Source organism: Anomalospiza imberbis, chromosome 1 (assembly GCF_031753505.1).
Source record: "Anomalospiza imberbis isolate Cuckoo-Finch-1a 21T00152 chromosome 1, ASM3175350v1, whole genome shotgun sequence".
NCBI classification, from domain to species: Eukaryota; Metazoa; Chordata; class Aves; order Passeriformes; family Viduidae; genus Anomalospiza; species Anomalospiza imberbis.
In genome coordinates, this window is record NC_089681.1 from 13940817 (window position 1) to 13998088 (window position 57272).

Sequence of the window (57272 nt, forward strand, 5' to 3'; positions counted from 1 at the left end):
GATGATCATGAAAGTCCCTTCCAACACAAACTATTTTACAATTCTGTGATCTTCTGTAAGTAAGCACCAAGCATTTGTGTCATCTATGCTGTACAAGCAATCAGGTTTGCTAAGCAAAATTCTCTCTCCAGCTCTGGAGTTCATTAATGTGGCCAATACCATTAATCTAGCCAAGTGTTTCAGTGCAAAATGTTACAGCAGTCACATGATCCTTTGAGTAACACCAATGCAGTACTGTAACAATAAGTGATTAGGGGTTTTGGAAGCATTAATTGTGCATTTTTTGCAATATTAGAACAGCTTAAGATGGAGAGAGAGGTTTTGAAAAAGGAAAGCAGTTTTTTTGCTTCTAAATAACTGCTTCAGAAATAAGCTAGGTCACAAGAAGCTACAGTTTTTTAGTCAGATGAATATTTAGACATCTCACAGTGTCGGTCCAATGGAGAGTGGCAAGCACTAATTAGCATTCTTGCTAGCAATTTCAGCAGAGAGGAGTACTATATAATGAACATGGTAACCAAGCTATTCTTTCTATATGGCTTGACATGGTGACCTAACCCCAACCCCCAATGGGTTTATGATGAAATCGAATTTTCTTACTTGTTTACTTCATCGCCTGCTGGTAAGGGAAATTCCTGTATGTCTCTTACTCACGGCATTTCAGTAATTTCAACACCCCTAAAATGATGCACAAAGTTTTCACTGTGAATGCCCTTAGGAGGTATCACAAACAGTGGTTTCACAGAAAAGTCATTGAGACAAATGCAATGGTGGGCAAATGCACACAATTTCCAAAGGTTGCCCCAAGCAACTACTCAACATGTGAGAAAGCAAAGGATCTCCACGGGGGTTGGCAGTAAAACAAAAATGTTATTTGATCAAGAACTATTTTCATATTGGTGCTTTTTGATCTACATCTACGTGCATTTTCTTTCATTGATATGAGCTACTTAAAAAGATTGCCCATTTTTTCAGTGGGAAAGAAATTGTGTTTATCTGTGATTTTAAATAGGACCATTATAAAGAAAAAAGTTAACTTTCTTGTTATGCTTTGAAGACTATTAAAGGTTGTTAGCATTTGCTAACTTCAAGTATTTGCACATAGTTTCCATAAAAAAGAAAAATATGAGGTATTATTAATTTTCCCGTAGCTTGTCATATAAAAATGAATTCAATAACATGTGAGCTCTGCCAAGATGGCTGTATATTTTTTTAGAGAAATAACGTAGCTGTTCAGACTAGTCTACATTTTACATGGGGTTTGAATTAGCACTTTTCAATGGATCTCAAAAGCATTTTTCTCTGCCATTCAACTCAATACTGAAGCTCCAGTTCAGGAAGGTACTTCATCGTGTGAGTAATCCTATTCAAAGCAGTGGGCCACTGACACACTTAGAGTTGCACATGTACTTACATATCCCAGGAAGGAGGCCTTGGCATACAATGAAACCAGCTGGAGTATAAGTATGGGGGACTCGCTCATGATTTGAGTCTCACTCTGTCTCAGATGGAGTCGTGCCCTTCACTCACAAGGCAGAAGCAACAATACATTTTGTTGGTGTAAGACAGTAAGTTACCAAAGTTCAATGGTAAATGTGACAGTGGCTTAACAAGGTTCAATGGCAAGGTATGTGCTGCATAGGGGACAGTGCCAGGCAAAAATGTCAGGAGAACCTCCCTGGAATCATGAGGTTCAGACGGGATCCCCTTGCATTCTAAACTCCTTCCCAGCAGGGATTTTCAGGTGTGGCTGGATTCAGGCTTAGTCCCAGACTTGGTCAATGGTTTATGTCTGTATGATCATAGATACACAGTAAAGCCGTTCTATGACTTAGCTAAGATTTCAAACTTTCAGTACTCCTATTCCCAATTCACCTAATGGGTATCTGATGTGATAAGGGTTCTCTCAGCCTTGAGGAGTAACCTTGAGAGACATCCCCACTCAAGAGGAGATCCTGGCACACAACTCTGCAGCTGTGGAGGAGAGTTCAACAAGTCCTGGGTTGTCCATCAGGGATAACTTGATTGCCTTACAGTGATATCTGCATGCCAGCCATATTTTGGCTGGCATATGCTCAACTAGCCCTTAGCTGCTGAGCAAGATTTACAGCCCTGTTGTGTTTTTATCTGTCTCTCCAGAGTCCAACAATACAGATGCAGCCATTCCAATCACTACTGATGTCTTTTGCTTAAGTAGAAAAAGGGTGAGGGTGTGGAACAGCACCGGACACTGAAGTTTTGATCTGATGTGTAAAGTAGTGCCTGACACTCTGCTCTTCATGGGTGGGGTGCCACTGCCTCATGTTTGACCTTACCTAGACCTTATTTATTTGGAAAACTTTCAAGAGGTCACAATCCCATTGTGATGAATGTAAAACAGGGAAGTATGAAATGCAAATAGTCAAGACAGGCCCCAAAAGAGATGCCACAACTTGCAAGGAAAGTGAATATGGTAGTAGCAGCAAAAAACATCATAGCTTTATACTTCCTTTTTGGATAGAAGGTCGAGTAAGGTGGGGGAGAGAGGGGTAAAATAAGTGAAAGATAGTGAGGCTGCCTGAACATAAATAGAGATAAGGAAAGGGAAGAAACAGCTCTTCACTGTGGGACAATGATTTTCCATTAAAAAGATCATTAATTTGGGTTCTGAGCTCCCCCATTGTTGAATCAACTCCAGCCATTAGGAGGCAGGGAGAGGGGAGATGGAGAGAAAACCATCACTGTCTGCATTTGCTGTTGCCAAAATGTCTGATGAATCTCCTTCACCCTCTCATCAGCATGTCTGGATTCAATTTGGTTTTCTCTTTTCTGTGCAGTGCTGCTGTGGAAAGCCATGGATTTTCACTCATTTTAACAGTCAGCTGATATATTCAACAGGGAAAAACAAAGCAAAACACCAAGAAGCATATTGCAGTGAAATAAAATACAGACTCTAATTGATGCAGTAGTTTTGAATAAATCTTTCCATTGTCACAGTCAGCATGCTAAATGCCAAGGCCTGTCAGCACGACTTCTTAGTTACCTACCCAAGGTAATCATACAGCTCTTCTCGTTGCAGAATCCAGCTGTTAGAAATACCAGTTTATGGGGTTTTAGCCAAATAGAATTTTTAAAAAGGCGAAAAATAATTGGCAGGCTCCATTTTGCAAGATTGTCAGATCCCATCTCTTCTTACAGAGCCAAAATAACTTGGATACCAGTGTGGATGTTTGGCTGGGAGTGCATGGGAGTGATGCCCTAGCAGAGAACTGAAATCAGCTCGTTTAAAGGCCTTACACTTGCTACCCTGCCCTTTTGTGGAGAAATGACCTTCAGGAACTAAACATCTGCAAACTGCCCATGCCACAAAAGGTTTATAAATTGTAAATTTGCTGTAATTAGTTATGGAATTGTGATACTTTGTGTCTGTTTGCAACTTCAAACTCTACATATAAGCAGGAAGAGCAGCCACTTAGTCCTTGGAGTTCCTTGAATCTATATGAAAAAGAGGTATCCAAGACTGAAATTTTATGTGTCCTTCTGAGGGGTTACCTCAGTATATTTACACTCTGAACATGTAAAGTCATTACATAGGCAGAATGGGAGGAAAAATAAACGCCTAATTTATGAGAAATGGAAGGTAGAGGGACAAGAAAAGGGAATGCTACTGATTGTAGTTTTCTATTATTGCAGGCCAGACATCACATGGCCCCTTTCACAGAATTAATGGTTTAGTGAAAAAAAAATGCTCTGATACCAGTCTGGCCCCTCTCTCTGACTTCAGCTGGCATCTCTGAATGATATGTCAGATTGTAATTAGACCTCCAAAATTAGAAGATAAAGAAAGGCCTTTTGGTATTTTGTGCCAAAAAGGTTTAAATAATTTAAGTACTTAGTGTTCCAGAAATTGATAATATTTTTTTCAGAAAAAAAAAGGTGATTTTTATATTCCTTCAATTTTCTTCTGTTTTTCACAGGTGGCCCTTTCTTGTTCTCCTCTTACACTGAAGAGTCAAAATTTGTCCTGGTAAATTTACCTGTAAAATCAATTTAGTTCAAGATTCCACTGTTATGAAAAAAATTCCATTTTATTTATCAAGGGGTATGCAGGCAGATCCTATAAAAAAGTATTATTGGCCTGAAAAATCTTCCCTAAAAACATTTTAGAATTTATTCATGATAGTCTGTAGAGGGTTCCCTCCCCCCGCTATGGAAAGGATGAAATTTTGTATTAAATTCTAACAGCTCAAAAATTGTATGAAAAGATAATAATTTTGTATTAAATACTAAAGGACTTTCCTCCATGAGGATATAAGCAAGCTCCACAGGAACTAGTAGTTATGCTGCAGAAGGATTTTTTAGGCTTAAGAGAGCTTGGGGGAGGTTGTTTGAGTGCATTAGTATTCATTCCACATTCTTGCCTGCTGTTTCACATGCACTATTTTGTGCCTTCATAAACTGCTCTGGATGCAGATCAAAATTGTTTAAAATAATTCACAGGAAAAAAAAAAAAACCAAAGCAGCAGTTTCTATGTATTTTCACATTGCCTTCATTTTCATTGACATTTACTGTTAGCCTTTTTATAGCAATATGAAAAAAAAGATGGAGAAGCAGAGAAGGGAAAGGCTTTTTCTGATAAGAAAGGCTTTTACATTTTAGGGAGAAGTTCTCACAACAAATCAGAATGCTGTTAGCTTTCCTTCTGCAGTCAGCATCAACCATTTAAAGCAGCAGCACTGAATTCTTTAACTGAAAGTCCACTTTAAATTGTTGTTATTATTATTACTATTCTTTCTTGTTTGCAAAATCTGTTTTTACAAAGGAAAAGTATATTGATCTCTTCTGTGTTAATACTTTTTAGTAGGGTGAACACTCACTTCCTCTCATTTTATTTTCCACTTCTCAAGCCTACTGAGTCATAAGCCAGTCCAAGAACAGACTGCCAAGGAGCCAAGCTTCCATCTCCTGGAGCTGAACTCGCAGCTGCAGGAACACTTACTGGGAAACTTCACCAAAGATCAAGTGGGCACCATCACCTGCAATATATGGATTTATCAAGCAAGTTCTGCTTTTTTCCTGTGAAAAAATAGACTTCTTACTAAAACCATGGGAGGAACCTTTAATTTATTGTTCACTGAAAGGAGCCCGGTTCACAGCACATCACCACTGACTCCAGGCTCCTTTTTTAATATTTGTCCTAGTAGTGATATTCTTGAATCCTGATTGAAAAGGAGTATGGTAATGTGCAAACTTGTCTTACAGTACAAAGTTGTATTGCCTACTCTGAGAGCAGGCCAGAAGAACCCCTGTAGCTCTAGAAACATGAAGATCTTCATGCAAAAAAAAAAAAAATTAAAGAAAGTTAAGGGTAAGCATCAAAAGCAAAAATCCCACTGGAGAGAGGACAAGCTTAGAAGAAAGCTGAGAGGGTAGTTTATACATTTTTTGAGGGATGAATAAAGGTGGATTTAGGGAAGAGGTGCATCTTGCATACACATACACACACAGAAGTCAAATGTTCAATGTTCAAAATTCACATTGCATGAAACACAGTGAACTCCCTGTGCTAACTGAGGCACAGTATGGTAGATGCAAAATCTTTAAATCAATGTGTTCCCTTGTGGACAGTAATCACTGACTCTGGGCAATCTCTTTAAAAGTCCTGGTCCCTGCTGGGTGAAGCGCTGGAATCTGTGCTGTTGCTCTCAGGGTGCCACCCTACTGCGTTCAAGATGAAGAATAAATATGCATGAAGTTGACAGTTAGTTTGGCTTCCACCAAAGCTTAATTTAGCTCACTTCTCAGTGCCAAATAAGATAAATTTAAAACAAATAATTAATAGTTCTTTTAACACAGCAAGTAAAGAGCAGCATGTGATAAAAATGCTAAATCTGGGGAAACTTCAGAGCTGGAAGAAAAAGACTGCGCAGTGCATTCCACATTGCCAAGGAGGTACCACATACTTTGCAGGGCACTGATGGACTAAATAAAAGAAAATATCTGGTCAGAGGAAACAAAGGAATGCAGTGCAGCATCCAGGAAGGATGTAGCACAGTCTACACCAGCTGGAATGCCTCTCCTGAGGAGTCTGAAATTCCTTCCATCTCCTCCCCCCTCCTGTTTTTGGTTTTCAACCTCTTCTGCCAAGAAAAGGACAAAAGCTTTATTATGCTTGAAGTCTGGCCACAAAAAAAATTACCTAAAAGGTGCTTCAGAGCTTTTAGTACATGAGCATGTGCTATTTTTGCAGGGACATGGCAAGCTTTCCCAGTGACTTTTGCCATCATCCACAAATTGCATATTCTTTCTGTGTTAGTTCACAAAGGCCCCTCCCTTTTTTTCTTAGCTTGAACCACTGCACTCACTTCCTTTGAAGCCAGAAGCTGCAGAGCTGACATTATACAAGGAATTAATTTCAAATAAATTCTGATAGCCATTTTGGAGAGGAAATATTGGATGTTCATTGTTGATTTTGTTACTTCATTGTGATCATTTCTGTGTATATGGGGTTTTTTTGTGGATGTGCTGTGCAACCTGCCTGAGGAAGACAGAATACATAAGAAATTTTAGAATGTTTTTAAAAGTACAGCAAGTACAAGGCAGAGAAGTACATACATTTTTTGTAATATGTATATACATATATATTACACATATATTGCATATACTTACACCTGCCCATCAAACACTCATTGCTCCCAGCCAGAAAGTGTGGGTAGAGTGGTAGGAAAGGAGTCTTCAATATTCATTCAAGAAGGGTGATCTATGAATTATGAAGACATAGAGGTCATTGTGGGAAAATGGGCAAGCTGAGGCTGGCTTCAGTGGCATGGAAAGGGAAACGGAAGCCACATGAAAAGAGACATAAAGATAAATAGTAAGGGAAAGAACTGTGTCACTCTCTAAGGTGCGGACAAAATTGTTAAACTCAGTTCAGTGGGAAAAGGAAAGTCTGTTGGAGGAATTCAAATCAGCATGGCATTGATATGTCAGACAGCAAAACCAGAAACTTTCTATAAATAAGGAGAAAAGCAACGCAATGTGTCTGAAATCACTGTATTTATAAATGTTATCTATGTATCTACATAACTCATAGAATTGTCATGCAGATTTCTTGATATTTGCAGCTGAAAGATATTGCTTTTATATCAAATATTCTTATTCTGTTTGATTCCTTTAAAAGACTGTAATCACAGTAGCTTTTCTGTCCAGCCTCAGTAAAGTCTACACTTGAGGTTCCAGTCTCTTACCTCACCTGTATTTCAGATTGTTCAGCATTGAAAGCCCCTGCTGCACTGTAGATGTTTACTGTCATAAGAAGCAGCCAAGGTCCTGTGTCCAGGAGCAGCCAGCTTCTTCTCACAGATGACAACTGCCTTTAACTACTTTCTTGGTTGAAAGGGGAGAACCTAGCAATCCATAGGTGGTGAAACTGTTTGGATGCAAATTATACAGGCTGTCCATCAAGCGGCACAAGCCAATAGCTGGTTCACAGTTGAATGAACCCAGTGTCTGAGAGATTTGAATTCAGAACATGTAGCAAAAAACCCTCAGACCTCCATGCCAAATTCATTGAGGGCCGAAAGTGGCATCATTTCTGGCCCAACAGTCCTGTGTATGCAGAAAACCAGAAGGAGGGAAACTTGGTGCCATGTTAATACTGCCCAAATATACACAATGAAGTCAGACTGAAAGCAGTGAAATTGCAGACACTCCTCATGAGCTAAGAGGACCATTTTCCTTAACCAGTGACCTTCAATTACAGAGTAGCAAGCAAATTAGTAGAGACAAAAAAGAAAAACCTGTTAGCCAGAAAATCTTACTGGCTAAAGCTTGTCTTGTTTCAGTTCCAGTTTCCATAGCTTTCGGTAAAATATGTGCTGTCTCTTTCTCTTTTGGAGTACTGGTGTTAACTGGAAATGTTGATTCTGGGAACAATGAATTCCTTCTTATCAAATGGGGTTTACAATTGAGTTTTTCAGAAAACGTCAAAGGTTTCTGAGTACTTGAAGGATCTGAATCATTGCCTCAAGCCTCCTGATGTCACAGAGATCAAGTTAGGAAAAAATTCAAGGCCAAAAATGGCAAGGGCAGGAATGGATAAATAAAACTGTCATTTCTCAGTTCATAGGTCTTCAGCATTCCTTATGCTCATGCTGGTTTGCCTGTAGGTTGGAGTCACTGTGAAGCAGGCTGGGATGTAAATTTACAGTGTAGCAGTTTGGTGACCCTCATGCAAAGAACAGGGCTTATCCTGAACTATAGTCATCTGTAAGGTAGGAATCTGATCTTACCCAGTTCAACTTGTTCATACAACCTGAAAAATTCACAAATTCAGCTGAATTACATGGTGTCAATCCACTTCAAAAGGGAACCAGAGAAGATAACATCATGTACCAGCAAAGGGGGTCCACACAGGGAAACAGCACTCTTCAAATTCACAAGCTGACTTAATTCCCAAGGTAGACAAGCCCAAACAGCAAAGAATATGTGTCCTCCTTCACTTTGAAATTGGAGAAGATGTTTCTATTTTTTTTTTATGGCTGATAATGCTATACATCTTTTGTGACCTAATTTTCCAGTTCCTCCATTGCAACCTTCGAATCCTATGATCCAAATCAAGTTCTGTTTTGATAGGAAAAGCTCCATTTTTCCTTCTCTGGACAGTTTGACAAGAGGGATTTTCCTTTTTGTATACTAGCCCCATGTATATGCCCCAGATTTACAAAACAAGCTAAAGTCTCAATAAAAAAAAATTAGGCAAATCCACTTACAAGATAAAACAAGCCACACAGTTAAAACGAAGATAATCATGTAGGTATAAGCTTTCTCTTGACAACATTATTAGCCAAATAACTTTTCTCTTCAGTATATATTGGCATGATATCTTTTCCCTGAGGTTTCTGAGTTATATTTGAGGAAAAGGATGGGGCAATAGCTGCAGAAGGTTTTCTCCTCCTTTGGTCAAATCTGAGACACATTTTCCTGCTACCTGCACCACCACATTGCCTGCAGATTAACAGTTTTCTTTAAGCCTCCATTTTCAAAGTGTTCTCAGTTCAGATCATCAGCTCTTACAATTTAAAGAGAGAGATTAATTTCTAAGGGACAGCTGTAATAGAATGGTAGAATGCCAGATTGTTGCCTTCTTGCTACTAATATGTTTGCTTTCAGAGCCAATCGATCTTTTTAAGATTCCTCTTCCCCTTAGTTTGACATAAATCTCTTAATGACGAGTCTCTGAGTGTTCTCTAAATGCAACATGTGGTGAACTCTAAGTCCCAAGGCTGAAGCCACAGTCTTCCCACTGTTTGTTGCTTGGGCTCAATAAACATCACGCTGATATATTGAGATGACTCAGTGAGGCAGTGTTCACCTGCCAGCACCAACTCCCTGGTCGGGACTTGTGAATTTTTCCAGATATCAGACAGGCTGAAAGAGCAAAGCCATTTATAGACCTGGTGATTATAATGATGCATGGGAACAAAAATAGATTTACAACAATAATAACATCCAGGACAGCAATACAAATAGTGAGGATAAAAACCAGAGAAAGATAAATACCTGTCTGGAAATATGACTACTAGTGAATCAATAAGTTGATGTTCTAGCCAAAGCACATCACTGCAGATTGAAAGCAATGCAGTGTTGGTAACCTTCAGTCTGCCCAATACAAGTTGTCCTTTTTCTCCAGTCTTACATACTGTTAAAAGTTGCAGTGAACCATTTCTGTTAACTAGAGGATTGTTTCTACATAATTTTAACTAATGACTATTAAAATAAGTTAGCTGTATTCCTGTAACATGGCATGGAGTACTTAACGCCTGTAATACTCAACATTTCAGATTTGTCAGTGAAAGAAGAAAACCTGATTTTTTAGTTTCTTTTCTTATGACAGTTTGTAAACTATACTATGAATACTGAATACTTTAAGGCACTTAAGTTTTAAAAAATAATTTCAGGCTGTGTCCCTTCTCTGTTATGGCATGTAGTCACAAACGTGGTTCTTTTAAACACTGCTGAGAACAACTTTGTAGTAGCATGGACAAGCGTTTATTACAGGGTTTACTGCCTTGTCCCATGATTCTATGCTCTGCAAACTCAGGTCTTAACTAATTCCCAAAGGCAAAGTGGCAACATTGTAAAACACTTGTGAAAACATTCAAACTGCAGTTTAAACCTTGTAAAAGCGCAGTTCTTCTTTGGAAAGTGACACTGAAAATGGCAGTGTGGGATCCTGTATTTATTGTGTATGTGTGATTTCAGGATCAAACATGCTAAGTACAAGCATACAGCTCTCTCCTAACATCCACAGCCAGCTCTACAGAGATTAGATGGTTGAAATGTTCATGTTCATGTATGGTTAAAATGATGGTCTCCTTAGCAGCTGTCCCAACATGCTATCATCATAGAAACAGATACATCTTCCTCCCCTTCCATTTAGCTGAATGAGCCTGAGGAGGATCTGTTTTCCTCTCAGTAACCTCTGCCAGTTTTTTCACTGCTCAGGGATGAAAAACGTCTTTTCAGATAAGTCAGCATATCTAACTCTGAACAAAAATATACACAAGATAGTTGTGTTGAAGAAGATCCCACTTCTTAACAACAGCACCATTTTCAGCTGAAGAATTTTAATGGCTTTCTAATTTGTTTTCTGCTCTGGTTAATTGCATAAAATATTTCTATCTCTAGAAAATTCTGATAGGAACACTACTGTCCATACACATTAACCTGTTTAAACAGGCTTATGAGCTATAGTTTTATTTCTCTACAGAGCCAGCTGTTGGGCATTTATGGCTAGTACCAGCAATGAGAGGACATAGACCCATCCAAAGCCCACTGAAATTCAGTTAACAGTATTAATTAAACATAGGGAGCTCGCTATGCAGTTGGTGCTTTTCTTTCTGCTGTATCTGAAATGAAGGCAATCAGCCTCACCTACCTCCCAGGATCCCCTGACTTGACACTGGAGCTGCTTCCAATCAGAAGAGACACATTGCCATGTCCATCTCTTGGCCATTAAGAGGATAAAAGTAATTTAGTTTAAACTTCTACTTATGAACTTAATAACTTCTGCTGATGGAATTGCTGTAGCATTATGGTTGACACTTGAAGTTGGTCCCTGCTTGGAGAATACCATACTCATACAAAGCTATCCTGACCTGCTCAAAGATGTTCATGTCAGGAACAATCCTTCCCACTGCCCCACAATGAAAATGTGGGCATGTACAGGTAAATTTCATCTATTGGCACTAATGTGCTTTTACCTGGGCAGTATGTACATAAATGTATTTAAGAATAAATGCTAAAGTATTAAAAAGTTCTGAGAAGATCACAGGAACATTTCCATCATCCAATCCATATACAATACTAATCAAATGGTGACTACCCATCAAATACCAGCAATGCTCCCTCAGGTGGTAGGCTTTCTGTGCCAGTTTTCACATCACTTCTTACAGAGAACTTACCACTAATTCAAGTGTCTTGGATTTTTATCATCCTGAAAAGTGTAACCAGCATCTGTTTCAATCTTAGGTTATGCCTGATGCATGTTCAAACAGCTAGGGATTTGTAAGGAGGCACGTGTGAGGCTGTCCATGAAGATGATGGTTTCCAGATAGCGTAGCTGAATTTTTATGAAATAATATGCAGGCTTTTTCCACCTATCTCTTGCCAATCTTGCTCAGCCTTGTGCCTCAAAGGGGAGAAACTGCACAGCCCAGTGCCAACAGGGGCCCCAGTTTCAAATGCTCAAGTGCTGGCATATCCAGAGCTGAGGTTTTGGTCTGGCCTGTGAAAAGGGAGAAAAAACCATCTGTGAAATCTGGAGGCACATCAGGTTTGGCTTCCACCCCAGGATTCCACAGGCTCCCATAATCCTTTATAGCTATCTGCAGGTTGGCAAAATAAATCCTTTCTCCACACTTTTCCTCTGCTCCACACCTGGCACACACAAGTTCCCCGGGGCTTCCATAGAGCCCTCGGGGCAATCCCAGGAAGCACGAACAGCAGGGTTTGATCCTTGTGGCTTTAGGAAAATGCGCTTTTCTAACTTAAACCGGGGAGAAGGAAGAACAGCGCCCTGAGTGGGACCTCTCCTGCGGGCAGGAGCATGCTGAAGACACGACTGTCGCTGGAAAATCACAAGAGCCCCACGTCGCCGCTCGCCCGGGCCTCTCCCCGGGCCAATCCCCTCAGGCCGGTGCAGGCCGGCGGCGCCTCGGCGAGAGGCGGGCACCGTCCCTCGCATTCCTGCCTCAGCAGGGAAGGGGAGCGAACGGGGACCCTCCTTCTCCTCAGCTTCCCCGCCCTAGCCTTCGCTTCCAGCCTGCCCCGCTGCTGGGGGGCCCCGGGGAGCCGAGCGAGGGACCTGAGCCTCGCCTCGGGCCCCGCTGCAGAGCGGAGCGCAGGGCGGCACAGCCAGGCAGCCCGCCAGGGAGCAATTAAACCCTCCCCTGGCCAGCCCCCGACACTCCCTCCTGCATTTTCCAGTCTGTGGTTACGGCGCTCAAAGGGTTCCATTAAGTCACCAAGTTTTACAGGTTCCTTAAAAAAAAAAAAAAAGAAAAGAAAAAAAAGAGGGGCGTGGGGGGAGGTGAGGGGGAGTGAGCGAGAGAAAAGTTTGGTCATGGCAGGAGGGAATGTGTGATCAAAGCTGAGCCCAAGCTTCCTGTTACACCGGGACTATATATATATCGTGCCTTTAATGTTGGGAATGTAAGCAGCTGCTGGAGCCTGGCGCTGACTCTCTGCCTGATTCCCAGAGCGCTGAGGTTTCTTCCACCGACCACAATGAACAAGTTCCTGTGCTGCACGCTTGTGGTGAGTCCCTTCGCAGAGGTAGATAGGCTCTAGGATGCACTGCAGCTTCAGACATCAGGCTGGAGAGACACACGGCATTTCTTCTAGCGTTTTTGTTTTGGGTTTGGGGTTTAGGGGGAGGGGTTGGCTGTTTCTGGGTTGCTTTGTCTTCTCTCCGTTTTCTTGGTGAACCCTTTTTGTTTCATCTCTCCAAACTTTCCTGGTGGGTTTGGAATGTGATGGACATGTTCAGCTCCAGGGAGACAGCAGGGCTTTTCATCCCATTCTCAAGGTAGTGGCATGATTTGCTTTTATTTTGCTTTTATTTTACTGACTTCCTCCCTCCTTTTGTAAGGCCTCATTATACTGGTCTGAAGCAAAACCCTGTATCGAGTAATGAATTTAGAAACTGTAGGCTGGAATGTTTGTTTCTGATTTACAAAAGCTCCATCCCTGCCTGCCTCTAATCTCTGCTGCAGTGTCACTCTCAGGTACTGGCTTGGCTTTCTTATTCAGGAAAACCACTGTGAACTCCACAAAAAACCCCCACAAGTGTGTGGTTCTTGTCTTGGCTTAGAAAATTCAGCTTCATATGCAAGAAGGTGATGAATTAGTAGCTTTGTCAGTAGCTATTACAGAAGAAATTGGGTTATTAAATCTGGTATAAGCCCCTGCTTTAATAAGTTTTTGTTTACTTGGTGATTTAGTAAGATACTTCCAGATGCAAATTTAGAGATGTTAGCAGTGCAGTAAATCTTTCAAAATGTTATTTAATCCATTTAGTCATATGGAATTGTATGAGTTCAGTTTAATTAAAACCTGCCTACAGACAGATCCTGTGTAACATCTATTTGGAGGCTCTTCATCTTTTGCATAAGGAAACTTTCAAAGAAAAACATTAAAAAATAATATTCAGAGGAGGCTCTTGATAGCACAGTAACTTGCTTCTGAGTTGTTCTGGTGAGCACAACGGCATTAATGTTGTGGCAGAGCATTAGAACTGAGATCCATTTATTCTGAAAGCTTTTTATAAATGCAACGAGATTTCCAGGATTTGATGAGTAATACATGTTTATTACTCTCTGTACAACTTTCTGAAAGAGCTTTTTGAGAAGGAAACCCAAAGTAATTAATGGTGCATGGGAAGTAAAATTTGTCAGGCTTGTGGTCAGCAGATAGAAACGCAGGACAACTTTTTCATCCCATGTCTGATGTTGTGCCTGCTTTGTCAATATGAAATTACAGGACGTTAATCTGGGAATTTCAGCAATATCTGGTTATCAACCTGGCTTCTTATCTGTGGCTGTCATGAAATAATCACATCAGGATTTTGATTTTGATTAAATGCAATGTGCCTGTTCATGTTCTCCCACAAAATAATAGCATTTGGTGAAGTGCAGCATAATCCTCTGGCAGATGGAGTCTTGGAGCTGAAATACATTGGAGGCAGTACATAGCAAAGAGATCATCATTCAACTGCATTATTATCATTGTTATTATTATTATTACATTTATTTAAAATTATTGTAAAATGTAAGTAAAATTAGTGAAGTTTAAGTACTGTCAGATGTGCTAGAGTTCAGAAAAGTAGCTGCAGTGTCTGTTTTATAGCTACCCTTTTAGAAGGTACAACTATAGATCAAAGTTCTGTGTGTCTGGCTCACAACCTAGTTTGGAGATATTGTATCTAAAAAGACTTTGGGGGCATGGTGTACTTTCAGCCTTGGCCTCTTTGCTAAGGTTTCAGAAAGGTTATACCTGATGTGGTGGTGCACTCATGTATGTGTTGTTTGCTTGGAACACTGAAGCTGCTTACAAACATTATGAAATTGGACCGAATGGAAAGAAATTCCCCAGAGCTGAATCTCATTACTTGTCACGTAACTATCTTGACCCTTATACTTGACCTTTCTCTATTTTGGATCTCTGGGCACATGTGACATTCTTTTTCTGGCCTGCCTGTTGGGTTTGCTGTGTGTAGGCAGCAGTGGCTTTGCAGCCTGTGAGGGTAGGAGTTATCTTTCTGTCTGACTTTCTTTCTGTCTGCATGTCTGCATGTGTCTTGGTTAAAAATAAAACACTAAGGTTACCGGAAGAATTTTTAAAAGATATTGTCACAATTGAAGTAACACCCACTGTTCAAATCTCATGGAAAACTTAATTTTGTTCCTTCTGTAGAAACACCTGTTTGCACATAGTACTGTCAGTGCAAAGGGAGACTGTAGTTACAGTAGGAACATCCCAGGTCTGGGTTAGCTCTAAATCTTGCTGTCACTCTGGTGAATAACATTCCAAAATGTAAGACACATATTTTGGAGAGTATCTGGTTAGTTTTCCCTGCTTTCTCCCTCTACAGGTTTCAAGGCAAATGTAACTCATAGAAATCAAGAATTTCAATTTAGCACTTCTTTGATAAGATGTAAAACTGCTCTTCATCTGAATTTCATTTTTCTACCACTGAAAATGAAACAGTAGTTTAGCCCCCTAAATTGCTTTGTGAATGACAACTAATGGTGCCTCAAAAAGTCTCTGCAATACTTGACTTTTTGATGTATTGCTTTACTGACAGAGAAATGAAGACAGTGTTTCATAGCCTCAGTTTTTGAATATGCGTCACTCAGGAGAGTCACCAATTAAACTCCTAATGTAAAAGAGGAGCCTCCACTTCATAAAGTGTCTTCCAAACAAAAATAGGTCCTGTTACGTCCAAAGTGAGTGGATTACAATGAAGGAGTTGGTAGAATTGTAGGAGAGCTTTGTAAGCTGAACTCAAACCAGTGGAGATGACTCCATGTCAGATTTCATTGTGTACCTGGCACTTGGCCCTGGTCTGCTGAAAGGTCCATTGTCTGGACAGTGCTCTCGTGAGCCTGCAGCAGCCCACAGGTCAGCAGTGCTGCAGAGCTGCTGGCCCAAAGAGGTTAAATCTGGTAATTGCATGGGCCTCCAGAACAGCAAGATGAGATGGACGAGAGCTAGATTGGAGTAATTTGTCACAGGATGGCAAGTATTTTAAAATGGAGATTTTCAATAGGTGGATGTGGATCTGATCCAGCATGGCATTGTCACACACTGGATCTGAGATACAAGCTATTGATGAGGAGGACCTTGATAATATCATCCAGTGCTATATTTTGCCAGTGGGATTTCTCTGGGCATGTGAATGATTTCAGTGAGGAATTTTGCCTAAGGGTTGAGGATATGTGAAAGCCTCCTGCCTTTGTTTTGTCCAAATACTTTGTATAGAAGGCAAAGTAGGAGAGTTGTGAGGTTTTACTTTGAACCCAATGCAAACATTGGGAGCAATCTGACAGATGTCTTGAATGATTATTTATCACACAAGGAAATATGCTTTGGAATACTTGTGGAATGCAAAACAGAAACAGATTTATCTTTCTCAGCAAATTAAACATTCTCCTTTGGTCTACAACCCAAAACCACAAAGCCAAGATATATAATAATATTTTCATATTCTGAAAAGCCACTCTCTTTTCTGCCACAAAGCAGTGATTTAAAGAGATGATGCTTGAAGGATTTTTACTTCATGTGCTTTGTCTTCTAGTTCATTTTAATTCAACAAGAGAAATCAAGCAGCTCTTTGCCTTACATTTAAAGATGAAAGAAAAGGGCGCGTATTTTTTTTTGCCCAAGATCTGAAATGAAATTTTACAATCACATTATTTCTCTTTCAAAAGCATCTTCTAAGGAATCAAACAAATGGACTGCACAGCCTTTTATGTGTATGCTGACATAAGGATGGTATGAAGAAATATAGCTTCAGGACTAATGTGCTGACGCAATGAAAGAGCTGCTGTCTAACCTTGGGTAATTCATCTTGAATAAGTTCTCAGAATTTACTTGTATCACACTGACTTACAGTAGACTTATATTTCAGTATTTACAGTTCATCCCGATTCCTCACAATGAGACAGCCATCCTGAGAGGTGCCCAGGGTTTTCCCCAGGGACATGGAGGAAGATTGAGTTCTTCAGTCTTTTTAGAAGCGAGCCTATGACACTAGAACTCCATTTCACCCAATAGGTTGTTAGATGTAGTTAATTATATTAGGTTTCATTCTGGTTTTCTTTTGCTGTAAGAATTTTGTTATTGATAGCATTTCATACTCATAGAACAAAAAAAACCCTAACCTTTAGGGTTTTGTTTTTTTTAATTGAGTCTTGCATTTTACTAATCCTAGAAAAACTGTTTACAAACGAATCACACTAACAATTAATTTGTTGAGATGTAAAAGATACTGAGCATAATTTTCTTCCCTTAGTGCTGGCATTTAAAGAATTGTCTGAGGGTTTAAAACTGAAAGAAACTGCCTGGATCTCTTCAGTCCATTTGCCATCTCTTCCAGGAAATGAAATGCCGTATTTGCTTTCAGAACAGCATTGAGAGCTATATTTAGGACACATGTGTTTCTTACACCTGCTTCTCAGTGAAAGGCTGTTCCCAAAATTCCTCTGACAAGATAATCCCCTTTTCATTTGCCAATATAATCCTTTAATGGAGAAAGTCCTTCTCTCTGAGTTCTCTGTCTATCTGTACTGAATCCATAGCTTTTCTTGTGACTTGCCAAGCTATTGAAAAAGTCCAGATCCTCTCTAAGAAGAAGCTCTCCATTTCCTTCTAAACTTTCTCTGTACCACTTCCTAGTGAATTAACCTTTCCTAAACAAGGATAAACAGAACTTTATACAATCTTCTGAATGACAAATCCATTAAATTTTTAGTGTGCAGCACTGATGGATGCCAGCTTTGGTTTCAGAAGGGTTATAGGATGAACATATTCATTGTCCCTACTTCTGATTCCAGTAGACTGAAGCCAGACTTGTAATTTCTTCCTTCTTTCAAATAAGCACATGACACCTTTTCCAGCAAGACTAAAATAGGCCAGGCATGTTTATGGAAGAAATCTTGCTTTCTATGAAGCTTTTAGGGAGACCACGTTCAGAACTAGTAAGTTCTGATCATGACACTTTCCTGTGCTCAAATAGTGCTTAAGTGAGTAGATGACATTCAGGTGATTAGTATATAGACCACCTTTCAATATTGACATTCAGATCAATCAGAGGTTTTGTGTAGCTAAGAAACTGCTATCAAGTTGGTCATAGCATAGTTTAGGAGAGGAAATGTCAGGAAGGACATAAAATGCATTTAAATGTCATTTTAATTTGTCTTAGGAACATGCTTTTGAAGGGCCTCTCCTCATCATCTTTATTTACTGTATTTTAGTTTCCATATCAGAGCAGCCCTGGCGTGTACAAAGTGGATTTACCAAAGTAAACTGAACTGATGAAAGCAAATCTAGAGATGGACCCCAGAGACACACCAGATGCACTGTAACCACTAATGCATGCTTGTCCATGAGAGCAGATTGAAGTTAGTCCAAAATATCCCCTCAGAATAATACATAATGTGGATGTCAGGTGCTCGGCACCATCTGTTTTGCTTTGCAAATCTGCTGTAACAGGTGATGCAAATTCCTAATGTAAGCACAAACTCAGTGTGTGTTAGGCCAGCAGAAAGGACAATTTAGTGATGTTCCCCTCCAGCTTATTCTGTGGACTGGGCGACAAAAGAGTCTTTTCATTCTGTTTGTGCCAAGTTGCTGCAGTAAAACTAGTGAAAATGATATTTAATTATCTTCCACCATTACTACTGAATTCTCACAAAACATCTGAAAAATAGATTGACTTTATTTTGGCACTTGATGTAGGTTTAAAGATAACTTCTGATTTGCAAATTGCATATCAATATTCAGAATACCCAGTTGTGCTATATGTTTTTGGACTGCATGGAAGACAATTTTGCGGATCTCTTTTCTTAAGTATTATCAAGTAACGTACAGTAGTCTTATGAAGTGTGGTATTGGGGATTGAGGTCTAGAAATGTACTTAGCAACATACTGATGGCTATATTTGGTCTAAAAAATTCCAGAAGAAATGCCCTAAAAAGACCCATATCCTGTCTATGGGAGTGGTTGATATCTGATGCATAGAAGAGATGGAAGAAAAGGACAGAACAATATCACTATTTTTGTGAATTCAATTTTTGATTTAGGATTTCTTGATCAAAAGGTGAAGTTTATGTTTAATAGTCCTTTATTATTTTCATCCATTACTATGTCAGGTAACATCTTGAGCTCGACTGTTTGCAATGTCCTATGGCAGAAAGTTGCACAGCTCACTGTGCCAATAGGCTTATAGTAGTCAAACAGTAATAACTGTGATCTAGCTCTGTGTTGAAAATTATGTATAAAATGGTCTGGTAAAATTCTCAGATATTCATTGCATATCTTTAGTTTGACTGAAGAATCTTTTTGTCATAATATTTTACTAAAGAAAATAATTGGCTCCTGCATACATGTGGCTCAGCCACTGATCAATGGATTATTGCAGCTATATAATATGTGTTTCTGGGGAAAAAAGGGAGAACAAGTGTGATCTGCTTTTCTATTAAAAGCAAAAATAAAAAATCAAATGGGAAGACTGATTGTTCTTTTAGTGATGCTGATTTATTTATCCTGTTATTATGAAGTTTGGTTATGTTCATTTAGATTAATAATATTCTAGTTGACATGATTAGTTTATAGTTATTGGTTCTTCCAAGAACAAAACTCAGTATGTCTCACACACACATGGTTCACGTATTCTTTTGCTCAATTTTTAAAATAAATTCCTCTCAAATTGTGTTGAAATGTTTTCAATATTTATTGGCTTATTTTCCACAGCCATAGGTTCTTCAGGAACAGGTGCCTCTATTTTTCCCTACAAATCCCTATGCTTTCATACCCTGATTATTGAATTCTAATTAATTTTAATGCTGAATCATCCCCTGCAGCAAAACTCTCTTTGCCTCATACATGGTTTCAATGTTAATAGCTGAGTGAGGAAAATAGATAAAATCTCGTTATTCTTGCTCCTACGTGTTGCAGAGTAGGGTTAACAGTTATGAAATTATTCACCTACCTGTTCATTACGAGAAAATGTGTCACCAAGGGCAGAGGCACAACCCAGAGGAGCAGATTCTACTGCAGTGACAGCTCTGGATTTCTGGGGAGCTGTGCACTGCAGAGCAGGAGTACTGGTGTTTCTGCACAAGGACATACTGCCCATATGACTGGTTGCTGTCCCAAATAATTTTCACAATGTCAGATTTTCACCTCTGTTGGAAATTGTCTTGGGTTTCCACAGATATCTGCGTGAAGTGTGGGGTGATGCTTGTCTTTAGAGCCTGTGCCACATGTTGTAGTCAGATATGTTCAGTGAAGGGGATGCTTGTGTCCATGCAAGTCTTGGACTCTGGGATGCTGTATTATCTATTACTGAATTAAAACCATAGAAGAAAACTTCACTGTTCACATCAACAAATAATGAGATTAGCAGGACTTCCTTATTACTAGAGTCATAGCTGTAGATTTACCAAGGGTGGGGGCATTTTTCCTCAATGTAAAGCCACTCACTATTAAAAAATGTGCTGCACCCTCTTTGTTAAATAGATCACACAAAACAAATCCAGTCATTTAAGGAAAATGGAGTTGTTCATCAAACTTCAAAGATTAATAAGGAATTTCTCACAGTGAAAGGTATTGTGCCTTGAGACCACAAGAAAGGTGAGATCTCCACCTCTAGAAATCAGATAAGTTATCAGACTTAGTCTAGGGTAGCTACAGGAGGCTGTAGGGAATATCCATACTATCTGCATTTCATTCCTCAGCCCAAGTATAGCTGTATGAAAAGTGGATTCATAGACGTACAACAGGAGAATGCATCTAAGAGTATTTGCTTAAGCAATAAGAGTTCCTAAGTTAAGCATCTCATATCACTTGTTGTTTACTGTGAATTGTGTTAATGCAGATGAAGTTTTAAATTGTCCTTTCCAAACTTAATAAGACTATGGCTTTAGAAGTGCCATGATGTGGCAGAAGTGAGGCCCTTAATGAAGCATCTCAAGAAAATACAGACTTAAAAAAAAAAAGTTAATTCCACTTATACTCTGGGGACATTTGGAAAAGAGGAAATCCATTTTTGAAATTGAATTGGCAACTCTGTGTTAGCTGACAGGTTAAAATAGCAACAAAGACAAGTCAGATCTATAATTCTATTGGATACACTTAAAAATGTCTTAGGTCAGATCCAGTTTACTTCATCTTTTTAAAATAATGTACAAGCTTTGGAAGAGAAGTGGCACATGCAGCCATGCATGCAGTGGTGGGACAGAGCTGGGTTATCAGTGAGGAGAGTGAGCTGTTGGGACACCCTGTGGGGATCAGGGTGGTTCTCAAGAGTTATTTTTCTGGTAGTCTGGTGCAATCACAGAACCAAATTTTCAATTATAAGACAAAGTGATATAGAGGTTGTCTCTGCAAGCAAGGCAGGCTGTCTCAGACCACCAGGTCCCCAATCACACCAGCAAAGCAGACTGTTGTAGGAAGCAGGAGGACTCTAGCTGTCATGGCATGTGCTGGTACTGAACCAGCTTTTCAGGACAGCTGTGAGCCTGTGGTTTTAGGGAGGAAATGAAATCATTGGCCTGGTCTCTTCCAGCTCATGCTATTGAGTCCTTAACGTGCCCTTCATACCCCACATCATTCTTTACCTCTGTCTCAAGCTGTGTCTTCTCCTTTGATGCACCTACCACGTGACATCCCAAAAGCTTCTGCATATCAGTGCAAAATTAAATGGAAGGCATTAAGAAGTAACCTCTATTGTTCTAGCCATTAATTTCTGTAAAAATAGTGTAAGAGAAATAGTGTAAGGCATCACTTTTAAAGGTATCTGTGGTGATGGTGCACTACACTGGTCATATTCATATGCTCAGGCACAATTTCTTTTGCATCTGAAGTACTCAATACTTAAGAACGTAAAGGTGCAATAATCCCCACCTTTGCTGTGCATTGGACAAATTCTCTGGTGCCAGGCAGTAAAAGGCCATTGCCCAGTGATATTAAAAGGGTGTAAATTGGAGAAGGATAGTATCTACATCTATGGAAGGAACCGCTTAGGTTGGGAAGATTTGCTAGATAAGATCCTAAAACATTCCCATTCTAAGATGGACATGGGAAAGTCTGGAAGCTGACCAGTATCAGAAATTTCTAACGCAAGCATTTGTTTGAAGATAGTGACATGAGTAGACTCATAAACTCATTGAAGCGCAGGTTTCCTTGTGATCATGGTGCTCCCCGCAACTAAAAGGAAGTGATGTTTTATTTTCCTGTTGCTAGCTCTTGGACATATCTGTCAAGTGGACCTTCCAGGATGACTCTCCCCCCAAATATCTCCATTATGACCCAGGGACATCTCGCCAGCTGCTGTGTGACCAGTGTCCTCCTGGGAGCTACGTGAAGCGGCACTGCAGCGCCAGCAGCCCGACGCAGTGCGCTCCGTGCCCGGCACAGTACTACGCTGACGAGTGGAACAGCAACGAGGAGTGCCAGTACTGCAGCACCGTCTGCAAGGAGCTGCAGTTCGTCAGGCAAGAATGCTCCAGCACGCAGAACCGCGTCTGCGAGTGCGTCCCGGGCAGGTACCTGGAGCTCGAGTTCTGCTTGAGGCACACGGAGTGTCCGCCCGGCTCCGGGGTTGCCCAGGCAGGTGGGTTCCACTCCTCCATATGCACAGATGTAATCAGAGCTCTGCAGCACGTCCATGACTCGTGGCAGTTACAAGATTAGGAAAGAGGCTTGTCCAGATGAAATTGCAGGACAGTAAATTGTGAAGCCAATTGAACCTGTCCTAATCTCCATCATTTGGACTGTAGCCAAAGGAAGGTTTCTCAGTGGAATACCCTGCTCCTGCTGTAATATATAACTTAATGGCAGTAGCAAATGTAGCAAATTGCACTCTAATGAGAAACATGATGGATTGCCTCTTTTAAAGGAGCATTATCTGGAATGTAGTATTTGTGTGTGTGATAAATAATAATGGTTTTCATTTTGAAATCTGCTGTTTCAAGCAACTGTATATCTTGACAAACACTAGGAGCACTACATGTTTGACACCAAGCATATAATTATAACAACATTAATATAGCTCTAGTGTCACTGCAATATGTGGTAATAATTAATTATCAGCATCCTAAGTGGAATTTTCCTTTCTTAGGGAAACTGTTACTATTATCAAGCAAACAACCATTTCTTTGTCAAGCAGGCTGGCACAGTGCTGAAAGTCTGGTGGGAATATAGAGCAAAGCAGTGCTTTTCAGTGGAGTGTATTCTTCATTTAAGACAACATAAATTGTTAAACCAATAATTTGTTTTTCCCTCAAAACCAAATACATCATTTATTGTTTGGCAAATGCCGTGGCCCAGTTTAGCTTCAGTATTTTACACAACCTGAAAGAATTGTAAACTGTCATTGTACCAGAGCTTGATAACTGCCTGGAGAAGAGCACCGAGGAAGGAAATGCAGAAAATCAAAGCGTCTCAGACACCCGCAGGCAGAATGATTTCCGTAGGAATGGCATACCTGCAGTGAGAAACACTAGGGCTGCTCTGTACATTTTAGAGCTGAGCTGAATGACAGGCTGGGAGTCCTTTTCTGGTTATGAACCTCTCACTGGAGAGCAGCTTTGGCGGAAGGAGAAATGTCACTGTTGTATCTGCTCAGTAGTCCTTGAGTAATTGGTTGATGAAGCTTTACCGTGATGCCTTTCCACTGTTAAGCACTGCCACCTGGCAGCTACCACATTTCCAATTGTAGACCTTCATTAACCTAAACTATACCCAGGGGCTTGGGTTAATGAGGTTCCACTGTATCTCGGCAGCAAGTCAAAAGGGGCCAGAAACAAAATCCTCAGAAAGACTTCGGGAGGTGAACTAAGTATAAATTGTCTGAGCAATCATCCTGCTGCATCCCTCTGAGGATGGTGAAACATGGCAGACGAATTTCAATCCCTCAGATCAGAATGAAGCAAACTTTTAAAGAAGATAAAATGTTGAATTTTGTAATATCTTGAAAAGTTAGTTTCCAAAAGACCATCAGATTGAACCAGCTAAACCCAAGCGGACCTCAAAAAAGGAATGAAAACATTGTAAAAATAATTGCATCCCCTGTGTCAATAGTCAGTTTTTGAGGTGAGGCAGCAACTAAGAGTTTAATAAGTATGTACTGCACTGTGTTACTGCTTTTTGCCATATGATAGCCTTGAACTTTGTGATGATGCAAATTCAGATGAAATAAAACCTAAGAGCAGAAAAATACGATTCTACTTCCACACAGGGAGATGGCGCGGTCCAGTGCCTCATTGAAGGCTTTAAAGCATTAGAAATCTGTTTCCCTGGTGGCCATTATTCATGATTACACTGGGATATCACCTTCCTTTGTCGTTCCTTTTTGTGAGTGAAGATTAAGGCTTTGTTCCTTTGTGCCGCGGCCGGCCCTGCGTGAGGCAGGGTTTAGAGCAGCGTTGTTCTGGAAAGCAGCGCTGCTGCGGGGCAGCTCTGTCACCCCGGCGGCGGCTGCCGTTCCCTGGGAAGAATGGGGGATTCCAGGAGAGTTGGAGGGAGTGGCAGAAGGGCAGGCAGACAGCGGCAATTCGTGCCCTTAACAAGGGCGGCGAAATAAACAGTGAAGAAGCTGGCAGAGCTGGAGGGTGACTTTATGCTCAGTCCTGAGAACACTGATGCATTACGCGGTATAGTCCTCCCTGTGCTGCAAAGATTATGCAGCAAGCTCTGAGCAGAACGCTGCACCATTTGCAGGAACATTCCTTTCTTCCACCTCCTTGCTGCCAGAACTCAACAGCAGCCTGTCTGTAGCAGGGAGAGTTGCTGAGATGCAGCTGTCTCAGGCCAGCCAATTGCTGCCCGCTCGGTGCAGGTGCTGGCCGCCGCTGTGTCCAGCCCAGAGCTGCAGGCAGTGCACATTGCGCCAGGGCAGTGCCGGGGCTGCAGAAGGCACGGCATTTGCGACGGGGCTGGCACATGCAGGGGCTCTGCCACTCTAAACTCCTTCGTTTTCACGTTGTCTGCTGAAGTGCTAGGTCACGTTGTATGCAAGCACTCTTCCTGATTTCACAGCTGATTGAAAACTTGAGATGCATACTCTTTTCCTCTAAGGATTTCCCAAAATAAAGAAAAGATTACTAAAAGCTAACATTAAAATAAACATCCACATGTAAATACTTTAAAAGTACACTAGATGGAGGTATTTTCTTATTCAAATATAGTTTCCAATTTTTTTCAAATAAATCTTAAGCATGTGCTTAAGTTAATGTTCAATAATGCAGTATTAGATACCAGACTTCAGGCACTTGTTAAATGTTGGATGAATAAGGATGAATTAGGAGTGAGTATACAGCGGTAATTGATGCTGTTACTTTCCTGCCACTGGTGGTTAGACTGCACAGGTTCAGATTTCATGGATTAGTTTTCTTACTCTTTGTGTGCTAGAACCATATGTTGTCATTCTGTTGTTGTGTCATATATTTAGTTCTGATGTAAAACTATGCATTATAAATCACCAATGAAAACATGTATGTCTATTAAATATTTTTAAATATTGGATACTGCTTTCTTTGCTTTTAATAACACTTTATTCAAAACCCAAAAATAATTTAAAATTTGTTGTCTTTAGCTGATATGGAGTTGGATTGTATTTTTATCTAGAACTGTAGTAACTCATTCAAGTAAGGTTCTGTGCAGTTAACGCAGAGGGAAATTCAGAACACATTTTTTCCCACTTTTTTACTTTACAGAATATTTGTATAGTTGAAGGATGAAGATCAGACATAGTGTAATATCTGAATAGACTCAAGTAATTGAGGTTTTAAAGATATTACTTTACTAAATTACTTATTTAATCAGTAATCACTGATTTTAAATTTGGTAACAAGCATATTTAAGAGTACTATTTACTGTATTACATCAGCAGGAACATCCTTCTCCTAAGGCATCTTCTGTCTCTTTTTTTTCCTAAGTGATTTCTTAATAGATCACAAACATGAAAAGCAGAAGCATGACAGTTTAGAGAGGAATAGTGGTTTTTTTGCTGTTTTTTTTTTAAATTTCTTTTCCACAGTTGAGGTTTTATATAATTGGATGCATTGTTTTCCTGTTTCCACAGGTACCCCTGAGAGTGACACTGTATGTGAGAGATGTCCAGAGGGATTTTTCTCAAATGAAACCTCCTCCAAAGCAGCCTGTCTGAAGCACACAAACTGTAGTGCCCTGGGTTTCAAAATAGCTTTGAAAGGAAATGAGGTTCGTGACAACATCTGTCAGGAAAATACAGATACGACACCTCAAAAATGTGGAATAGGTGTGTATCATATTAAGGAAGAGTGCTCTGCAAACATACCTTTAGTTATCACTAAATTAATTTACCAAAATCTGGGATGAAAATACCTAGCTTGTTAGCTCTTTGCCTGCTATGGTGATGGCCATGGTAGAATTTTAATTATTGTAGCTCAGACCAAAAAGAACTCAAGCACAAAGAGAAACAGCACTACAAAGACAACTTCTTAGTCTGTTTTTTAAATACTTTTTCTTATCATTCTTGCTGCTTGGTTGTTTTTGTTTTTCAGGTTTGGTTTGTTTATTTTTTTTTCTGAGACAGGCAAGATCTGTAACAGATCATAACAATTGACATCTACTCTTTCTCATTTCAGATGTAACCCTGTGTGAGGAGGCTATGTTCAGGTTTGCTGTTCCTACTCATGTCACACCTAACTGGCTGAACATACTAGCAGACAGCTTGCCTGGGACAAAGGTTAGCACAGAAAATATTGAAAGGATTAAACAAAGGCACAGCCCTCAAGAGCAGACCTTCCATCTTTTGAAACTATGGAAGCAGCAAAACAAAGAACAGGATATAGTCAAGAAGATTATCCAAGGTATCTTATTGTGATAGCATGTGCATTATAAAAAACCTTCTGAATGGCATTTAAAAAATTGCTTGGATCAAATACTCCCTGGGGATGTGTTGTGTTTGGAGAAGGGCCTGCAGGCCTTCACTGAGATACATTGATGCAGTAAGCAGAGAAGGGGACAAAGGGAAGCAGGGAGAAGGGGAAGCGGGAACAGAATTCCACTTCTCCAGATCAGTCAAGGACTGAATTCTTCCCAGACTTGTTGCCCACTTTGGAGCATGTGTTGTGCCATGACCAAGGTATCCTTTTGAGACTGCACAACATACAAAGAATTTTGATCAAGTGACAAAACTGTTTCCCACTGTAATATCTGAGCAACCAAGGTTAGAGGGAGCTGGTTCCCTGCAGCTGAGAGTGCAATTTGTCTTCTATAAAGTAGAAGTTGATATTTTGGACTGGGACATTTATCCACAGGGTGGGGGCACATGGGAATGAGGAATACATAGACAGGCTTTCCCTTCTTTTTCCCTTTGGGTACCTCTTTGTCCCGCTGATTCATTTGTTCCTTTGATTCGGCTTTGTTTGTGCTGAATCTTCCAAGACATATTTCAAAGATGAGATAGTGCTACAGTATTAATAACAAGGTTTTTTTACAGCAGTCAGGCCAACTCTTTTCATGTAAGCCACCATCAACAACCACCACATTTGAATGATATTTTGTCCACTCAGAATAGATTTGAAAAATGCTGCAGAAATAGTTTTTTTACCCCTGTGCTATAGTATGTATGCTTATGTCAGTCTGTGAAGTGTCTAGAGTACTTCAAAATTCCAAATTGCTATTCTAACAAAGCTTGCCTAGGCATTTCTGAAGAGAATGAACTAAATTTTCATTCACTGGAAGCAAATACTAGGAGTCCTATCACATACACACAACATTTTACAGGATAGATGGGCCCAAAAAAGCAAAGATGAATTATTTGAAGCAAAGAAATTTGGAAAGCAAATTAACCTTGGAATTTTGGAAGGTTTTTTGCAGGCTACAGTAAAGCTGTAATGTGCTGTACTTACTTCTCTTCTCTTTTTGCTTTCTATAGATATCGATCTTTGCGAAAACAGTGTCTTAAAGCATGTTGGCCACCTGAACCTCAGCTTTGAACATCTCAACAAGCTGATGGCAAGCTTACCAGGCAAGAAAGTGGGAAAAGAAGATGTTGAGCGCACAATGAAACTATGTCAACCCACAGAGCAAGTTCTGAAACTTCTCAATCTGTGGAGAATAAAGAATGGTGACCAAGACACCATTAAAGGTTTAATGTATGGACTGAAGCACTTGAAAATGTACCACTTTCCAAAACGAACCATCCAAAGCCTGAAGAAGGTGATAAAGTTTCTTCACAGATTTACAATGTATAGATTATACCAGAAACTCTTCTTAGAAATGGTAGGGAACCAACTTAAATCTGTGAAAGTGAGATGTGTCTAACTCAAGATATGTTTCTTTCTCCACTGACTATTCTTCCCTAATTACTGCCAGCAGTAATTAAACTGGAACGTTATTTCACCACATTTTGATTTACTATTTATAGAAATGCCTGACTGGAATAGGTCTAAGTCTCCTGCAGTGGTTTTGAAGATGTTTTTTGCTGGGTTTTTTTTTGTTTTGTTTTTTTTTTTTTTTTCCTTTAATAAAAATCACTTTTGTAAAAGCTATTAACCTGATGGTAACACTAAGGGCCTGATTCTGCATTTTTGCACATTCAGAGTTGAAAAGTCCCACTATAGTCACTAGATCAGAAAGGAATGCCAGACCAGGCTCTACTCCAGTATTTGCTATTTATATTCTTCAAGGAATAAACATTTTTGTTGTACATATTTATTAAGTTAAATGGATATGAGACTGAATTTTAGGAAGAGAATTGGAAAGTACACTGTATATTTTCTAGCTAAACAAATATGATTCCATATATTTTTCTGGCAAAATTTTGTAGCATGCCTTAAGAGTTATTAATTTCTTTACAGTTTGTATTTAAAAAAATGTATTATTGCTTAGTATTATTTGTATAAGTTGTGGTATCTTTTGGTAAGGATGTTTTAATTTATCCAATGATTTTAACTCAAATACGGTGAAAATATAGCTCAAGTGACCTGAATATTTAAATATTCTGTGAGGAAGTGAATGTACCATATTTAAGAAGCTGGATTTTTATATAGAATTTCATAATCTTATTTTATAAAGCAATTAAATTTTTCAGTTTAGTTTTTGACTGGTGTTTTACTCTTGATTCTAAAATAGGAACTAATTACAAAGACAGACTATGTAGTAGTTAATATGTGAACCAAGTAAATATTGATCAGCACTGAATTTTCATGATCACTGCAAAGGTATAGAAGAAGCTACAAAAGTCTTGGTTCCAGTCTAAAAGGCCCAGGTGGGTGTATGGATTACAGCTCCGTAGACACATTTGTCCCAGCACCACTCTTGGCCCAGTGACGTTCTTGGAGAGCTCACAACCTTTGCCCTAACCACAGCTTGTAATTTCATGGAGGAAAGATGATGCATGGGCCTGACAGGCTTGGAAAGCCTCACATATTGCCACTGTGTTTAAAAGAAGGGAGCACCGAGAGGTCACATAAAAAATAGTCATTTACCATTTCCCTCAGCTGCAGAATGAGGCACCTACAAAGCCCTGAGCCCCATAAAAACAGAATAGAGAGTGGATGAGTGTCATTATCAAATGCTCACAATTTTAAGGACCAGTGGTCATTCACAATGCAAGCCAAAGGCTGTGGTGGCTTCAGAGAAAGACTGTCCTCTTAGGTTTTTTTCTTTAAACTGTGTGAACAGAGCTTGAATATTCAACATATTCTTTTGCATTGTGTCAGGAAAGGAAATCCATAAACATTTAGCCTTGTATGACAAATATTCTTCTATTACAGATGAGAGGATCTTAAGCAAAGAATGAGAAAGTGATTTCTGGTTGATACGATAGGTGTTCATCAGAATTGCTCTCCATATAGCAAATACAAATGGGACATACTGATCTAAAATACTTGGGATTCATTTTTCACTGAATTCTCACATCAGTTTTTTATCAAAAGAAATAAACTCCCTTTTAAATTTCACATGCTATTAGTATCTCATTTATTGGTGTAGCTGAGAAATGGTGCTGAACATGAAAAAATTCCTAGTTTTGTGTTGATTCATTTGGGATCATTTACATACTTGTACAACAGAAAGTGGTTTTATATGTAATTAAAAGATGATAGCAACAGACTCTCAAATTTGCAAAATAGATACCAGGTGTTTCCATGACTCTGACAGGTGTGGAGGTCTGGGGTGTTCTAGGTGTTAAAGTGAGAATAATGATCTTACTGGCAACAAAATGAAGATCACACACACCTTGTAAACAATATCATCTTAATCCTTTCTAAATATGCAACAATTTTTAAATTGATAGTATAGTACCAGTATTAAGTAGCACTATAATTTAAAAATTTATCACAGAGATAGAGCCCTCTAGAGAAAAGCACAGTTGCTTCTTAGTACATGGGTTTTATTTTATACATTTATACTTCCATTTCTCAAGTAGTTATACATAACTCTCATTGTAAACAATTCAGTGTTTGTGGTCCCTTAGGAATGACAATAGTGAAGAAAGTGCTTGGAGCCAGAGCCTACAGTTTAAGCTGTAACTACCATGTGAACATGCTGTGCTTCACTCCAGTAGAGTATGGCCTGGACTGGATTTACTGGGAAAATTTAGCATTGAACTATAACCTATGCCTTCAAAATAGGCACAGGTTATAGTTCAATGTTAAATTGAACTAATGATAAACCTTTCCCCCTAAACACAAAGTTACACATGCTTAAAGAATTATACCTCTTAAAGCTGATTCGGTTAATCAGTTGCCCATGCCCAGGTAAACACTTCTCAGCCAGTTTGTGCCTCATTTATGAATTCAGCTTCACTCAGTTGGAATGACTTAAACACATCCTGAGCAGGAGACATTTAAACTGTATTCCCTTCCCCAAAGAGCCTCCAGCCCAAAATAGCCAAGACAAACAAAAGCAAGACCCAGGATAATGAGGGAGAGGGTGAGGCAAACAGAAAGTGGGAGGAAAGCTTGGAAAAAATATGGGTTTGGGGGTGGTAGCTTGTTTTATAAGGAAGGCTGCAGGAGGAAGAAGATGTGCAATGGGCAGCAGGTAGGAGAGGGGTCCCTGTGTCCCTGGCCTGGAGGAAATGCTGCTGTGGGGAGGAAAATGTGAGGTGTGAGGGCTGGGGACAAACAACCAGAGCTGGGCCTTGGGGGTGACTTGAAGACAGATTTTGTGCTCAGGGTGCCCTGACCTGCCAGGGTTACAGTGCCTGCTCTCCTCCCAGCCTGGCTGCTGACCAGACTCAGGAAGCAAATGTTTCGCCATCCTCTGGCCAGAGGTGAGGCCGGCCTTGCCTTGGGAAGGAAAGAAGTAGAGGAACAAGGAAGCAAGAGAAGTGTGCTGTCTCTGCTGCCCCAGACAGGGGCAGGGATTGTCCTGTCCTGTCCTTTCCTGTCCTCTCCTTTCTGCTTCCCCTTCACTGAGAGAAAGGAAAAGCAGTTTTGGGAATATTTGAGGGAGACAGTGAGATGGGCTTGAAGCAGGTTCTTTAGCTGTCGTCTGCCCAGCTCTGTTCTTGAAGCATGGAAACAACACTGAGCTATCAAAAAATACCATGGATTTAAAGCACAACCTCACGATTCCAAAATCTTTTTAAATGTCTTTTTTTAATTTGCACTTGTCCTCCATCAAGGCAGTCTCTTAAGTCCCAGAAAATGCTTTGGAATATGGGGGAAATTAATGAAGAAACTAGACACTAAGTTCTGCAATAATATTTTTTTATGCTCTATACACATCACCAAGCACAGTAGACCCTGACTTGGTCCCTGACCATGGTCCAGGAATGCTCTCAGAGTAAAAATCAATACTATAGTCTGCTATAGAATTAATGTTTTAAAAATAAAGCCAGGTATTAGACAGCTTTTAAAAAGCGTAGAGAACTGAATAATGATGTTTGAAAGTGATGGTTGGGAATGGGCACAACACCAGAACCGAGCACCACACCCAGACTCACACACACTCATGCTCACACACCTTACACCAGGAACACAACTTATTCCTTCAGCACCCTACCTGTCCTGATATGGGTCAGCATTGCCACATCCGAGGCAGAGGTGTCTGGTTTGCTTGTGAATCGCATTCAAAGTGCCCAAATTGTCAGCCTTAAAGTAATTCAAAACAATGGTTCAGAAGTAAGCAAATATATATAGAAAAAAGTACCAGCAATTTCTGCAGACTATCGGAAACTATTCAATTTTGGACAGATGTCAAATATGGGAAAGACCCACCCTTCAAAATATTTCTTTGTTGAAATAACATGGAGAAATAAAAATTGGATAAAAATAACTGAAAAAAAGAGGTTTTCATTTCTCTTCCTTTACATTAGTTAGATGAAGAAGCAATACTGGCAATAAGCTCAGTAGTGAGGAGACAAAAAAATATATACAAAGCTAAGGCTGTGGTCACTGTGTAACTATTTCCAGTGGAGTTCAAGGACAAATCTATGGGAAAGGATTATAAGAATGGATGCAGAATTGCAATTAATTGAATAATTCTATTTTTTATATTAGACTTTTGAGATGAACAAAACTTGAGACAAAATAAAGCAGATGAACACAATGCAAACGTAATTTATTCCACTCATCATCATCTTCATCCCTTGTATTTACGGCAAGTTTGCGTAGGATTCCTCTGTTTGTCTTTTTGCATTTAAAAAAAGTTTTTTCATACTACCAGGCTATTTTTTTTAAATCATCCTGACCTTTAGTACCTAGGAGGTTATTTAAAAGGAACCACATGATGAAAGACTGTGGCTTTGGCAATATTTCTTCTATGAAGAAAACAGGGTGTGGTTCAATAATGGTGAAGACAGAACTTTCTGGACAATATTTTTCTCATTTATTTCTTTATCTAAGAAGGAAAATCTTCATTCTCTTTTAAATAAATAAATAATTTTTCTGGTAAGTAGGATATATATCATTCTGGATATGCAGAACTTTGTCAGCAGACAAAACAAAATTTCCATCCATTGACAGTATCGGTGGTTTGGTATTTGGGCTATGCCACAGCTCTGCCTATGGCATTTTAGATAAGTGAAACAACACATTCTAAAGGATGATTAATCCCATTTAATAAAATGGAAATTCAGTATCAGTAAGAAGTAGATCAGGTCTTTGCATTCTTTGAAGGGGAGAGACTGAGACATCAAAGACCAAGGTGCTTAAACACCAGCAGTTTTGCAGAAGCCTCTTTCTTTCTCCTGGCCGCAGTTAGGGAAGACTAACATAGGCTCACATTTTTGGGAAGGGTGTCCGCACTTGGGAGATGTCTGAGTGTTCAAAGTAGGGTGTGTTTTTTGGATTGCAGCAAAACAAACTGAGAGTGGCTGGCAGGCTGGTGGAGCCCTGGGGAAACTGGGCTATTCCCGTCTCTGGAGCTAGAGAGAAGCAGCTTGGTTTGAGGCCACGTGGGTTGGGACCCAAAACAGGGATACAAGGAATGAATGGGTAGTTACTGCTGTTGAGAAGTGTTTTTGAAAGTCTGAGAAGACTGACATGTTGAAACCTCAAAAGACAGAAGAATGATGCAGAACATTTTTGCACTTGGTGCCTCAAAAGCAGATTTTGTCTCTTGAAACAATCACAAAAGCGAAGTACTGAGAAGCGATTTCTTTGGCAGTTATTGACAAAGACCCCATAGCAGTATTTGGGTGATGTTGTATTGACAGAGGATGCTCGCAGGCCAGCAATGGCAGCATCAAAGTGGTTCAATGCCCAGCTGTAGAACTGATGACTCACTGATTCTCCCAGGGTCTCTCTGTACCCTCCATGGACTTGACAATTTAAATGCAGCACAAGGGAGTTCAGTCCCAGCAAGGAAACTGCTGCAAAGGTCTGTGTGCTGAAATTGGGTCCCTGCCTTCCCACCCCATCACTGTCTTAGTGAAACATGGTCTCACAGCCTGGCTCTCCCTTGGGGTGTAATCCAGGCAACTGATTACTTTGGGTGCAGGTAATTGCTTCACTTTCCTGCCATACCTGGAGCTGCTGGTGTCTACCTCTCCTAGTCCAACAGCACACACAGAAGGGAGGTGGCAACAGGAGTGAACTTCCTCTCCAGCCTCAGGGGATCCTACTCACCACTGCTGGGAAAGGGCCCTGACAGCCTGAAGACAGGGCAGGACACACCAGCCTCCAGCCTCCATCCTGGAATGGGGCCACACCAGTGGCTGAGTGCATATTAAACAGTCATAGAAAAATGGGCAGGCAGGACCTGCATTTGCTTTAAACAGGCATAGAAAAAATGTGTCTGCTCAAACAAAATTGATGTCCAGGAGCCACAACCAGGGAAGTATCAAAACCCCTTTGTACAGCTTAATGAAGTCAAACTCTGAGTGAACTATTGTTAATTTAGTGTTCTCTTCAGTTAAACTAATTGCAGAATATTTCTACATGCACAAAGAATTTAATTTCAAAAGAAACGGTATTGGGTGAAACACACAGGTCTGACTGTTCATGTCCCATCTTCCTCACTCCCTTAAAACCTTTCTAATCACACAATAGCCCTATTACAGCTATTTCTGCTTTCATGCTGCTCAGTTTGTTGATGCAATTCTTTCCCCTGCTCTGGCAGAGAGAAAGGCTCTGTTCTTCAATTGCATTTTACCCCTCCCCCATTCAGCCATGCTGTCATTCTCACGTCACCATGAAGAAAATCTGCAAGGTGCATACTGAGGCTGCAAGGAGCAGCTATTAACCACAGAGCCACTGCACTCTAAATAACCAACCCTACAAAAAATATTTTGTTAACTGCAAAGGCTCCATCAGCAGTGATCAGGATGACGGAGCACTTTGCTATTGCTCTGTGCTATGCTGTATTTAAAAGCTGCTTTAGAAGTGCAGAAATTGCACCTATTCCAACAAAAATGTCCTTGCTCCCTCTCATATGATGATAAGAGGGTGGTTATTGCAACATCTCACAGTGTAATCCTGAAGGGTATAGGACAAACTCAAACACCCACAGAATACAAAGTAAAAGGACTCTGACAAACAAAAAAAGCCTGGATTATACGTAGGGTAATGACTAGGAAAACCCTTATGTTAGGAAAATACACCCCTGTGAGGAATCATTATTGCTCCTACAGTATAGGCATTGTAAGACACATGCTCCAGTTTTGCTGAAGCAACAATAAATCGGACACACATAAAAAAAGCATCAGTCCCATTGCCTGGTTAGCCTTACTTAAGGTTAAAATACTTAGAAGCCCATTCAGTACAGTAAGCATTTAATCAGAGGATTCCTGGGTTTGCTCTCATGCCCCAGATGTACCATTCCCACAAAAAGTTTAACTGTAGAAATAAATGTATATTTCCAGAGCTGGCTATTTTTAAATGAAATCAAAATAATTACAACAATAAGAATAAAAAAGCTACAGTTCTTTAATAGCCATTTATGTTCTTTTTCTGTAGGAGAATGCTGAATTTCAAATTCAGCCCTGGAGATATTTTTCACTCTCTCTAGACTAAGTTAATGTTCAATCCTGAGATGCCTGAAGGGAGCCGCTTGCCAACACTGGAGGAGGGCTTGGAGTAATTTCCCCACATCCTGGTCAATTTACTACCTTCTTGGTAAGGTATCCTTTGGGAAAATAATGGGTCCTTGGCCCTCATCTACATAATGCTCAACGGTTGCGTTTGATGTTCCAAATGTAAGGTGTTTTCCAAAAAAAATCCCATTGAGACATAACAAGCTGGCAGTGTTTCCCTGAAAAATCCCAAGTACTGAATCTTGTGGGAAAGGATGCTGACTCACTGGTTCAATACTGAACTCTGATATGACGAGTTAGGACAGTCACATTATTCAGACAAGAAGAAGAAAGCAATAGAAATGAGAAAGCAAGAATGAAGAAAAGACAGTCTTATGTTTCCTTATGAATGAAGTCGTATTGTAAGAAGAGTGAGGTTAGACTCATTTGTCATACATGGCTTTAGCTGATCTGCATGAATTTGTTTTATTCAGGTTCACTGTGTTGTGCCTAGGGAATACAAATTCAGTATTGAATTTAAATTGCAGGACATCTAACTCTGCTTTTATTCCAATCCATGAAAAAAGTCCTCCTCTCCTTTCTCTCCACCAGACTCTGAACACCCTGTAGTACTCTATTCTCTGAGTAAAACCTGAAATGGATGAGAAAATCCTTCTTTAAATTAACATTTTAGAACTGCCTCTTCTGAATTCTGGTATCTGAATTATGGTATAGTTTCATTTATGTGTGATTTATCATGGGTTCGGGTGTACAGTTTATTCTGAAAAGTAAAAGGCAATCTTCAGGCTCATGTCAGGCATGAAAATACATCTTACTTTTTATATTTCTTTTTAAATTATGATTTAAGGTTTATGCCTGGAATTTTTGACATGTCCAAGGCTTACTTGTTTCTGTGAGGTTTGTAAATGTTTTAAAGGAAGGACCTACTGAAAAATTAAATTGCCACAGGCAAGTCAAATAGAGCCAGTCTGTACCACTGCCAGTGCAGTTATTGCCAGCGTAGATAGTCATTGCTACAACAGGAAATATTTCAGCTACAGTGTTCAGACAAAGAATTATAGGGGAAAAATACTATTTTGATGTTTATTCAGAGTAAGAAAATCTCCTTGCTTCTGGAAAGACGGGCTGAGAAGAAATGGATACATCTTAGTTTTAGCTCAGCTATACCATGCGGGATTACCCGAGCGATGACCGCAGGCACTGGGAGCCAGCCCAGCAGCCGACATCCTGCCTCCCAGCCTCCTCATCCCCCGAAGGCAACGCTGAGCACCGACCAGAGAAATTCTTGTGGAAGCTCAGATTTCAGATCCACTGGCTTTTCACTTCTACCTCCCAAGCAAACATTGGCTGGTTGTGCCAGAGGGGAATTTTGAGTCCACAGAGACAGACACCTGATTATCCAAAAACTTTCTGGGTTATGCTAATGTGTCTGGTTTCAGTCTGGTCTCTGCAAATTTTCTGTGAACCCTGCTTCAGTTCTTCTTTTCTTGTGAATTTCTCTGTGAACAGAAATTTCAGTGGATGCCTGGTCTTGCTCAGACTGATGTTGCACAGCAGTATACCTTGATTTATAGCTTTTTCCATTTACTGGCAGCATAGATGAATGACCGGGCTCTGCAGCCTACCCCAGATCCACCTTGTCTTCTTGCTGCTAGAGCTCCACCAGTAGAAAGGGGCCTGGGGTAATATGAAAGAATAATGAATGAAATGTCTAATACCTGGAGATGCATTTCCAGCTAGAGACAAATCAGGAGTTGCCACTAAGGAGCAGCCTCTAGGAACTCCTTTTAGCTTACTTGCTTCTGGAAGCAGCAGGAAGCCCAGGAAAGGGTTAGTGCCTGCCTGCTGCTTGTTGATGGCAAGAACAGAGAAAAAAAAGTAATCTCATCTTAAGTTCATGTGTCACTTCACCAGCGCATCCTGAGTCAACAGTTTGGTTTTCTTTTAAATGCTTGATTAAATATCAATATGCTACAAGTGGAGAAGCAAAGATATTTCATATTGTCTCTGTCAATTGCAGTGAACACTTCACATTTCTCTGCTCAGTCCAATTGCTTTGTGCTCAGAAAGATTTGGCACCAGGGTTTATTTGAATATGGCCAGAGAGGGAGTTTTGGCTTCGATGGTCACTAAATGCATCTGTCTGGCACTCTGCTCTGTTCCTTCCCACAGGCACAGAGCCACCTCACTCACAGAGCCCGCTGAAACCACGGGTGGGCAGAGCCCAGAGGGGTTCAAAGATTTCATCTGATGTGAAATATCCCCTTCCTCTGTCACCAGGGGTTGAGGGAACCCCAGCTGCAAGTCAAAGAGTTTAGATCATTCACACAGGAAAATTTGAAAGCACTTTTGAATTCAAAGCAAGAGGTTAAACTAAGCTTTTCCTTCTGAAAAGACTTATTTATTTGAAGTTAAATGGGTAATCCCCCACTAAGTCAAACAAAAGCAAATGCAGTATGTTTAACTGAAAGCATTTCAAATTAAAACAAAGGAGAAAAAACATAAATTCATAAATTCTTTTCATAATCTTGTTTTTATTTTCTAAGCATAAAGGAGATGAGCTGACGTGTAACATGGATGTGAACTCCACTTGACTGCAGTAAGTGGAGTGGTTTCTGTTGACACAAAAGTTATATTTACCTCTAAAATTAGGGGGGAAATTATTTAAACCTTCAGAAATAATTAAATAGTGTGTAAATTGTGTGTGTTCATAGTCATACAAGTGGTTTGATCTGTTTGCTTAGAAGGCAGGGGGACAAAAAAAAGTGTTATCTTACACAGTGTAAATATATTGTGGATCTATTTTCTTAGTTTAAATGGATGCCAAACAGGTTTCCTTTAGCAGGCACTGTCACATACAGTCTGTGGAAAGTAGACAGAACTATTTAGTTGCTCTGTGCAAAAAGGACTAAAAGTACTGGCTTAAAACTGCCTACAATGAAGAAAGACTAGAGAAAATGAGAACTGAAGGTATCCCTAGGTTTCTGACTGTAGCAAGTCTCTTCTGTCTGTTGCCTTCTTCTTCTGCCTGAGAGGACTGTGAGGAATAAAATGAACTCATTTGCCCTTGGCTTAGATCAATTTTTTTTTTTAAAGCCCCGTTTTTGTTACATTATGGTAGGTTCAGTTTGTGTAGGTCTGCTGTCCCTGGTGCATCCCTGTTTTTCTCTGTCTTGCAGGCTGTTCTTTGTGGGATACCTTGTACAGCCTCTTAATAAAATCAGATTAGTGAACCAAACCCACTAACAATCATATCCAAAACAAATAGGGCCCAAAGTTGCAAAGTAAGAAGGATTTTGCCTGCACTCCTGAATCTCTTCAGAAGAGAAGCCAAACTTTTAAGAGAGTTGGCAGATGGTATTAAAGGAGCTTTTCTTACTGAGTGAGAGCAAAAACTGGGTGTTGATTACCTTCAAAACAGCTCAAATACAGACATTCTTACATGGCTTTTTTTTACCTGGGTTATCCATTACTTTTTATTTCAGACAAAATTCACGTTCAATAAACAGTGAAAGTGGCCTTTCTCTGCCATTATGTAAAACTGTTTCTTTCTCAGAAGTGTAGCTGGTTTTTATTACAGAAATGAATAATTCTGGAAAGACCATGCATGAAGGAAATAAGTTATTTAGCCCTTTCTGGAAGAAAGGTCCTTCATTTTTTTAATATCTGCTGATGTTTCTGCTTTAGCAGCCTATGTGCATTCACACTGTCCTGAATCAAAAATGCCTTTCCATTTGTGGAGTGTAATTTGTCCTTCTTCCTGTGGCCCTGGAATAGATGATGAGGAATGATGTAGTGATGAAATGTTTCAGAAGACCTGACACACTGAAGATATTTGAGCCCAAACCTCTATCCTGGATCTGAGCCACCTTTTGGTTCTGGCACACCTGTGATTAGGGTCCAGGTTTTCAGCTCTGTCCTGGTGTCTACGACCAAGTACACCAAACCCTCTCCCATCTTTTTTCTCCAAGCCATGCACTCCTCAGTGAGGCAGAAAGAAAAAAATCTGTGTTTCCAGTCTGAAGTCTTACTGGCTCCATGGACATGGAGAAGCAGTCTGAAATGTGTCTTCTGCAGGCAGTTCATCCAATTGTCCATGCTGAACAGCAGTTCCATGGCTAAATAATCTTCTATTACAAAATGGCTGAGAAGAAAAAGAGGTCTGAGGGAAGTCCAGGAGACTGGGATGCAAGAAGGGTTGACAATAGTGAAGGAGCAAGGATAAAATAGGAGTCAGTATAATTAAAGGAGCAGTTTCGAATATGATGCTGTGTAGTAGCTCTCACAAGGAACATCTCATGAGTGTTAGATACCCTCTTGGTCATAAAAGAGCTGTTCCTGAGGGGACCGTTGGTGACCTGCATGCTTAGAGGTGAAGACCACAACTGCGCCCTGAGAAGAAAAGGAGGAAATTAGAAGTGAAACACTGACATACTGAATCAGAATGCAAGCAGAAGGAAGAAAGCAGCAAATTTCATCTTCTTTCACCAACAATAGGCTGAATATGCATTGACTTTACATATACTCATTTATTACATTACTCCAGACAGAACGTCCCAATGGGCAATAGGCACAAACTGAAAAACAGGAGATTCCTTATGAACATCAGGGGTTTTATCCATGTTCTCCTATGAACATGAAAAAAAAAAAAAAAACACTTTTTTTTTTTTCACTGTGAGGGTGACTGAACTCTGGAAGAGATTACCCAGGGAGGTTTTGGAGTCTCCATCCTTGGAAGTATTCAAAACATTTCTGGTTGCAGCCCAGGATGACTGGCTCTAGGTGGCCCTGTTTGAAGTGGGGGGTTATACCAGTGGACCTTCAGAGGTTCTTTCTGTCCCCAACCATCCTGTGATTCTGTGAATGTCACAGTGTATCTTCGTGCTATGTTGGACTCAGCCAGAAGAAGCAGAGGCCATACATGGTGTAGGCCGGTGTCACCATGGTGCAGATCACCTGGCACCATCTCCAGAGGGGTTGCGGCACATGCTTCACAGTCACTGGGGAAGCAACAGTGCAACAAGGTGTCAAACACATCTACACTCCATTTTCTTCTGCCTCTCTGGGACTGTTTTTCCCTCCCTAGGAAAGCCACTTGTATCTGCTTTTAAAATCTGTACTTGAGGAAAAAGTCGTCTCTTTATTCCAACAAAGAGGACCGGAAAATACATGGTGTGCATGTATGCTTAGGTCAGAAGTGCACTTGCCTCAGATGATAATTATTCTGTATTTTTAGCATCAGGGTGGAAAAATCTTTCTATTTTCTCCATTAAAAAAAAATCCTTCCTGTTACACACCCAGTACTCACAAGGATTGTTATTCCAAAGGCACTGTCCACTTTGTTAACACATGCACAAAAGTTGCTTTAAAGCAGATGGATAAATACAGCCTGACTTTATTTTAAGCATTTCATTTCTTTACTAATGTGACATTTCAGCTTGGTTGGAGTGATTGCTAAATTTTACAGTCCCTAATTCTTCAGTTCAAATGCTGAAATTCCAATGCTGATCTAATGTGTTCAGCTCAACATTCAGAAATAGACACTAGGTATATTATGAATTGCACTATTGTTTATCTTCATTTTGCTGTTAAATAATCCTTAAACTCTCAGTTTTAGTGAAAACAATTTACAAGAAAATCCCTCATTTACTTATATAAAACAAGCTTAAGTAAATGTCTTTATACTTCTTTCATGTTTTCTTTTTCTGATTAAATAGTGATAAAAATGAATTAAGAATTAAACGATTTCTCACAAAAGCCTTTTTTCCAGACAGTACAAGCTTCCAGAGATTTAAGATGAAGGGATTCTACCTCATTAGACAGCTCAGTCTTGCCAATCTGTTTACATGGAGAACAAATGAAATACAAGAATTAAGATGGTTTCAGAATTCAAGTGAAACAGCTCTGCAAGATGCTGTAGAAAGCAATGCAGCAGAGCTTCTGTTGCAATTTCTATTTAGTAAAATATAATAAATCCATTTGCCTGACCCTGAATCTCAAACTCTTCAGTCTGGTGGTAGAGATTTGTTCCACTTAAACAGCTGTAGCAAGAGTGACCTTGACTGGACTGAGGCACTCTAAAATGACTGTGAGACAGTGCTGAATGTCCACACTGCTTGTGCCATTTTTTTGCTGAGCACAGGCAGACCAGGAGTCTGGAACTCTCTACTATTCTGTCTACAGGTTTAGATATTAGAAGAGTTATATTACTTCCCTCTTCCCCTCTGTGTACTGGCCTGTCCATTTCTCATCAGCACTCTTTATGAGTTGTGTTCAGTAACACTCCCAGATGGCTTTTAAAAACATGCTGGTTTAACATTTCTTCAAAAAAACAACAGATTCCCATCAGACATAATTTTACAGTCTTATACAAATGTTGAATTCCCCTCATTATTCCTGTTGACTTTGGCTTTACTTAAATCCTGTGGTTGTACATTAGTGCTTCTGCATAATATAAGCTCATTTCCCTTTAGTAAGATTTACACTGCAGTGCTTTAAAAATGACTAAGTATCTCCTTGTTCTTGCAAGAAAGCCAATAAGGTGTCTTTTACCTGACTGTCCATTCTTACTTATTTCCAATTTAAACAGTCCTGTGATTATTTGCTCTTTGGTGTAGTGCTTTGCATAGCCCATGAAGATAATTTGCAGATAAGAGCAGAGTCAGGCAAGAGAGGAGGAAAATGGACAAGACAAAGCCAAGTATGCAGGAACTGAGTACAGGAGGGTTATGAATGTCCATTGAAAATATTTCTCAGTATGTTCTTTTGACATAAAATTTGTTTCTGGGTGTCAATGCATGCATGTTCCCCAATGGGAGTGGCAGGTAGCCTTTGGTGAGTGGGACAGGGAAGTAAAACAAAGAAAATTTGAGACAAATCAGAAAATTTTGAAAACAAAAAGAGAGGTGAGGAAGATCTTTTGGCCTGTCTGATGCAGCAGGATCTAAGGATCTGATTACCAGTCGCAAAGGGACTCCAGACAAATAAAGGTGGGAACAGACCAACACTGTATGTTGTTTTGCTCATCAGAAGCGAGCATGAAGCTTAGACAGAAGTGTGACTTGTCACCTTGTCTTGCTGGCTGGCCACAATGCTCATGGCATGTTATCAATGATGGGTTCACATTTAACTTTTCTCTTGATTTTTGATGTTGGGTTGGGGTTTTTTTTGTTCTCATTTTCTTGGGGTGCTAGGCACTAATGTACTGTCCGCTCAGGCAAAGTGCACTTATATCAACATCTCTGCAAGTACAGGACCAGCATGGAATTTTCCATTTTGTTAGAAAGTCTGTATTTGTCAAAAACAACCCATTTCAGCAATAGCTTGCATGCCAGCTTTCTTGGGAAGAATTTTGCAGTGTCTACCTGGAATTTCCAGTGAAAACAGGCTGCTCAGTTTCCATAGCTGTTTGTAAAGGCGCTTATTTGGGGTGTGAGAGATCTGAAGTCAAGTCCTTGGCTCCCGGAAAGTTACCATTGCTGGTATAAAACAAAATAGGAGAGACTGAGAGAGTGTTAACCAAAGAAAGGCAATAACGTGGTGTGAAGGTACTTACAATGGGGAAGAACAATCTTCAAGTCCATGGACTGAATACAAAATACAGACCTCACTGACATATTTTGCATGTATTTCCTAGAGCTCCAAGGTGTTGAATTTCGATAATTCAGAAAAGAAAATAACATTGAAAAAATGTCAATATGCCCTATAAGTCTGGATTAACTGACCTTCATGGGCATGAACTAGCATGCAAAATAAGGTCTCAGCTATGCAGCATGATGATATTAAAATGTCTCTATACATCTGTATAACCTTCCCCAGTATTCCTTGATGATGCTCACCATGCACTACCACTTTTGGATCTTATGTCTCTTTTATCCAAGAGCAGAACCCAAATGAGCAACAAAACAGATTACTGTTGCTTATTCCTGCCTAAGAAGGCAAGACTTCAGAAACAGCATATGCTGAGAGGCAAAAGATGCATTTGTGATAACAAAGCTTTTATGTCAGCCTTAATGATACTAACATCGTCTTTTTACTTAGGAAGTCCTTAAACTGTTTCACAAAAAAACTGGCTTAAACTTAATTAAACTTAAAAGCATAGTTCCCAATTAATAGTGGTGTTCATTTAGTTTTTACTGAGATGCCCTCAAGAAACGTAATGTGGCCTAATTTATTGTGCCCATCTCAGTCTGAGCAGTTTGTGTCTCCATGTTTCTCATCTCCTTCCAAGATAAAATCCAGTCAGCTCTTCCAACAACCAAACCATCCAGAGGCCATGATGCTGTCTTTTGTGTTTTCACTGTTGGACTCAGCTCCCAGTAAGGTACTGGCTACTGTTATCAAAGCACCACAGGCCTGCAAATAGACCCAAGCTTGTTGCAGAGTCATTTATTCCAATAGCAAACCAAAAGTCTATTAAATCTCCCTCACAAGCAAATTATAATCTATCTATTCATCATCACAAAATTTTCCTTTAACCTGAAGGGTTAAACAATATGTTGACTGTGTCATATTTTCCACTTCATCATCTCATTAAAATATCTATACCTGAATGCTTGGAGAAGCAAGTGGGTCCTGCAGCCAATCATTAAGTTGAAGTTGGGCATCGAAACTTATTTTCCAAGAAGATTTAAAAAAATGGCTTGGAGTCTTTTGCAATTTCTTGCTTTCACTCATTTGTCTTGTTCTCCCTTTGCCACTTCCGGTTATCTCCTCTACTTTGGCTCTTTGAAAGAACAGAACTGGTACAGCAAGAAGGAAACCAATAGAACCATTTTCTGAGATGCTGACAGCTCTGTGACTCCTGTGCACCTGGAAAATTCAAGCTATCATCGTACTTGTTTGTCCTCTTGATAGTTAGAAGTGGTGAGCACAGTCTATACAGACTATGCCAATCACTCTTGCATGAAGGTCTGATGACAAAGTCATGGTTTGGGCCATTCTGCAAAACAAATCTCCTTTCTGCCAGGAAGAAAGCATATCTTTATCTCTTGATCTCATATAATGCCCAAATCTCCTCTTTAAAATAATACAGAAAGTGCATCTCTCTGGAAACACTTGAATCACACTGGAATCAAAAGTTGATTCTGGCACCAGATCACAATTTCTCCCACTCTGTGGCTCCCATCAGCATTGAAACTCTAATTCAAACTTGATCACTTTAAACGGTATTTCAGAAATATAAAGGAGATTAACACTGGTTTTCTTACTGACACATCAAACTCACCTTTTACTAAGAATCACTTTGCAAGACTGAATGGTATTCCTCAAAGTTGCATCTCCCAAATATGGCTAAATGCTCTCTTTCATTGTATGTCCTGAAGTACAACCCCCTTGTCCCACTTGGGCAGGTGTTTGGAGCATGTCCTGGCCCCATACAGACATGGTCTCTGGCGGTGGTGGCCTCTAAGTCATGTCCCAGCCTCAGCTGGGCAAGTACCAGCTAGCCCTGACTGTCTCCCCATGCTGGGGACACGACAAGCACTGGGAACAACCATGTACTGGTGTCTAAGCCCTATGGATTTCCCAAGCAGCCTGAGGGTACTCTGTGTTTCTGGTGCCTTGACCAGACTACAGAAGGCCTTTTGCCTTCCCCTACACATTTCCATTCACCCCTCCCACTCACACACCGTTGTGTCTTCCTCCCTGTAACCCAGGGATGTCCCTGCAGTGTCAGTCCTCAAGCTTCCCATATCTCACCACCCCCACATCTTTCACTTCTCCCTCTCACACATTAGTTGACAACCAAATCCTTAGGCGCCACAATCTGTATAAACTAATCTGAGTTTGTGGTAATAGTGGTGAATCAGGTGAACTAACACAAGTTTCTGTCCCAGTTCTATATTTCCACGATATTTACCTCCCAGCTGCCTCCTCTCTCCTGCTGTCTCTTTCCCTGCACCAGAGAGAAAGATGCCCTCTGCACCACCACTGCAGACCCTGCTTACCCCTGCAGACTCTCCTGGAACCAGCATGAGGATGAGTGGCCAAGCACCACGGAACCAAACAGGCTTTTCAACGTTTGTTTCTCAATTGATCCACAATAGCCCCATGTGCTCAGTGAGCAGCGTGCTGCGTGGGGCTGCCACAGACCAGGGCTGCTGCATGGCCTTGCTGCTGTCAGCCCTCCCCCAGTGCAGCAGGTCTCTGTCCCAGCAGGGCCATCTCAGGCATGTGCCCGGGTGTGTGAACATATGATCCGGGTGAGCACAGGCACAGACTGAATGGACATTTGGGTTGGGCAGCCAAAATCATCCCTTTCTGCTGAGCAGTGGCTATGGAAGCACTGGACTCTTTGGGGAAAAGCTCACCTCTGCAGATTTGCAGGCCAAAATTCAAATGTTGCCCCTATCTACAGTCGTGAAAGCTCTCTCTTGTTTCCTGTGTTTTACAAGGGACTGAACAATTGCTATTTGGGTCAAAATTTAATCCCAGTGTTGCAACAATGGACCGTAACAACCTGAAGGTGTTGTGGACTTGTTTTTTGCTGTAGCAAGACGGACAGAGAATAGTGATTTTTCCTGGAGGTTCTCAAAGGAAAAATCAGATTTTGTTAAAGATGACAGAGAGAATGATTACTTCTTTCTCATTTTATTGCTCCACTCTGCAATGACAAAATACATGAAACCTAACCACATACCTAGTCATACAAAGGCACATTACAAGTAATATATGATTCACCACAGTGCACTATCATTTATAATACAATTTTAATAATCCCAGAAAATACGGAATTCCACAGCCTATGGAGATTTTCCTGATTTGTGTGTCACAATCATTGGATAATTTTCATCCAGCCTTGTTTCCATGAGGCTGACAAAAAACAATATTAAGTTAATCCTGGGAGGAAGCAGGACTTAAGAGTATGTGTAAACTGAATAAAAATAAACTAAATAAAAGTAAATTTAGAATAAAAATAATATTAAAAGAATAAGGAGGCCTGACTGTAAATCAGAGATTTAGTAATTTTTGTAAATTCAAATGTCTGCCATAGCCCAGGAAAACTAAAATCTGAAAGTGGTGGAAAGTGTTCATTTTTTTGCCATCTGGCAACTCTGGGGTCCAAAGACAATCCTAGAATTTATTGAAGTCAATGGTCTGGCTGGATCATCATCCAGGTACAACAGAACAGCCTGGGCAAAAAACACCAGAAATTAATCAAACAAGTTACTGATCCATAAATAAATAAAAATCCATGAGTTATTGGAGAAATGTTTTAGAAATTAGAATCTCTGAAATGCTTCATGTTTTCTTTGAACCAAGCAGTAGATTGAGACAACTCACTACTTGACACGTCTATGCTGCTCATTTCCCCTGCTGGAAAAAAAGTCATGAATAGGCACAATTTCATGGCTATGGGCCCATGACTGCATTTCAGCAATGTCATACACGACCTGCTGGTTGCAAAGGCCTGTACAAACTGGCTTTGAAAGTTAAGAAAGGCACGGCAGAGAACAATGGCTCCATGAGATAGACAGTCAGCACAAGCATGTTTGAGTGTATTTTAGTGCCCAGCTCTATGCACTGTCAGCCCAGCTGTGTGCACCAGTAGAAATTTTGCCAATAATAGCAAAGTGGGAGGTATTATTGAATCACTTCAGAGACAAGATGCCTTGCAGGGGGATCTGGATACATTGGAGCTTTGAGCTATGGTGAATGGGATAAAATTTAAGTGCTGGATTCCGCACTTTAGGATGAAGTAATGCCAAGCACAAGAATAAATTGGGAGAGGACTGCCTTCCTCGGGAAAGGAACTAAAGAGGGAGGTGATCATCTTCTCTCCCTAGTATCCAGTGATAGAACATGTGGAAATAGTTCAAAGCTGCACCAGGGGAGGTTTAGACTGAACATTAGAAAATACTTCTTTAGTGAGAGGTGTTTAAACACTGAAATAGGCTTCCTAGAGAGATGGTCAATGCCCCAATCTTCTGAGTGTTTAAGAAGCATTTTGGCAATGTCCTTAATAACAGGCTTTAACTTGGTCAGTGCTGAATTGTTCAGGCAGTTGGACTAAATGATCATTGTAGATCCCTTCCAACTGCACTATAGTATTGATTTCTATTTCTATTCTATTCTATTCTATTCTATTCTATTCTATTCTAATTTACTCTTTTCTATTCCATTCTATTCTACACAGTCCGGTGAACTGGTGGGATGGATGAACCTGCTGTGGGCTCTACCAGCAGTGTGCAGCTCCTCAGTCTGGACATTTTCTGGATGCAGTAATTAAACACGAAAGTGCTGCAATTTTTTTTCACTCTCTCCTTGCCAACCCAGCTTCTGCCACCCAGCCCTCCTGTCATCGTGCAATGACTTTGGGGGACAGCTGCTGGTGTAAACTGTGAGACAGGCTGTCATGGCAATCAGCTGAAAACCAGGTCCTGGGTGCAAAGGGGAAAACCTAAAAGATAGACACTCTGAAATAGGAGAGGCAGGAGAAAAACAACAGCAAAAGGGAAGACCTCCATGGAAAGCTGAAACATAGCTGACTGTTGTAGAAGATGGATAATAGTCCCTATAACCCCTAAAAACATCTCAACGTGCTTCTTCAGGCTACAGGTGGATCCAGAGAAGTTGCCAGCATCCGCATGAGTGATGCAGCTGGAGCAAGGCCCTGTGCAGGGCCATGTGGATGCCAAGCTAGGATGAACCAGTAGGGGTAGGTGGGGTGACATTTCAGGCTGTCTGGCACGAAGGCGCCGTTTCATTCTTTGCGCCAAAGCCCATGCCAACCATGCTGCACGGCTACACGGAAAATTATGTTTTGAAGCAAGAACAGAGCCTGCTTAATCCTCGTTAACACAAAGCCTCTGTTAAAAATGATGTACACATTTTTAAGAGTTTGTTTCAAGTTGGCTAAACCATGAAAAGAGGACATTCTTTATTACCACTTCTCTTTAAGTGGATTAATTTCCATTCCTCCTGAAGTGAACCTTAGGGAGTGAGGAAGAATCACTTCCTAAGAGCTAATGGGGAAGGCGTCGCCTATATAACACCACCAAAAATATTCAGTTACTCTTTCCCCACAAAGCCACTGAGTAATTTAAAATAAATAAAACATCAGAACACAGGGCAGTTTGCTTCTCTGTAATTTCGATGCATAAAAGGGAACTGATGCTGTAATTACAGGCTGAAAACCCAAAAGCCTCAATTTTTAAAGTTGTTTCAGTGGATTTTTTTAAAATTGGCATTAGCTCCTCCAAAGTAGGGACAAAACCTCCGGTCAAGGGCTTTGTTAAAATTTGAATTGACCTAGGAAAGGTGCTGGAGGGGACCCTGGCAGATCAGAGGAGCTTAGTGTGCCACAAGGCAGAGCTCCAAGCCAAGGTTGCGATTTGCTGCAGACAGAATTAAGTGAAGAAGAGATTTGCCATATTGATGGTATTTTCCATCATACCAGATAAGTATTCTCACTTCACAGATCAGACACTTGAGGCACAGAAATAATAAGATTGATTTTAAAAAATGCTGCTGAAGAAACAAAAACAAAGCTATGCTAACACAGCTTCTGTGTTTTTCTTAAACCTACTAATCCTTTGCGTTCTGATGTAGTTAGTGTATATACAGTGTAGTTAGCTATATATATGTAGTATAGTTATATATGTGTGCATATGCATACATAGTACAGCTAGCTATTCTTAAAATTAGCTAATTTAAGCTCAAATGCTGCAGGACCATCACAGCCTTTTAAGAGATCTGTTGTTATGTCTTCAAACAAATGAAAGGAAACCTGAAAGGAAAGACAGATTTGCAGTGAATCTTTTCAGGGAAGAAAAGCTGGACAACATAACTTCAAGATTATTGTGGCTTTTCCAATGAAGTTCCTTGTTCTGAGGCAAGAGAAGCCCACCTCCTGTACCTCTGTGCCCTTTCTCAGTAATTCAAGCTGATGTTGTTGGTCACTTTCTGTTGGAAGGTCAAAAGAGATGGTCTCCTCCCTCGCCTCAGGAACACACTGTCTATTGCTTATGCCAGAACACTTTTTTAGGCAAGGATTCTGACTTTCTCATTTCCTTTCCTGTTTTGTTTTGCAGAGATTTTAAGCTCTTGGCTTCCAAGCTCTCTTTTGCCTTTGTTTATTGCCATTTAGATTTTAGTTGTTTTTGTTAAGATGCTTCAGGCATGGATGCCCATAAATTAAAATGCATTATTATTATAATAAAGCTGCATCACTGCTGAAAGCCAGACTGGCCAACGTAGACCTCTAAATAGAGGGCTAAGTGAGAAGTTTGATGGTATTGAACTGCACAACATGCAACACAGCAGAAAGTATCTAATCTGGGAGGTGGAAAATATGGAGAAGAAATGTACAAAGGGGTGTTCATATAAGCTTCTGGTGACCTGTAAAGTTAATCTTTGAAAACTGGGATGACCATGAAAATCCTTGACACTTTCATAGAAAACTGAGATGAATTATATGCTTATAAAACTGTGGTTGTTCTAAACTGTTGGGATTAAACACTAAAACAGGCAGCATACTTTGACTCCCATCTCAAATGAGCCAACCAGCTTGAGACAGCAGCGACTCTGCACTACCACAATTACAGGGAGAAGTTGCTTATTGCAGCAGCCATCTATGAAATGAAGAGTTCAATGATCAAATAAAACAGCCTGCTCTATTTTTCAAGCTTCTCTTTGAATATTCAAATAAAAAGTTTTCATTTCAGTGTTTTTTAAAAAAAATACTCCAGGTGGTTGTTCTTGTCATTTCACTGCTGTGTTTAACCCAACTCATGGGCAAACATTCAAAGACTTAGCAGTTCTCTTTGTAAGTGTGAAAACCCTAGGTAGGTTCCTAGGTAGGAACCATCCTGCACAAGCAGGAGCCCTGGATATTGTGTTATAATTTTAGAACCTAAAAAAGTAATTCTTACATGCTGAAGTTGTCCATGAAGTAATGGAAATGCCTCAGAAGACTTTCAGAAGAAAATTCTTTCTAAAGCAGATGTGCAAGGAAGACCTCCATCCAAGGAGTCTTCAATAACTTGCTTCTCTCCATTTATTGTACAAGGAATGTTGTTCTCTAATATAGGTTCCAAAGTTTAGCCACTAGTTAGTTGCCTAAGTTATGTGACCTGGATTCAACTTATGAATGCTTTCCATGTACACTTTTATTCTGGGGTGCCTCCCGTATGGAGACCTAAAGGTATTTCTTTACATAAAGATGCACCACACTACTATGAAGAAAGCAAGTATTTCCATTTCCCCATAAGAAAATTAACCCCCAGAAAAGGGACAAAATCACTTAGGCTAGATATGCAATGCATACTTACAAACTTAAGTGCAATCTTGTCCTTTATTTTCAGAACTGCAAAGGAATAAAGTCCAAATCTGTAGTCAAATGCTGTCTGCAAAAGACTTACAACACAACAAATAATCTCCCAAGCTCACAGCAAATTTACCGTGAAGACACCTCCTAGAGCCTAAATTCTTGAACCCACAATCTCTCATGATAATGTGTCTTTTTAATTTGTAGTTTATTAGTCTTGTTCATGTTCCTCTGTTTTAAGTAAAAATCCATGAACTACCAGTAATTTAGGCCATCTGGTTGCCCTTAGGTCTGAAATGTTTTCTTACCATTTCTTGGCTGGCTTGACTTTTTAGCCTTTTCCAATTGAAAAATTATGGGTCATGGTTTTTGTTTGGTTTTGTTTTGTTTGCAAAATATCTGATGGTCTAACAAACAGAAGACCTTATAAAAATGTTCATTGGAAAGAAATTCTAAAAGTCATGTCTGATTTGCCATAGGTTTCTCCTTGATATAAATAACATTTCTTTTAGCCAATAGGAATAAATGCAGCAGATGTTAGAGGCTGATCTAAAACCATATGATAATGACATTTGAATTCCTGCTACTTTAATGGAAAGTCCTAATTTAAGTTTTGCTAACCAGGAAACAGGCAGCACTACATACTTCTCTAAATGCCATAGTTGTTAAATTTCTGCATTAAGTTCCCTTCTTATTTTTAGCTGTGAAAATGTACTCTGGCTTTTATGCACACATGGATGCCTTGCATTGCTATCCAGAGAATATGACAGTAAACAACTCTTTCTGCTGAGAAGGGAAAAGCAGGAGCATCAGTCCTTCACTTCAGGTTTTAAATACAAAAGCAACTGTGTGGTATTATTAAAAAATATATTAAAACCAACTGAAAAATAGCAGTAACTTCTTGAAGGCCAATGAGCATCATGGCTGATTTTACTGCTGCTCATTCTGTTAAGTACAGCTGTCAGCTGTTCCTCTCTAGGTTTCTGTCAGAACCTGGCCATAAGTCCAACTCGAAGGGCCCATCCTGGTTACTATAAACACTGACACAAGACTGGTCAGCTTGCTATCTCACTCCCTCCCTCACTGCACAGGAATCTGAAATGTGCAGTAGATTCTGCACTGAAACAACTCCTCCTGTCTGGACCACTGCTCTGAGTGGGTCCTAGTAGAAGCTAGTCCTAGATCTCTCTGATCATGGCTCTGAACTGGTTAAACTCACACAAAATTCATCAGGGTTCAACTTTTTATAAATATTTTGGGGCAAGATAATTTGGGCCACATTAACTGAATCATCTGCCATGGCATTTCCCCCTTCTACTGAACTACAATTCAGTTATTCATACATGCTAATTAATAATCCTTCAAGAGCCAAAGCATTAGTACATCATTTATTCCTTGCTGCCAGGAAAATTATACAAGAGACTTTGTATTCATTGCTCTGTTGCCAGTAGAACTGTACTCAAAAAACAGAAAATCAGGGAAAGACAGACTGCCCATTCTGTAAAAGCATTGAAGGCATACATCAGACTTTGCTTATCGTGTCCTTGAACAAAAATACACAACCTTGATGGTCAAATGGGAGACTTCAACAGACAAAGCTCATATAAACTGCCAGTTCATTTGGAAAAAAACCCAAGTCCTTCCCAGGGCACTTTTCTTTCTTATCTGATACTGGAACTTTTTAACAGGTTCCTTTAACCACAAGCCTCATTAATGAGGACTACTCAGCAGTGGCTACATCACAGCTTTGAGATAAAGTCTCCAGCTATGAGTTAAGGAGGGCAAATACATCCTTCCTGCAAAGATAAACAAAGTGAAGCTTTCCCAGCAGTTTCTGTTCTAGTCTGCTGGAGAGGACATAACGCAGTGCCTATGACACTGCTCCTCTGCTGCAACCACTTCTCTGACGCAGCAGCTGAGCTGAGCGTGCAGCATGCAGGGTGGTCAGGCCATGAAGCTAACATTTAGGTCAGTTCCTTTAATTGTTCATATCTAAACATTCTCCAGTAGTGGTTGGCTGTTTTCTTACATCAGTCTAAAGGACCTGTTTATTTTTTGTACATTTCTTCTCCCTATGTGTCACTGCAAAATTAATCAAATGGAAAACTTGTGTAAACATTTATTAAAATGTTCATTCTCATTCAGCAAAGCTATCTATTTATCAAAGTAATCTGTTTTCTCATGTGAAATGATCTTATCTGTCCACACAAGGAACTCTAAAGAGATAATGAAACATAATTATTGTAGAGGTTGATGAATTCATCATATAAAATTCTTGCCTGTCAGTGAAGAATGGCTCATCACCATCCTAGGATGTTTATTTCTTCCTCTGTCCCCAGATAAGGGACAAAGATAGTATTTGTTTTGAGAAGGTTTTACATCTATGTCCAAGTGACAACTTGACTATATAAATATAAGGGTCATTCCTCAACAAAACAGTTTCTCCTACAAGACTATGTACTACTTGGAAAGCACCCAAGTAAGATCTTAAACCTGTCTGGTTTTCTGGTGGTTTTGTCCTCAAACAAAACAGATGTGCTCAGGTTTTGCTGCCCTCCTCCACTGCAGGCACAAGTACTGTGGTAGGGAAAAAAAAATCTGGTAACCAAGCCTTTGATATAGAAAAACCACATGGAGTTGAGTCATAAACTGTGGACACAAGACAACTAATTATGGGTTGTGTTAGGCATGAGGAACAGGTTAACTGCTACATAATTACAATTGAGATGTCTGTAGACACAGTCAAGGAAACCCAGTTAATAGAAAGAAGTAAATAAAAATGCATTGGTACCTATGAAGGAAAGCAAGTCCTATCTGTTTTCTTTAGCTTCTTCAGTGATTTCAGATGTTCTTGATGCTTTATTGCTGCTTAAACATTATACTTATGAAGCCTAAACAGAAGTTTATATTTCACATTTTGCTTTTTTTCATGTGAATGGCAGGGAAGGAGTTAGCACAGATTTCTTTAATAAAGTGCCCTGAACTACCAGTTGAGTGAAACTCCAGAGATGAGTGACACAATACAAACTGGGAATCTGTGAAATGGAAACTCCAGAGAAACAGATCATCAGGTTGTGAAATGGAGATGGGTGGTCATACCAAAAGCATTGGCAGTCAAAAGGCTGTGGGTAACGGAGGGGCACTGGGAGAAGGATGTTTTGCAGGATGCCATGGACAGCAGAGCCTGTGGCTGCCCTGGGCCTTCCTGCCTCAGCAGCCCTGCCAGAGCTAGGCCACCGAGCTAGGCTGCTCTGAGGCCACCCCTTGTGGACAAAAATCTTCTTCTGACAACATCAAAGGAGAGAGGAAAATGAGGTGAGCATCCAGACGGGCTGCTTCCCCAAGGTTTCCCTGAAGGCCTGACTCAGAGTAGTTTGAAGGCTTCTCCATTTCCTCCTAACTTGGTGGAAACTTTTCTCCTGGTTCCTTGAACTAGCCCTCTGAAAGTACACACCATTTCTGAGTATTCACCTATATATAGCCTCCTTCTGCAATGACACCTCACCATCACAGGCTGTTTCCTGTTGACACCAGCTAAATGTGGCATTGAAGTCTGAGGCTGAGGGGTCTCTACCTGAGTGAGTAGGCAGGCAGCCAAATGGGCATCCAGTGTGCTTGACCTTTCTGCGGTGTCACAACTTGTGCAGTGGAGTTGCAATCAAACCCTGTGGCTCTCTGGGTTTCTCTCTTTGCCACAACGTTTACACTTTTGGTACCAGTGCGGGGATGCCGTGGGTAAGCCTGGGTGGTACTGTGCATGACAGCAGCACAGGGTATTCCTCTGCCACACCAGGCGTTTCCTTCCAGCTCTGTGGCTGGGAACGTACTCTTGTGCAAGAGACCCAGGTGTGATCCTGGTATTTCAGACACTTGTCCTGGTTTTTGATCTGCAGCTGACAGACACAGGTCTCTTCTTCAGATAATCAGGGAGGATGTCACCATGTCCTTGAGCATTTCCTCAATTTTTTTTAGCAGTTTCTGGGTCCTATATATACAGAAGAAGGTTTTTCTGTTTAAAGTACATTGACAGCAATGTATTTACACAAGTTAATCATGTGGGAAATTTCCAATGTGTACAAATTATTTAGCATCTCACAAGCCTCCATAGTTTTTATTACTGGAAACAACTTAGTCATCTGCAGACTTTAATTAGCTGGCTGCCTGCCTTCTCCTGCAGGTCATCCATGCCTGAGATACCCCCAGTCCCAGAAACAACACCTGGTTTTACATCATGATTCATTTCTTTTCTAAGCCAAGGAACAGGCTTCCACTGTTTAACCATTTCCAATCCTTTGCCAAGGATTTCTTGCCCTAAGGTTACTTATACTAGGGCCATTTGTACTGTGGATATTTGGAGCATCTATTAAAGAATTATGAGGGGTCTTTTTTGAACACTAGTGTAAATTGCATTTTCCAGATCAACTTTTCTGCAACTTGCCTTCAGGCTGTACTATTCCAGTCACTGACAAACTGCTGTTTCTCCCCTCACCAAACCTGTGATTTAGAAAGAGAGAAGCATCTTATGATTCCCCTCCACATGAAGAAATGTCTAATTTCAAGAAGTCAGGAGTGAGTTATGAGCCTGTCGAGTTTTGCAGCCACTGTGTATAAGAAATAACAACTAATTACAAAACTGCAAAGTGAAACATAATTACTAAGGAATAGTATTTAAATGTCACCATAATTTATTTTGACAGATGACCCTGTCTTGAATATAAGGGATTTCCCAGAGGAGAAATAAAGATTCTCAGGTTATTTTTTGATCTAAAGGCAATTTCTCTACTTTTCTTTTTACCACCTCCTTTAAAAAGAACCATGATGCAGTGAGGCACAGGGTTAAGGGTGGAATGAACAAAGGCTCTTGTCACTGCAACAAGACACTGGAAACCTAAGAATTTTTTGCTGTTTCTCCTGGCAATAGTGTGATAGAATTGAAAGCAAATTTGGGCCCTGATGGATGACAACTGCAGCTTCAAGAGAAAAAATAGAGATGATTTCAGAAAGCCTTTATATAACATCAAGCAAGGACTACATACATTAGGGTTCAGGGGTCCACTTCCAAGTATTCTGACTTGGAAGAGGAAAAAAAAAGGTAAAAAACAAAAAGAAAACAAGAAAGACAGCACTGTGTGGTACCTGGGAGATGTTAGTCACCCGGGCTACTTCTTGTACATGAAAGTGAAGGCAACAGCTTTGCTTTGATGACGTCTGTAGTCATTTCTATAGCTGAAGTACGTGCTTTTGCATGTGTCTATCGGATGCTGGTTGGGTAAGTTATTCAAGATTTTGTGAAATGCAGGTGATCACTCCCAGCTCTGTGCTCTGCCCCTAACTTCAATGCTTTTCTCAGAAATGATCTTGAAATAACACTCAACCATAAACACACATATTATATTTAATTATTTTAGGGATGTGAAGTTGCTTAGGCCATTCCAGGTCTTGGTTAAACTAGTACGTGTTGCAACACTAAAGCAACTGATTGAAATATCCATCCTTAAACACCCCTCAAAACTGAACTCAGTATCTGTCACTCCTAGCTTTATGCCACAGAGCAGCTCTCCCAAGACAGTTCACAGAAGTAAAGCTGGTAACTTCATATATGATTCATATATCCTTTCATAAAAGCTGCTCAAGTTTAGTAAGAATACTTCTGACACTCTCTAAGCATTGTCCTTCCCTCTCTCTCCCTTTCTTTTTTTTAACTTTCAAGTTCCTCTCCTTTTACAGTCTTATTTTGGTTGCAGGCACCCATTTCCTTCATGTTCAATTTAGGTATGGGCCACTTTCCCAGAACTAAAATGAAGGCATGAGTAAGGAAAAAGGCATGCAGAATGTGAGCACTGGTGAGGAGTAGATGGTCTCCATTACTACAAGTGAAGCCTTTATTATCACCATGACAAGACAATTCAGAGCTACCATTAAGGCAGCTTTATTTTGGCATAGGAGAAAATAATCAGTCAGTTCTTAAATTTTTATAGACTAGCATAGGGAGTAAAAAAATTGCCTCTTCATTTGGGCCAGACATGCAAGGACCATTCATCTGGGTAGTACAGGTCCCTCATAGAACATTGTTTGACTTTTAGGCTTCCTCCAGAACACCTGGAAATTTGTGGGATTGACTTCAGCACTGTTTTTGGCCTCAACACAAACGTGCCATTTTACTTGCATGGAGCTACATCACATGATATTCACCTCTGCTGCCTCGATGAGTTCATCACCTGGACTCCAAAGCCAGAGCAGCAGAGAAGCGTGCACCCATATCTCATAGTACTGGACAGAGAAGAGAGAACTTGGCATGTTTTAAAAGTACCATTGGTTCTGCATCCCACAAGTATCTTCTTCTGGTGATTTGTTTTCTCTTTGTGATATTTTTACTTTTCTTGTCATTAACCATATCACTGGGTCCAACATGTGCCTGATGGTCATTTCTGTGAAGTGCAGTACTGGCAAATGTTGGAATTATATCAATGAAACTAAACTGCAATTTTTAAGGAAGCTGAGAATTGTGTGCATGCAAGTGCTTAGGGGCTGAACTGCTTTTTCATCCCATCATGGAGTAATATGTATCCCATTGAAATTCAATTACAAGGAGTGAGCATACATTTAAAAAAAAAGTAAAAGAAAACCTAATTCCTTTTTCCAAACCCATTTGCTTATTTACTAAAGCAAATGGGTAAAACTATCATCAGGAAAACACTGTTACATGACCATTGCCCGAAGTGTGTTCTTACCACTGGATCATAATTCCCTTTCTTTCCATTCCT

General features: G+C 40.1%; 1 protein-coding gene and 1 long non-coding RNA gene across 2 annotated transcripts; one reads left to right on the forward strand and one right to left on the reverse strand.

Moving 5' to 3' along the window:
- Positions 1–11483: 11483 nt before the first annotated feature.
- On the reverse strand, positions 11484–12548 carry LOC137469596 (uncharacterized). The gene is made up of 2 exons (XR_010996605.1): positions 11903–12548; positions 11484–11768 (listed from the first exon to the last, which is right to left on the reverse strand). It is a non-coding gene; the product is annotated as an uncharacterized lncRNA (long non-coding RNA).
- On the forward strand, positions 12485–28851 carry TNFRSF11B (TNF receptor superfamily member 11b). Its single transcript, XM_068182399.1, has 5 exons — positions 12485–12799; positions 22010–22379; positions 25851–26045; positions 26395–26619; positions 27690–28851. Exons 1-5 carry the CDS (start codon positions 12770–12772, stop codon positions 28076–28078), a joined length of 1209 nt encoding a protein of 402 aa, XP_068038500.1. The 5' UTR covers positions 12485–12769; the 3' UTR covers positions 28079–28851.
- The last annotated feature ends 28421 nt before the right edge of the window (positions 28852–57272 follow it).

Coding starts and splice junctions, on each gene's coding strand:
- TNFRSF11B (XM_068182399.1), top strand. CDS start 12,770: ATGAACAAGTTCCTGTGCTGCACGCTTGTG. Junction 22,380..25,850: donor CTCCGGGGTTGCCCAGGCAG/GTGGGTTCCACT, acceptor CTGTTTCCACAG/GTACCCCTGAGAGTGACACT. Junction 26,046..26,394: donor ACCTCAAAAATGTGGAATAG/GTGTGTATCATA, acceptor TTCTCATTTCAG/ATGTAACCCTGTGTGAGGAG.